The sequence below is a fragment of the Peromyscus leucopus genome, chromosome 3, assembly GCF_004664715.2.
Source record: "Peromyscus leucopus breed LL Stock chromosome 3, UCI_PerLeu_2.1, whole genome shotgun sequence".
Taxonomy (NCBI): Eukaryota; Metazoa; Chordata; class Mammalia; order Rodentia; family Cricetidae; genus Peromyscus; species Peromyscus leucopus.
The window spans coordinates 18383002-18455090 of NC_051065.1; the positions used below are offsets into that span (position 1 = coordinate 18383002).

The window sequence follows — 72089 nt, forward strand, 5'->3', positions numbered from 1 at the left end:
CTCAGGTCAGCTGTCTCTGTGGGCTCCCCCATCATGATCTCCCTGGCTCATACAATTCTTCCTCCTTTTCTTCATAAAGACTCCTGGAGCTCAGCCCAGTGCTTGGCTGTGGATCTCTGCATCTGCTTCCATCAGTTACTGGATAGAGTATCTCTGATGACAATTAGGGTGTTCACCAATCTGATTACAGTAGAGGGCCAGTTCAGGCACTACCTTCACTATTGCTAGGAGTCTTAGCCGGAGTCATCCTTACAGATTCCTGCAGGTTTCTCCAGTACCAGGTTTCTCCCTAACCCCGAAATGTCTCCCCTCCATCAAAATGTCTCTTTCATTACTCTCCCCCTCTGTCCCTCCCCCAATCCACCTCCCATACTCAGCCCACCCAAACTGCTCCAAGTTCCCGTCCCTCTATTTCCCCCACCCACGCCCACAGTTCACCCAGGAGATTTCTTCTTTTTCCCCTTTGCGGGGAAATCCATACATTCCTCTTTGGGCCTTCTTTGTTATCTAGCCTCTCTGGGTCTGTGGATTAGATTGGTTATCCTATACTTTACACCTAATATCCACTTATGAGTGAGTACATAATATGTTTGTCTTTTTTGGTCTGGGTTATGTCACTCAGAATGATTTTTTTTTTTCTAGTTCCATCCATTTGACTGCAAATTTCATGAGGTCATTTTTTTTTTTTTTTTTTTTGCAGCTGAGTAATACTCCATTGTATAAATGTTCCACATTTTCCTTATGCATTCTTCAGTTGAGGGGCATCTAGGTTGTTTCCAGATTTTTGGCTATTACAAATAATGCTGTGTGGTATGATTGAGCACCCTCTGGGTATATGCCCAAGACTGGTGTAGCTGGGTCTTGAGAGAGATTGATGCCCAGTTTTCTGAGAAACCGCCATATTGATTTCCAAAGTAGTTGTACAAGTTTGCACTCCCACCAGTCAGTGGAGGAGTGTTCCCTTGTTCCACATCCTCTCCAACATATTTTGGCATGTGAGTAAACCATTACAACCAAATCACCATACTGTTACTAAATCAGTATGAGGTGGCATGTATCTCTTTACCTTTCCAAAGTTGCTGCCACACATAGGCAGGTATGCATGCTAATGGTGAACATATAGGGAGCAGGTTAAAACTGAGTTATACTGGTTAGTCTCAAGAGCCCATAAACATCTGTATCAATTGCCTAAGAAGAATACTAAGTTAATTTTTATTTATATCCTAAATATCACAGAGCAATTGAATATTAGTAGACCTGAGCACCAGATGAATTCAGACTACAAACATCAAGTATTCTGGCCTATCATCATGTCTTAATGAGCTCGCACGTGTGTCCAAGGCATGCTCAAGCAAAGATGGTGGCCTATTTTTATGTACCAAGAACAAAGAATTTCAAAGGTATAGATAGATGACTTCAGAAACTCACAAAATGTCTGTCATTCATGTTGGAGTTACTTTCTCAAAGTTCTTTTTCAAATTGCTTTTTTTTTTTTTTTTTTTGGTTTTTCGAGACAGGGTTTCTCTGGGTAGCTTTGGTGCCTGTACTGGAACTCACTCTGTAGCCCAGGCTGGCCTCTGCTTTTTTAATGGTCTTTGTTCTAGTATCACTTCTCTCTACTGACTTATTTCCTGGCTCAAGAACGACAGCTGGAGAACAGGGAGCCTGTGTCCTACTCATCACTGTATTTCTAGCTGATGCTCAGCATAATTACTTATTGAATAAACAGATTCCTCAGTTTACATGAAAGATTAAAAATACTTGAGAACGGGAAAGCAATCTTTCTCCTCTCCTTCCCTACTATCTCTTCTCTCTCCCCTCCTTTTTCCCCCACTTTCCTTCTCTCCAGGACTGTGAGTAGATGATCTCATTTTAAAGGTGCATTATTCTAAGTCACATGTGGAATATTCTGTTACTTTACATAATATTCTAGAACAATTATGAAAGCTTGTACAAACAGAAAAGCTTTGATAGAAAAATCCCGAAAACTATCCATAAAAGATATCTACCCCTTACATCAGTTAAAAATACACAGATGAAGCAATTTTGAACATGGTCATTTATTTTATGCAGTTGTTTGAATCCATTGTTTAAAAATTCTCAAAAGGCACTTTAAAAAACATTTAAAAATACATTTTTTTCTGACTTAATGGTGATCACTTAAAATAAGCAAGTCACCAGACATTTTTAAACCCTTCATTGACACTATTACTTTAAATAATTTTTAAATTCCAAAACACGAACATTCACTGTATAATACAACACACTGCTTAGCAGTGAGGTTAGTTTCCCTCTAATAAAACACTTCATGTAGACCATTCATTTATAGCGCCCTGCAAAGTTACTCAAATTTAACTTATGTAACTGAAAACTTAGGAGGTAAGGGAGTTGAAACGAAGTACATTCAACTGTAATGCTGCTTTTAAGTTGAATCTGTATGAAGTTCTCATTTTAATCATTGTTAAGATTTCAATACAGCTCTGATATATAACCAACCATAAGTTATCTTTAATCAATAGAGGTTACATTAGTGTAAAATATACCACAGCTTATCTACCAGATTTCCCACAAATGTTTCTATCAGGCCTACTACAAACCAAGAGAAGTGAAGTCAATGTGTTTTTTCTTTTCTTTTAAGAGGAGGGTAAATAACTTTACTTCCTTTAATTAACAATGTGGGACTGTTATAGGTTGTACACGTTCAATTAGGGTAAGTGGCCTGAGAGCCGGCAGATACTACTGTTGTATTTTTAGCCTCATGGGAAACCTAAATGTAGTAGGCATAAAATCATCACAAATGATAGACATTCTGGTCACCCAAATCAACCGCAAGGAGACAGCACTATAAGGAGTTAGAAAGTGGAGGTTAAGCAGAAAGGAAGTATCAAAGACAGAACAATGACCTCTTGAACTCACAGTCCAAGAACACAGCTAGGTAGGAGCTGACAAACCAAGTGAGGATGTCTTTCAAGTATAACAGGGCCTCGATCTAGCAATAGTTTGACAGGCTAAGAGGGTAAAAAAAACTCAAACTCAAGAAACAACCATGAAAACCAGTTAGCAAACTTAATGCTCAAACCCAATTACCACATTCAAAACACAGTATATGAACTGGTCAGTGATTTATTTTGTCATCCTTTATAGTAACAAATTGATCTCTGAAATTTAGATATGTTCAAATAGTCTAAACTCTGGGACAAAAACCTGCTTCGTATCTATGAATTTCCCACTAGCAAAACATAAGCATATTATTAATAGAGAACATAAGATTTTATTAAATCTTATGCCTTGAAACCACACTACAATCAATTATTCACATGACAGAGATCTTAATCTAAAAGATGGCAAATAAATCATTATCACCACCAAACCTTGTTTAATGTGCTCTACATATACTTGGGAGACAAATTTTGCTTCATTAGATCATAGGATAGGCAAATGATTTTGAAAGTGACAAAACCTAAGCTGATGGTATAAATTAGCAGAAAATAGTTGGTGTATTATACAGTAGCATTTACTACTTCTACTGGAAATTTTTATCAACTAGTGGACATTTTTCATGATATTAATTTACATATGTTTTAATGAATCCATATGTACATATTAGCGCTTACTGAACCTGTTTTGCTCAGTGTAAAATGACTCAACTTGGAGGATTATAGATTTTGATAGGGAAGCAAAGAATTTTGCCAAAACCAATGATGCACTGACCCTTTAAATGCTATAGCATTTTACTTTTAATGCAGTATGATCCTGGACTACACTGATTTAAAACATGTTTTAGTCTTTGAAAAATGCCTCTCTCCTGGGCAGAAATCCTGAGTGTGTTCCAAAGACTATTTGCACCAAAATCAAGTAGGTAAACAGGCAATGGATCTCAACACAGGATTATGTTGAGACTAACCTTCAGGTCTTCTTTAAACCAAACTGCTAGCCCCTATCTTGGAGTTTTGACTTAGGTGACCTGGGAGGGCTGGAGAGGGGCTGCAAGTTCCAACAAGCTGCCAGCAGTGTTAATCTAATACCTCTCACTAGAAGGCATCTGGTTAATGAATGCATACTCCAGGGCCTCATGCTAAAAACCAACACGAGATCTCCATCTCAAACTCCAGGTAAGGGTGAGAGAATCACAACTTAAGAATCACCACACCAATTTAGCTCTCTGACCACTTGGACTATTACTGGCTAAAAGTACCAGATGGTATATTGTATTCATACATGTCTGTGTGTGTGTATACATATCTCATTACTCCACACATACATACATACATACATACATACATACACACACACACACACACACACACACGAAATTAACCCTAGAGCTGACATAATACAAACAACACACAGGTTTGGACTATAAATCCCAGCCTTCTTCCTTACTAGTATTATGACAGTGAAAACATTTTAAAATTCTTTGAGCCTCAGTCTCCTCATCTACAATATGGGAATAACCCAATTTGTGAAGATTAACACAAATGTAAATAAGATCAGTACCTGAAATACAGCAGGCACTAGATGAATACTATATATTACTTACTGTTAGAAATATGCAAAATATTTCCTTCAGATCTGATTTGATCATTTCATTTATCTAAATCAAATTATTTATACTCCAAGGTAACAGAATAAAACCTTACACTTAAAACCATGTCCCATTCTGGGCCAGACAGCATTCTAATAATCTCACATCTATTCATTTATATAATTTTCATTTAATATCCTGTGAGGTAGGTAGTATCATTATCCCTAATTTTTAGATGAGGAGATTCAGGCACAGAAAGATTAAGTGAATTGTTCAAGGTCACATAAATAGTGATGGGGAACTTAAAAGCCAGACTGCTTGACTTTGTAGCCCAGGACTCACTGCAACGATTTCTTATGAATGAATGTTAAGGTTTTCAGAGAAATCATTTACTCTGCTAGTAAAGAAGAGTAACACACATGTCCAAACCATGGTAGAGAGCTGTTCAAAGAACAGATTATAATGCCTAGGGTACCAGTAGATGGCACTACCATGAGACCAACTCAAACCAAAGTCATTTGTAAAGTTGGTTTGATTTTCATCATGTGGACAGTGATCCATAACTAGCCAATGAAATAAACACCCCTTCAAATATATCATCTATAGAGGTTATGGTTTGGCACAATAAATATATATTATTTATACTTATTATTCAGCCAAACTACAGAGTCAATGGTGTAATAATCATGTAAGATTAACATAGTGAGAAAAGTAAATCATTCACAATTAAAAATAATTTTATGGAAAATCTGTAAAATATTCTGCTCTATACTCAGTATTGCTGATGACAAAAAAAAAAAAAAGAGAGAGAGAGAGAGAAGTTTTTCTATCCTCTCAGGAACTCTGAGCAGCCACTGGGGTTGGAATGATACGCAGATTCCTTCTGATGGCAGTTTTGAATGGGACTCTGCTATTGGAATTACACTGGCAAGATAATTACCTCCAAATAAGAATTCAGCATGAAGTAAGTTGTTATTTATAAATAAAGTATATGATGTTTTAGTTTGTTGATGTGTTCTTTACTTACTAGTGTTATTATTTAATGCTGGCCAAAAGCCACATTCAAAAATTTTTGCCAGTGTTAACAGGCACATCAGACATAAAAATTAATTTTAAAAGTGCTTTAAGTAAGTTATGAAAGGCACAACAAATTTCATCTCCACAGGATGAAAATAAAAGGAACAATAATTATGTAGCTGGAAAAACTTCGAAACAATCGATTTACAATGTCATTAATAATTCCCGAGAGTGGTACCAATACAAGAAAAGCTTGTCCAAATAGCGTTAAATTTAATTAAGTTACCCACAATTAACAAAGGGTGAATTTGGGAACAGAGTATTTTTAAATGCATGTTTTACAGAATGCTGCCAATGCTTTGAGTAAATAAGCATTAACAGTGAGAATGTTATTCAAGAGTCAAACACCAGAGAGGAGAGAATGGGGACTTGGTACAAGGTTAATTATATATAGAACTAAGCATATACTGCAGTCAAGGCCCATAGTAATCAGAAAATGTGGTTTATTAGTGAACTTCGGGCTCAGTGTCAATCTCATCCTACTTCTTGAGGAAACACTGCCAATTATAAGTAATATAATCACAGAAAAGTTTTCATTCGGCAACCGGGAGGCTGGTTTGTATCGTATACACATGAGCAGAGTGTCTATTGAGCAACAGTATTTCTTTCTGGCTTTAAGGCAGATCTGTTCAGCACTGTGTTCTATCGGTGCGGTGCAGCAGGTGATTACAAACGGAACCACTGCAGCTTCAGTGACAACACACTGTCAGGAACAGGACAGTCTTTCTAGCTCTTCTGTCACCATTTGAAGAACACAAATTCTTCATATATATATATTTATATCTATATATTACTGTATCAAAACACATTTTAACAGACTTCACAGCTCTTTAAATGCTTAGATTACAGTCATCCACTGGAAAAATTTCTATATGGAATGTTCACTTCAGATGGGTTCCTCAGTGGGATTTCAGGGTTTTGTCAGAAAGGCAGGAGTCCTTCAGTGCAATGTAGACCATTTAACCTCAGTCCACTCGCGTTCTGCTTTCAAGGGTTGCCCAATTTTACTTTTGTATCTTCTTTCTTGTTTGCTTGATTAATTTCTTTTAGTATATCCTCAGGTAAGGCAGGTTGATATCTATATAAATAACCATATGGGCGAAGATGATAAACGAGGTATTCTAATTCATACATAGTTGTAGAATCAACATAGTGAAAAGAAATTGCAATATCAGAACAGCAACCAGGACCCTAAAAGAATAACAGAATTGGACATTGTTAATAAGCGGCACAGTAGCACACATTCCACACATTCGCACTAGTTATATATAACACTGAAGCATCACAGCTTGAGGGGGAAAGCAGAGGCCCTAACCCATCAGATGGTGTAAGACGCCCACAGTTCTCTCAGTTCCAAGAATTTAAAACCAAACCTGGAACTGCCGAAGCACTTTAACTAAAACTGTGTTTTCCAACATTATTTAGTGCTTAACCATCTAAAATTCTTGATTTCTTCAAAGTAAAGGGGTCGCTATACAAAGAATAAGGCTTTATTTGCCTGACATTTTTAAGTGGATGGCTAAAATATTGTTCTTAAGCATTATAAATAAAATACAGTAAGTAAAAAAGTACTATAATTATTAGCAAGAAAACAAAGTGGTCCCTTGTAGGTGACTCCAAGCTACTGCAGGGTGGCAAGAGTTTCAAGTGAAAAAAAAAATCATCAGATATAAACAATGTTACAACAGGCAGATTCTAAGCTAGTTTTAAAAGTTCTCAGAGGGCTGAGGATACAGTCCAGGGGTAGAGTGCGTGACTAGCATGTGTGATGCTTTAGGTTCAGTACTGAAAAGAAACCGTCTACAGTTTCATATATGTCAGTTAAGTAAAAAGCCCAAGTAAGAAGGGGGATCTTTAAGGAGTAGCCCCCTGGAGATTGAGGGAGGGCTCAGGGTTCAGAGTGCTGCTGCTCCTGCAGAGGACCCAGGTTCAGTTCCCAGCACCTACACACATGGTGGTTCACTATCACCCAAAACTGCAGTGTGAGGGTCCAACACCCTCTTCTCCTCTGATCTCCTGTAGCAGCAGACATATACACAAGCAAAAGTCACCCCCCCCAATCTAAAATAAACAAACAAAAGATACAACAACCCGAGGGAAACTATACATTTCACCATCGATTCAAAAACTTCCTGGGCAAAGATACCATTTTCATTAAATTAATGAGTTATATGCAAAGAAAGCTACATGACTGTTGTCAAAACACTTTCAGAAAGAAAAAGAGGGAGAGCAATACATACTTAATGGTTCAAAAAATCTTAAAGGTAAAAGGTTCAAAACAATATGGGCCAAATCCCCAAAGAACCACCCAGGACTAGAACCCCAGGCTCTGCCCCTCCTACAGGTGATGCTATGGTATATGATGAAGTTGTACTATGTAAGTCTAAGAAATGAAACTATAACAACGTGAAAAAAATCAGGAGCTCTCCATCTCAGACTATGTTTCAGACAGACTAAAATTAATGTACAAAAAAAAAAGACCCTGAAATAAAGAGTAAATTAGATTCTGTCGTTTCTGAACTCCACAGTTCTGATCAACCTATCAATGTCTTAACTTGCTACCTAAACAATTTTGTAAGCAAGTGTAGTGGCACAACTCTGAAATCACAGCACTCAGACACTGGAGCGTCACTGCAAGTTCAAGGCCAGCCTCCTTTCTCACACAAAAGAATAGAGACCAAAACAAAACAATTAAGCCCAACTCCAAAGCAACAATAAAATCCATATTCTTAGTGATTATTACAGAGAAAAATGTACATTTTTATATTTTTATGTACATTTAGAAACTTTGAAAAAAAGAATTCACACTGCAAAGAGAAAAATTATTGTAAGATAATTGAATAATGGTATTTTGGTTCCATGCTGGGTATTTTAGAACTTTCTGATAAATTTTAGAAGATTTATACAATTTCAATACTCGCATTTTGTTTTAGAATCTTCAGCCTATTGGAATATATTTTTATAAGGGGAAAAAAAAACCTTACAATTTAAAAGCCATTATGATTCAAGTAGAAGATACTTTATTTTGCTCTTATAAAGCATATTGTTAAACATGCCCCTCTTAAAAGTACCCTTAAAAAGAAGGAAGGGAGCCGGGCGGTGGTGGCGCACGCCTTTAATCCCAGCACTCGGGAGGCAGAGGCAGGCGGATCTCTGTGAGTTCGAGGCCAGCCTGGGCTACCAAGTGAGCTCCAGGAAAGGCGCAAAGCTACACAGAGAAACCCTGTCTCGAAAAACTAAAAAAAAAAAAAAAAAAAAAAAAAAGGAAGGAAGGATATTCTACTGCTTACAGAATGGCAAGCATTGTGTCCCTTTGCTACTGCTGTGCCTGTGTGGAATTTCTGACACTCTTTATGAAATATCCTGTGTATCTGGTATATCTGTTACATGATTGTAATGGTGAATGGGAATGTGTTTTTATATGAGAAGGGGTTCAGAATGTAAAGCAGAACATCAAGTCTTCCAACAGTAGACAGAAAACGTCGTATACCATTTGGAAATACTGGCTTGGAGTGGTACCCGGAAGTGTACTATTTATATGTTAGGGCCAGAAAAGACAGCATTAAGAACTAGTGACTTCCTAAAGGCATTGCTAATCAATAACAGAATCTGAAATGCCAGGTTTGATAATCCTAGCCTCATTGAGTAATTCACTGTAGTGGTGCTTATAATAGGCATGCAGGTTTTCTCCTATCAGCAGTAAAACAAATTAATTATAGCATATTCAGATGAATGAAGCAGAGATATATCAATGTCAATATATCTCAACATGCGAAAATGGAACTTTGTAAGAAGATGTAAGTGCTATAATCTGATTTTAAAATCCACAACAAATGCTGACTTATTTATGTTTGTATCAACATGTAGGAAAATATAAAAGCTCGCGTGGTGATGAGTAACATTTAATTTCTGGCAGTGTTTAGAGGAAAGAGATAAGAGAACTAGACTGGAAGGACACAGAAGCCTCAACTGTCTACAAGACATCTGTCAATCGAGTTATACTTGGTTAAGTCAGATGTGCACATCTGAGAGAGTTCATAAAGACAATGGAAGTCAGGTACAACGCTGAGAAATGTAGATTAAGATACAAACTAGAGCCATGTTTATCATTAAAAACTGTCAGAGGCTATACTACACTGTAATTACAAGTAAATGACAGACAGATCACAACTGTTTTACAAATGAAGAAACTGAGGCTCAAAGACTAGCCAAATCTTGTACATCAAGATCACCCAACCATGAAGTGGAAGAATAGGATTTGAACCTAGTCTTTCTGAACCTTAATTTTCTCCCCTGATAACTATACGGCTCATTATTTAAATTTTCACACAACTTGCTAGCCTTACCCAAAGTTTGGCTCAGGGTCATCTCCGTATGGTAGCCTACCCCACTTCAGGTCACAGTCTCCTTGATTTTCTTTTGTGTAGTGGTTCTCAACCTTCCTAACGCTGTGACCCTTTAATACAGCTCTTCATGTTGTGGCAACCCCCCAACCATCAAATTATTTTTGTTGCTACTTCATAACTATAATTTTGCTAGTTATGAATTGTTATGTAAATACTTCTAGTGATAGAAGTTTGTCAAACGAGTCATAACTCACAGGCTCTGGGTTATGACTCTGTCATTATTTAAAGTCACATCTTTATGAGTGTGCCTATTTATTTGGTAGCTCTTTGTGTAGAACATAAAGAAACTGGAACTTGATGTACTGACTTCCATATGCTAGTGACTGGCATACAGAGGTATCAATAGATGTCTACTGAATGACTGGCTGGGGCCTCTATTCTCATCTGCTTTGTTATACTGTCGTTCTATACATTAAAAAAGATTCCAGTTATTGATACTAATGAAACATATGCATATTAACTAGTCTGTTGTTTTATTTTCAAGTAAACAGAAGTGCGACCCAAGTATTTGTAAAGTAATAACAACGTCTAGACTTACCTCTACGGGAGGATAATAGTTGTAATTCCAGTACCAAAATGTTTTTGGTAGATAACCTTTGATTAAGTGATGTTCTGGTACAAATGGGTGGAAAGTTTCTTTCCCAGTGGTATCTCTGGAATCTCCAGCTTCTACATTTATAATTTCCATGCACCTTCCCAGTGCTAAGTCTTCGATGGAGGAACTATGCGTACATTTTTCTGTTTTAAATGCATCAACAAACCTTCTCAAGGCTTCTTTGCTTAGTACATACCCTGCTCCTCCACTCATGTAGCCCTGCTTCACATACGGCTTAAACCTCCTCCCGAAGTAAATGGGTTGTTCAGGGTTATACCTTGACAGCAGCCATCTTAGATTGTCCAGTATGACGTAAGTGTCATCATCGGCTTTCATGAACCAATCAGCATCTTCTAAATAATGGTCATGCACATACTGAAAAGCTTTAATTGTTTTCCAGTAGAGTTGTTCTCTGCCTTCTTTGGTTTTCAATCCCACAGCAGGGAAGTCTTGATTTTCTTCTGAACTCATAAATAACACTTTATTACAACGCTGGGCCCATGTAGCTTTGACATGTTTGGCCTTTTTCTCTAGGTTTTGAGGGCTTGTCATAACCCAACAAAGAATTTTAACTTTGTGATAGAGGTTCTCAGCAATGTCCGTGTTCTCATCTATCAAATAAACATTTTTAAAAGTTACATTTACATGGATGTAAAATCCTAATAAATCATACCAAAACAACTTTTCATAAATTATTTCCAAGGCTCTATTTACCCATCTGTTATTAATGACTTTGAGAAAAACACAACCTAACATGACTTGACATTCTAATTTATTGTCAGTTTCATCCACAACATCTCTGAAGCATTACCAGCGACTAAGTGCTTACTACCCGATCGAATTGACCAAAAATACCAACATCCTCTGGGAAGTTGGTTGAAGTGCAGTAGTGTAGCAGGCCCCACCCCAGAGCCAGCAATCCATACTCAAAGACCATCTCACACAGTCTCTCCTCGATACTTAATACTACAAAGAAAGTAGAGGAGCATTCCTGGGAATTTCTCACTGCTGTGAACGAGTTTCTAAAAGACAGAAGAATAAAAACAATAACAAGCAAACCATGCTGCTCAAGTCAGTTCAGTTTTGAATGTCATGAGTCAATTGTTATAAATTTTGACAAGTACCCTGAGGTGTTCTTGAAGACTTTGATGATGCCATCATTTCAAAGCATAGGAGTTAATGTAGGGTTGAGATTGCTCAGATAGTACTATGTACTCATCCCCAAATGCAAACCCAGCAGTTAGAAACAGAACAGAGCAATAGGTAGAGGTAGGATTTCTGGAATTATCTAGAGCAGTGTCTCTGTAAGCTTCCAGTTTGCAAAGACATAGGAGGCTCCTGTCAGAACATACAGCAGAATACCACAAACAAGGTTTGATGAAAATGCCTACTACACACAGTACTGAGCTTAGGAACTGAAACTGACCCATAGCCTAGGTATAAACAATTCTCAGGCTGTCCACCAAAATGTGAGCATCACTGGTCTAGAGGAAGAGTTCAATTAGAACATCTAGAATAGTGCTTTTTCAAACCACTTTTCTTCTTCACAAGTTGTATACATTTATACAGTGTATATTGGTCATCCACCACTATGTCCATCCAACTCCCTAGTGTCCCACTCCTTCTTCCCCCAACTCCATGTCCTCTTTGTGGCTTTATTGTTATTAATAACTTGCGCTTAATTAGTACATATTTACGTATGTACATAAGTATGTGGCCATAGACCAGGGCTTTTTAAATGATATGTGGTAAAGGAGCAATCTTTATTTCCAATTGCTAGAGGCCTATACTTTTATAGATATGATAACAATTAATCAATAGAAAACTCTCAGCTTTGGAATATTTAAAATACAAGCACTGAATCTCTATTTTTAGATCTAGACAAAATTATTTGGTAAATCACTGTTTTACTCCTGATTTCAACACTTACTTAGTTACAGACCAGTATGAATCTATAAGCCACACTTGATAAGAAAGCTCTAGTTAATCCTAAGAAGGTGCAACACTTTTAGGGGAAAGGTCAATTAATTGTTGAAGCCTTGGTCCTGTAAAAGATTAACAATGAGGTAGGGTTAAATAGTTAACTGACTAAAAAAGAACAGAAGAAAAGGTGAGGTGGCATGAAAGAATTCTCATGCCATGGAATATCAAGAACTCAATCCAGAGCAGGCGACTCTACAATCTGTTGTTAGAAAGCATCCACTGCTCATGGAACTAAGAAATCAATCTCTTAGTCACACAGACACACCAAAGTGGACAGCAAAAACGATATATGTAGGACAAGACAGCTTTACTCCCACAGCTGGGATCTGGTAGGTCCTCTCAGTCTTTTTATTAGTTCTTTTGTCCTAATAAATGTGCTAGCACAGAAGTAGAAATATGAACAGGAACATTTCTTACCAGAGCAGAATTCAGTTTAGCAGGGAACTTCACAAGTAAACCAGTAAGAAATGCAGTGACATAGGATTATTTTTGAAAAAGATATATTTATTTTAAATGTTTGGGTGTTTTGCCTGTCTGTATATCTGTAATGCACATGGCATAAAGTGCCCATGGAGGCCGGAAGAGGGTATCAGATCCCTCTGGAAATGGAGGTACAACCTGTTGTAGGCCTCGATTTGGGTGCTGGAAATCAAACCCAGGTCCTCTGGAAAAAAACAGCTAGTACTCTTAACCATCTGAGCCATCTCTCCATCCAGTCGGACAGATGTATGTTCAAAGAGTTCTGTGTGCTAAGGGAAAAGAAACTGTGGGGCTTACTAAATGAGAGCAGTGATCTAAGAACATGGGCAAAACAGAGAAGGGAAGAAATGGTGTGGCACTAAAAATGATGCAGGACAGGGTCCTCAGTAAAAGCTCTCTAGAAGAAAAGGCATGGGCACATCAAGTAGAAGGATGTGCAGGTAGCTGCAAGCCTGACTTAGGGAAAACACACTTGGACTAAGAGAAGAGATCTTGGAAAAGGGCAATGCAGAATTGTTAGAATTCAGTAAGAACTGGAACCAACTGAGATGAGAAAATAAGTATGTCCCCCAGTTTCATAGTTTCCAGGTCACACCACTGGTTGTTAAGATAAAATAAGGAGAAAACAGGAAAACAGCATTCTGGGAGTGGGGAGGAAAGGAGTTTAATTTACACACTGAGAGTGGGGTCAGGGAATGTTTAGCATTATCCACATTCTGTGGCCTAGGAAGGTCAGATTTTTCAAATACATGTGCATACAGTGAAGTTCAGCGGCCTCCCTTAATCATCTGAAGACAGGGAGCTGTGCAACGGAGTAAGTACACAGCAAGTGAACTGGTCTGTAACAACACAGAACACCATAGATCACTGTGCAGAAAGTCATGCAACATGACAATCTGCTACACTACGCATGTGCAGCATTAGTTGATAACATACAACCAGGTTTTGATACCCTAACCCCTAATCTCTGTATGAGAGGTAGAAAGACACAATTTACTGCTAAGATGATAAAAGAACCAACTCTCAAGCAGAGGGAGCTTTTCCATTTTGCAATTCCAATCACTCCTAACCTACTTGTATTCTGTTCTGCCAAATCAATCAGTTGCAGAGATGTTTGTATTGTGTTAATAATGTCTTCTCTCATTGTCTGGAAATAGGCTGAAGATATAAACTCAGTTAGGAAAAGGCGGGAATGAAAGTTTCAAGAATTGGTGACATCATACAGACAGAGCTAAAGAACAGAAACACAGAGAAACCAACATTCAAGGGATACACAGAAGACTGCACTGAAAAAGTCTAGTTTCAGTGCTAAGCACCAGGAGAAAAGCCTTGTAATGTACACTTACTTTCGTTACTTCTACACCTCTCTGGCCCTCAAAAAGAAAAATGATTGGTTAACCACTGACAAAAATGTAAATTAAGATATACACATCTTATGTGTTTCTCTAGGGTAACAGAAACCAGACAGTTCATATAAATCCTAACAAAACTGACCCTAAAGAAAAATTTCTCCAAACTCATGTCTTTCTCTATATCATGGTTTATGAACCATTTCCATTTAAAACTAATTTAAAATTATTAACCCTTAAATAAATCTTGGGTTTTTCTCCCAAGGCAAACAGACCAAAAATCACCTTAATATCTGACACACAAGGCTCATTTCAATCAACAGGTGTTGATGACAATATACTGAGATGTATGTAACTTTCCAGCACACTCAACAGTCACACACTTCTTACAACACACACCTTACCTTTATGTTGGCTAGAGTCTGCATTGAAGTTCACTTGTCCCTTGGGGTGACTGTGTCCATTATCATCCAAATGTCTAGCATGAGGATCATTATGAAGCAGATTAGGCTGGGTGTCAACCTCTTCTCCCAACAAATTACTGAATAGTTGAGAGCATAAAAAAAATCCTATAGCTGATCCACAGAGGAAGGTTAAAAAATTCACCCAAGATTTAGAGGCCATTTCCCGAGAGTGTATTTCTGTAAAAAAAGAAAAGTAATAAATAATAATTTAAAAATTAGCATCCTGTTATAAAATTATCAAGCAATCGACATTATCAAGAAAAAAATTCTGAGCTTTAGTCTTCATGGGAAGCTGACACCTTGTGTAGGGAAACATTTGTAGAAGTATTTACCGCCTCCTTGCCTAAGCTTTGTTCACAGCCCTCTGTGAACAATCCCAAGCAAGTAGCAGGTGGACTCGCTACTGTTGGCAGAGCCAGAGATCCTTTTCATCCTTGGCTGTCAACTTTTGTAGCAATCATCACTTACTCTATTCTCCAATGAGGAGTTAGCAAATTCTGTGAAGAACCAGAAATCAAAAATGCTTCGGGCTTTGTGAGCTACAGACTGTCTCTGTTTCATCCTGTTCTTTAAACATGTAAAGCCACGTCTCTCTGAGTAGGAGAGCCTGGACAGGATCACCGGTTCCATCTGAGAAGCCAGTGGGGGCTCTGGGGAGGGAAGACTAGAGACCAACTGGCTGTCTTGAAGAAACACCATGAAGATGAGCTCCATGAAAAGGAGACTGAGCATTTCCAGAAACAAAGCAAGCAGCCTGAGATGAACAATCTAAAACAGTAGGACAATTAAATGCATGTAGTCCCTCACAGAATGGCCTGTATCCTTACCCACTTCCACAGAAACATAATTCTGAGTAATTAATACTCATTCTGTGTGCTACGCTACCACAAATAATAAATTATCAACAGTTAAAAAAAAAAAAAAGCGTAAAAGTCATCCAGCCTGGGTGGGTAGGGAATGGCCATAGGTTCTTGTTTTTGCAATGAAGTTTTATCTAAATGCATCCATGCCCATCCCTCCATTCCTGTGTATGCTGACTGTGGCTGGTTCCAAATCAGTGCTGAACAGCTGCAATAGAAGAAACATGCCCAGTAAAGCTTTACCTAGCCCTTAACAAAAGTCTGTTGCCTCCTACTCCAAAGACTTGTTTCACAACATTGCTGGATGTAGATAGACTCTGGCTGCTCAAGCCTCTCTCTGTTAACCCACTGGCTTACCAAGTCCTGCATGGCATCTGAATATCATCAGATTTAGTATGGTCCCTAGAATATCAGGGGCTCAAAGAATACCTACTGAACTGCTTCCCAACCAAGTTACTTTTTAAGTTTGCTAACAACCAGTGAGGGTGGCCTTAAGTATATAATTTCCCATTCGCCAAGAAAAAATTTTAAATGCTAAGCATCTATCATATGCTAGGCACTATCCACATATAATTTTAGTTTCCATTCTCAAAATGTCCATTTTATAGACAAGAAAATAGAAAATTTAAAAAGTCAAGCTTGGGAAATAGTTCAACAGTTAAGAGACCTTGCTGCATAATCGTGAAAACCAGAGTTCAGCACCCATGTAACAACTGGGTAGCCTGCAAGTACTTATAATTTGACTCTATGGAAGGCCTTTCCTGGCCTTCATGTGCACACACACACACACACACACACATACACACACAGTATCTCCAGACAATCTGTATTTTGAAAGTCAACAGGTAATACAGGCTTATTCCTGACATTAGTTCCAACACAATACAGTATAACTATATTAGGCAGTATAAGTAATCCAATGATAACACGAGAAGTCGTTAGGTGTCATGCAAATACCTTTCCATTTTATGTAAATGGTTAGCACAGTACAAAGCACAGATTTGCACCCAGATCTACCTGGTTAAGAAAAGTCAGTGTTTTATCTATCACATTCCTCATTTTTCAAACAATCACCACTCACAGAAAGGACAACAAGCATACAAGGAGATGAACCTACAAGTCAGTGTTCTATTAAATCAAAATGCAAAAGCCAATAATCACCGTATCACAACCACAAAACTAAAAGAGCTTCACCACTGTATTTACAGAACGCTTGACTAGGCTCATCTACATTAATCAATGCACATGAGAACAACTGAAAAAGTACAGCAGATTGTCTGGAGATACTGGTAAAACAGTGAGTCAGTGATAACTAGGAAAGCAAGCAAAAAAAAAGTAGTCAAGATAGGTGAGCCAGGGATTTGGCACGGCTCTCCTCTGAACATTTAGGGTTACTCTTCCTTCTCAGTGGGAAAACTGGTTCCAGGACTCTTCAGGAATACCCCAATCCACAAATGGCTAAGTCCTTTACAGAAAATGGAAAGGGACTTGCATATAACAAATCCTCCTACTGTACTCTCAGCATATTTAAAGAACTCACAATGTTGAATACAATATAAATGATATGCTTTTATAGTTTTTATACTGTATTGCTTAGGAAATAAGAACAAGAAAAACATCTGTATATGTTTACTACATCTGCATTTACCCAATAGTTTTAATCTATGGTTGGCTCAATTTATGGCTGTGGAATGCATGGATATAGAAGGCTGACTATACCAATTCAGAAAGAAGAGTTGAGGCGGCAGTAAAGCTAAGCGAAACTCAGTTAACGTCTTTCTAGAAGAGGTGCAGAGAAACAGTTGTGGTTGGTGTTTTATAATTTGTTTCCAATTTAAAAATATTTTGGGATGCTCTGATGCCTGCCATCCACACTTAACTGTTCTCAGAGCATCATCAGTCAGCATATGCTGGCTCCTCCTTGTTGTTGTCCTCCTTCCAATTTCAAGGACTCCTGCCTTTATGACTATTTGTGAACTATTTTCTTTCCTGTCCCGAAACAAAGCAGCCACCTTGTGAAGGTGGAATGCATCCCCAAAGCCCAGTTCAATTTCTGATAAAATCATGTCCATCACCGTCTCAGATTCTTCACAGTTGTACTGCAGGAGACTAGACCGGAAGCAGACATCGCTCAATCATCTTGCACACTATGGGGGTTTGCTTGGGTGGGAGGAAGTTGTCGATGCCAAGTGCCTTCTAAGCCTTACACATCATCAGAATCATGTCAGGAACATTTTAAAAACACAGATCTCTAGGCCTATCAATTGTAACCTCAGATGCAAAAAAAAAAAGAGAGAGAGAGAGAGAAAATTAAAATTCCTCTTGATTTTAAAGAGAGAGTTTTGCATTATTTGTCTGAAGAAAAAATTCAACCAATATAGATTTGTATAAAGAAGGAAAAAACCCAACCTAAACCTCACTACTCAGAAATAACTCCACTAACATTTGGTAAGAATGGTTATAGATCTATACCTATAAATATCAGGAGCTAGAAGAGGTACCATGGCAAACATGTCAGAAATATTACATAATAACTTCATACAGAGAAGGCAAAGAGGCTGAGTAACGGCGCTTGCTGCCAAGCCTAGCAACCTATGCTCGATTCCTGAGACCTGCATGGTGGAAGAGAGAACTGGTTTGGGCGAGTTGTCCTGACTCCATGTATGTGCCATGGCACACATGTATGTGTGAACTTACACACACATAAAGAAGTGCGAATCGTGGTAAGAGTTTTTATGGATAAACTGAGAGTTAGTGTTTGCATTTTACAGATGAATGCAGACAGATCAGTAGCGTTATCTACCACACTAGCAAACTGAATCAAGGATTCTGACTCTTATCTACCACATTGGCAAAATGAATCAAGGGTTCTGACTCTTAACCACTTTGTTACAGTTTTAAAGAATTGAGATTACACTGGTCGTGCAAATTCAAAGATTTAACATGTAAATTCTATTTATTTGAATTTATTAAAAAAAGAGATGAAATTAATCTGAAGAAGTTAAATATTTAGAATGATCTTTCTCCAAATAAATGATCCTTTTATAAGACACAGAAAAGTATCAAAACATAGTTTTGTAACATCTATTTGAACTATAGACAGCATTTTTTTCCTATGAGAAATGTGGAAATGTGTATGCTCACATCTGCTCAAACTCAACTTTATTAGTTGTATTTGTAAGTGTTTGTTCTGAGCTCACTGTTTCATTGCTTCATCTCGGGTCTCTCTGACCCTGGACTCCAAGTTCATCAGCAGTCATTTTATCAGCTCTCCTACTCGGAATTCCTCCCTCCTGCTGCAGTCTGCCAGCTGCAACTCAGTATCTAGTGCGGCGGCAGCGGCGGCACTAACTGATGCTACAGCTGCAATTCCTGCAGGCCCCAGAATGCCTACTGCTTTCATAGAGAGAGTGCAGCTTGATTCAGCACACCTTTTCCTCCAAATTCTGTAGAAATCACACTGTAGTCTTCTCACATGGGTATTACACATCTTTAATGCCTTATAGAAGTTTTTTTTTTTTTTTTTTTTTCACTCCCTGTAGACCCAAGTGTATCCTGTAGTATTGCCTTTGCAGGCATCGTAGTCTTGATAAGTTGAAGGCTGTGACCATCCTGCCCTGACTCAGTCTATTTTTCCGGAAGCACCGGCTCCCTTTGAATCACTGTCACAATTCAGTCATGCCCTCGATTCTGAGACCGGGACAGAGGGACTGCTGCTAGGAGCTGAGCTGAGGGCCTCACACACGCTAGGTAAGCCCTTTCACTTCTTATGTTGAGACAGTCTCACTAAGTAGCCCAGGCTGGCCTGTAACTCCATCTGTATCCTGAATGTGTGGTTCAGTAGTCTCAAAATCCCAAATGGCTAGGGTTCCAGGCCTGACTCATTGTTATTACGTACTATGGTAATCTGTAATCAGTGATCTTTGCTATCAGTATCACTACTGTTTTGGGACACCATAAAACACACTTGTATGAGACCATGAACCTAATAAAGCTTCTATGTGTTCTGATTGAATCACCAACTTCCTGTTCTCCATTTGCCCCCTTTTCTAGGATACAACAATACTGAAATTAGGTCAAATAATAATCTTATAACATATCCTAAGTGTTCAAGTGAAATACACACTCTAGACACTTATCAGCTTAAATCAAAAGCTGGAAATGCTTAGGAATGGTATGTTCAATCATGTTTCTTATGCCAACTACCTAAGTAGTAAAAGCAAAGGAAAGTTCTAGAAGCAAACTGACATTGCTATTGCTGTGTACCCTTGAATGACAAGAGGATTAAACAGCCCCACTGATGACAGGGAATATTTTGATCAACTGGATGGAAGATTAACTATGGCATTCCGAAAGCCAAAGCCTAATGAGAGCAAGGCCTCACCTTAATCCTATCAAGACCAGAGGTGCAGAAGGTACAGAAGAAAACTATAAAGCCGGCAGAGGTTGGTTTATGAGGTCTGGAGACAGAAGTGCAGAGGGAGCAGAAAATACTGATACAGACACTGCAGCAAGTCCTCCAGGTGATGCAGCGACAGACACTGTGCCATTACACACCATTTTCAGGGTAGACAAAACAGCCTCGTATTAGAAAAACATGTCATCTAAGACCTTCACAGACAGAGAGGAGCTGACATCCTGGCTCCAGAGCTTCACAGAGTAGGCCCGACTTCCTTGTTAGGGGCAGATGCAGCTGATGACCCTAAGTTGAAGCAAGTGGTATTTATCATCCCCCAAATTATATTCCCCTAATTCCCTTTAGAAGTATAACAAATGCACTCTCCTTGTGCTGTGTAACTGAAGTAACAAGCCTTGGTGACAGTACTTCCTTTGGCATGGCTTACTGAGACCTGCTTCTCCGGAGGAAGGTTTCTCTTCAAAATACTACCCATTCATTACCACTGCAGCAGATCACACTCAATGCTGCTGTCACACCTGCTAACACAGCATCCATCCTGAAGCCTGTGGGTCAATGAGGAGCTTCAAATCTTATGTAAGAAACAGATTTTTAAGAGTGCACCTGCTTTAGACAGCGTTTCACCTGATGGATCTGGCCAAAGGAAACTGAAAACCACCTGTAAAGGATTAGGGATTCGACATTCTCCATACATATATGGACATCTGTGATTTGTCAATTCCAAGGCATTCAAGGCCAGTGGAGGCAGCAACTAAAGCTATGGTAGGGGTAGCCAGAGAACTAGAAGTGTGGACAGAGGTTGCTGAGATCTCATGTTAGAACTGGAAATGAAGTCCAAATATGCGGTGAGTGACTAGACTTTCACCACAGAACTTCAATAACTGAGGAGTTAATTTTTACAGAAGGGCACAGAGTGGTTTCTAGAGATGGAAATTAATCCTGATGAAGACAGTAAACACTGCTCAAATGACAACACAGGATTCAGAACATCCATAAACACAGCTGAGAAAGCATGGCAGAGTTAGTTCTGAGAGGGCTCAGTACAATGCTGAGGGAAATCCAACAGCACCAGTTGTTATCCCACAGCTTCCCTGGGACAGTGTCAACTGATGTAGCAGTCTTCATGTCAGTTTGCGTTCAGAAATGGCCATGTGACCCCTCCCCTAACCTTCAGCAACCCACCCCCCATCAGTGAGAGTCAACAGGAGCCCTCCTTTCACTAAGAATATAACTCCTTGAGGGCTTACCAGACTGCTGAGGTTTTCTAGCAATAAACTTTTATTTTTAATCACTGCATATACTTTTAAAAGACAGTGTTATTGCTCAATTACAGCACTATATAAATCTAACATATCCTGAGAAACCAAAATTTTTTTGATTCATTTTATGTTGTGATATTTGTTTTACTGCATAGGTCTGGAAGGGAACTCACAATGTCTGAGTTACACTTATCAATGTATGTCTTCTGCTATGCTGAGTTTTCAGTCACATCAGATCACTAGTACTCCCTCACCAGGACTCCAATGCCTAATTTTACTGTGAGACAAAGTCCTCATCCAATTCTTAGGCTTTCAGAATCCCTCTGGAGTTCATAACAAAGTCCCTAAGACCCTACTGTCTTCTGATCCTTCAAGTACTTTACATGTTACACCTTGCCAAACTTTTACCTTAGTATTTGAAATTTTGCTCTAGATTACTATATTCATGTGCACAATTACATATTCACAATATACTTCGCTCTTCACGCCACATTAAAGTGATTATACATCTTTATTTTTCTCTCATACTTTCCCTTTTAAAATTGAGATGACTCTTACATGGTGATACTACAAAGGCCACTGTGTTACACCTTATTTTCTATGATCTTCATAACAACATAAAACTTGATAGTAGTACCTCTGCATTAATATGTCAGGCCATGTTAAGATTTGAAGCCGGGCGATGGTGGCGCACGCCTTTAATCCTGCACTTGGGAGGCAGAGGCAGGAGGATCTCTGTGAGTTCGAGACCAGCCTGGTCTACAGAGCGAGATCCAGGATAGGCATCAAGGCTACAGAGAGAAACCCTGTCTGGAAAAAAAGATTTGAATGCAAAGTGTGCCCTTCTTGGCTCCTGTGTTTGAGCACTTGGTGCCCAGCTGGTGGTACTGTCTGGGAGCTGTGCAACCTTTGGATTGGTGGCCTACCTGGCAGATGTAGGAATCAAGGGGCACAGTTAGAGTTACAGCTAAGAACAGGCCAGGTCTCTCCGCTTCCTAAACTGGGGAGACATAACAAGCTCCCTACACCATGGGTGCCAAGCTGCCAAACCTTCCCCTCCCTGAAACTGTGAGCTCAACTAAATCCTTTCTCCTACCAGATTGTATTATAACTAAAAGAAAACTGGTATCTACTTCATTTATTGAATTTCGGTGTTAATATAAATCCTGCATATCAAATTCTCTATACTTCTCTCTGGAAATACAGACATTTTCTTATAAGATACAACGCCATTATCAAATGTCCACCAAGGCTAACAATAATACTCTGACCAACACATCTAACCTCTGTTAGCAATCAAATTTCCTTTGCTGTCTTCTAGGATCATGGTATCTGAACTAGCTCTAATGTTATAGGTTCTGTGTGTGTGTGTGTGTGTGTGTGTGTGTGTGTGTGTGTGTGTGTGTGTGTGTTCAAGTAGGCATCTGAATGTATGTACATGCTTACATGTGTGTGGACTTCAGAGATTGCTGCCTGCTGTCTCTATCTTACTTTTTAAGTCAGGATTTCTCAATGAACCTAGAGCTTACCGATTCAACAGGATTGGCTGGTCATTAGGCTCCAGTGACCAATTCTGCCTCCCCAGTGCTAGGATTACAAGTTTACATTATCATGCCTGGCTTTTTACCTGGACGCTAGGGAGCCAAACTGCTGTGTCGTGGAAGCACTTTATCAATGGAGACATCTCCATAATGCTTCATAATGTCTTTTTACAACAGGTTTGTTCAAATCAGCACTGCATTGGTATTCATGGACAAAATTTTTTAAAAATTGGATATTTTATGTAACAATATTTGTGGAGGTTTGAATGTAATTGCCCCCCATAATCTCATAGGGAGTGGCACTGTTAGGAGATGGGCTTTGTTAGAGTGGGTATGGCCTTGTTGGAGGAAGTGTGTCACTGTGGAGGCAGGCTTTGAAGTTTCCTATGCTCAGGATACCACCTAGTGAGTCAGTTGACTTCCTGTTAGCTCCAAGATGTAGTACTCTCAGGTCCAGCACCACATCTGCCTGAAAGCCCCCATGCTCTCCTTCATGATTTTAAGGGACTGAACCTCTGAAACTGTAAGCAAGACCCCCCCTCCCAATTAAATGTTTTCCTTATAAGAGTTGTTGTGATGGTATTGTGTTCCCCAAAATATTGTGCACTCTAATAAACTTATCTGGCACTCACACCTTTAATCCTAGCACTCCAGAGGTAGAAATCCCTTTGGATCTCTATGAGTTCAAGGCCACATTGGAAACAGCCAGGCATGGTGACACATGCCTTTAATCCCACAAAGCGAGCCTTGAATCCCAGGGAGTGGTGGTAGAAAACAGAAAGGTATATAAGGCGTGAGGACCAGAAACCAGAAGCATTTGGTGGTTAAGCTGAGAGCCATTCGGATATGAGGACACAGAGGCTTCCAGTCTGAGGAAACAAGACCAGCTGAGAAGTTGGCCAGGTGAGGTTAGCTGTGGCCTGTTCTGTCTCTCTGATCTTCCAGTGTTCACTCCAATACTTGGCTCCAGGTTTGTTTTATTAATAAGAGTATTTAAGATTCCTGCTACAAGTTGCTGTATCATGGTGTCTCTTCACTGCAATTAAAAACCAATAGCTGAGGAGCCCGCATATTACTGGGCCAGGCCCTCTGGATAAGCAAGACAGTTGTTTAGCTTGAACTGTTTAGGAGGGCCTCAGGCAGTGGGACTGGGACCTGTTCCTAGTGCATGAGCTGGCTTTTTGGGACCTAGTACCTATGCTGAGACACTTTGCTCGGCCTTGGTTCAGGGAAGAGGGGCTTGGACCTGCCTCAACTGAATCTACCAGGCTGAGCTAAATCCCCAGGGGAGACCTTGCCTTGGAGGAGGTGGAATTGGGGGGTGGATTGGGGGGGAAGGCTGAGGAATGGTAGGAGGGAGGACAGGGGAATCTGAGGTTGATATGTAAAATGAATAGAAAATCTCTTAATTTAAAAAAAAAAAAACTTAACTAATAGAGAAGTTGGTGCCAGGGACTAGGGTATTGCTATGATAAGCCTTGACCATGTTTTGTTTGGAGGAATTTGGATTTTGGTACTCTGGGTTCTGAAAGCAGTAGAATGCTTTCAGCACTGCTTAATGGGCCATACTAGTAGGAGCATGGAAGACAGAGGTGCTAAGAGTTATGTGAACTGTTGGGGACTCACTCAGGAGGTTTCCGAGGAGAATTTTAGTATGTTGCCTAGAGATTGTTCTTGTGATATTTTGGTGAAGAAAGTGGCTGCCTTTTGCCCTTGTCTGAAGAGTCTACCTGAGGCTAAAATGAAGAGTTTTGAATTAATTGCATTGGCAGAAGAAATCTCAAAATAGTCTAGTATAGACTCTGTTACATGAATTATTAGTGGTAACTCTAATGAAGAATTATAATGAAAAGGAGCAAGCTGAGCAAGATAAACTACAAAATGTAAGTTTTGAGGAGAAAGAGGGCACCAGGAAGTGGAATGGACTAAATCCTGTGTTCAAGGAGATGAACAGATTAAGAAATGGAATAAGGAGCTGGGCGGTGGTGGCGCACGCCTTTAATCCCAGCACTCGGGAGGCAGAGGCAGGCGGATCTCTGTGAGTTTGAGGCCAAGCCTGGTCTACCAAGTGAGTCCCAGGAAAGGCGCAAAGCTACACAAAGAAACCCTGTCTCGAAAAAAGCAGGGGGGCGGGGAGAAATGGAATAAGGGAGTGGTGGCCTCAGGGCAAGCTTCCTACCCAGCTAAGTTTCCAACTTGTGAAAAGGAACTGAAGAAAAGCTTAGAGTCAGGTATAGTGGGGCACACCTTTAATCCTAGCACTGGGAAGCAGAGGCCAGCTTGGTCTACAGAGCAAGTTTCAGGACAGCCAAGCTCAGGCAGCGACGACAGAAAGCTGGTCAAGATGTGAATTAACAAGGGGGCCATGTTCCAGCCCCATTAAGCAGCAGAACTTGGCAACTTCGACCACATGGTTCTGGCTTTAGAGTTAAGGATAGTAGAAATGGGTTATGGAATTTGCCTCCACCCCTAAAGAAAGCTGCTGAGGCCAGGCATGTGCCAGGGGTGTCCCTGAATGGAGGCAGAGTATTGCGTGAAGCTGTGAAGTTGAAGCCTGAATTACCTTGGATAACCCAAGATGTAAGAGATGCCAGAGTCATGGGATACCTGCTGAGGAGAGCTGCTATCAGTGAGTGGAACCAGCCCAAGAGAAAGAAGTGTGTTGCTGTCAACAAAGCTGAACAGAGTTGGAGATCTGAAGAGCTTTTTAACATTAGACATGGAGCTGCAGACTGTAGAGTTTGCTCAACTGGTTTTTGGTCTTGCTTTTGTCCAGTATTTCCTCGCTATGCTTCCTTCCTTGCATTTTGGAATGGTAATGTATATCCTGTGCCATTATATGTTGGAAGCACATGATCTGCTTTTTGATTTTGATTTTTACTAGGAGATTACAGTTAAGAGATTGCCATATGTCTCAGAAGAGTCTTTGAAACAAGTTTGAGACTGGTATAGATTATGGGGACTTTTGAAGTTGGACTGAATACTTTATGATATGGCTATAAGCCTTTGGGGGCCAAGGAGTAGAATGTGGTGGTTTGAAAGAAAATGGCCCTTAATGGGCATGGCACTATTAGGAGGTGTGGCCTTGTTGGAGGAAGTGTGTCACTTTGGGGGGTGGGCTTTGAAGTCTCTTCTGCTCAAGCTTCCCTTAATGTGACTTTCAGTTGACTTCCTGTTACCTGGAAGATGTAGGACTCTCAGCTACTCCAGCCCCACATCTGCCTTCATGCCACTAAGCTCTCCATCATGTCATGATGATAATGGACTGAACCTTTGAAACTGTAAGTGAGCCACCCCAGTTAAATATGTCCCTTGTAAGAGTTGCCGTGGTCATGGTGTCTCTTCACAGAGATAGAAATCCCTAAATAAGACAATATTAAATATGAAACCAAAGTGAAGTACATCTAAAAAGGCAATTACCACAACTGACTCTGGATATAAAACCTAAATATCATAAAGTGATAAAATACATTGTCCAAGAGTCAAATAAACTTGGGTGTAGATGTAACCAACCGTCTTATTAAATAAGAAACACAGAAACAATGTAAAAGAGAAAGCCGAGAGGTCAGAGCTCAGAGCTAAAATCTCACCCTTCCTCCTGCTGTCCCAGCTTCGCGAAAAAAGACCTACTTCCTGTCGGTTCGTTTTTTTATAGTGTGTTGTCCTGCCTTCTCATTGGTTGTAAACCCAAACACATGACTGCCTCGTCACTGTCTGAATGTACAGCCCCCTAGGTCTTAAAGGTATATGTCTCCAATGCTGACTGTATCCCTGAACACACAGAGATCTTATGGGATTAAAGGCGTGTGCCACCACCGCCACACTCTTGCTATGGCTCTAATAGCTCTGACCCTGAACACACAGATATCTATGGGATTAAAGGCGTGTGCCACCACCGCCACACTCTTGCTATGGCTCTAATAGCTCTGACCCCCAGACAACTTTATTTATTAACATATAATCAAAATAATAATTCTGTACAATTAGATTACCACCACATTTCCCCTTTTCTATTTTAATAAAAAGAAAAAGAAAGCAAAAGGTTATAACTAACAAAGGAAAACTATATACAAAAGTACAATAACTAGTGCTGTGGGACGGTCTGTATGTCAAATTGCTCTGATTGGTCAATAAATAAAACACTGATTGGCCAGTGGCCAGGAAGGAAGTAGGTGGGACAAGGAGAGAGGAGAATTGTGGGAAGCAGAAGGCTGAGGCAGAGAGACACTGCCAGTCGCCGCCATGACCAGCAGCATGTGAAGACGCCGGTAAGCCACCAGCCACGTGGCAAGGTATAGATTTATGGAAATGAATTAATTTAAGCTATAAGAACAGTTAGTAAGAAGCCTGCCACGGCCATACAGTTTGTAAGCAATATAAGTCTCTGTGTTTACTTGGTTGGGTCTGAGCGGCTGTGGGACTGGCGGGTGACAAAGATTTGTCCTGACTGTGGGCAAGGCAGGAAAACTCTAGCTACAAATGGCGCCCAACGAGAGGGCAAGAGTTTCCACCTAAAACCTGAGAAAAGATTCTAAAACGGAGCTAAAAACAGCTTCCTAATTGTCTCTCTCAAATGAGCAGCAGCTGCCGGTTTGAGTTACTGGCGGGTTCCTGGCGTGTGCGCTTAACCTGCAGTATGGCGGGAATGAGGCCTCTGCAAGTGGCACATTAAGCTGCGTGGTGGATTTAGCCTTTGCTAGTACAAAACAAAAAAAGAGGTTTCTGGGCTACACGCTGCTTTGATAAAAGCATAGACCCACTATTTCTGAGAGTTGATGGCTCCCAGAGCTGGCGGAAAACGTACCACCGCCATTTTGGGAAGCTGAAGTGGGTGGAGCCAGCAGCCACAGTGCCGTTTCAGGCTTAAAAGGCTGCAGTTTAAAGCAATAGGCTCAAGGTAATATGAAAAATAAGCCACGTAAAGATGGCTACCACACAGAGAATCTGGATTATGTTCTCTTTGATATTCGTAACTGAAGAAAAACATTTGATTGCAAAAGCTGTTGAGTTATGCCAAAATATATATTTTAAAGGTACCTTGACTTCAAAATTTGGATGTAAGGATATGTTGCTTTGGAAAGGAGGCTCTGCTTTTGTTTCCACAGAAAGCCAGAGGCTATGGATTTGTTCCAGATTAAGATACATCAGGTTTGACCAGCCAAGACCACCTGAAAGGTCTCCGATGACACCATGGCCCAGATGGTCCAACATCCAGAATCGTTTCAAGGCAACTGGCTCAGATGATACAGTCTCACGGACTACTCCATGAACCTGAAATTTTCTTTGTGTCCCCATAAGATACAGCGCCCCCCTCCAGCAGGAAGTAGTAAGAGAAGCTACACCCAAATTCCCAAATATACCAAGCTGACTTTGGAGATGTGTAAAAGTTAAAACCTTCCTTTTAAAAAAAAGAAAGGGGAAGTGCTGTGGGACGGTCTGTATGTCAAATTGCTCTGATTGGTCAATAAATAAAACACTGATTGGCCAGTGGCCAGGAAGGAAGTAGGTGGGACAAGGAGAGAGGAGAATTGTGGGAAGCAGAAGGCTGAGGCAGAGAGACACTGCCAGTCGCCGCCATGACCAGCAGCATGTGAAGACGCCGGTAAGCCACCAGCCACGTGGCAAGGTATAGATTTATGGAAATGAATTAATTTAAGCTATAAGAACAGTTAGTAAGAAGCCTGCCACGGCCATACAGTTTGTAAGCAATATAAGTCTCTGTGTTTACTTGGTTGGGTCTGAGCGGCTGTGGGACTGGCGGGTGACAAAGATTTGTCCTGACTGTGGGCAAGGCAGGAAAACTCTAGCTACACTTGGGTGTTATCCAGTGTGTTCCATTCTGTGGTTTAACTGGTGAGATCTAAAGTTTCATCCGAGTGAAGCATGCCACTATCACAGAGGCCCACCTGGGTCATGTCACATCTACCTCTTCCTTTCTTAAGAATTCCTGTTTGTTTGGAACAGGGTGTCTCACACAGGGCAGGCCGGCCTCCATCTTGCTATGTAGTACAGCTAAGGAGGAATCCTATCCCCCTTCCTAAGTGCTGACTGAGATTACAGGCAGGCACCAGCCCTTCCCCAAGACTTTCTTTCTTTCTTTTTTCTTCCCTCTTTTAATGAGAACTTGCTGCTTCTTTTTCTTTAAATTACCCAGTCCCTTTTCTTACAAGACACTGCTTCTCTGCCAGCACAAAACTTCTGGCAAACAGCTGATGTAATTCCTCCACCTATCTGGGATTTTGTCTTTAAAACTTGTTGGAAATTTCTATGCCTTAGGAACACATTTCAATCTGTGTCACCTTATTTGCTACTTGGAGCAACTCAAGTAGACTTTCTCTTTACCATTTTGTACTCCAGTTTCTCCTAAGAGTCAACCAAATATTCTCTGGAAAAACTCTGAAGGAAGTAAGTCAAGGAAGGAAACTAAACAAAAGATTCCAAGTGAGGCCACCTGGAGGGCCACTTAACCCAATCCTTCGAGGCAGAACTGGTTGATCACTGCTTGAAAACTGCCTTGGGAAGAAAATGTTCTAGCAACTTCTACAGCAGATACACAGGCAATGCAGTATCAGGCAGTTAGGGCAGCCACATTCCATGAAAACGAGGAGGAACTAGATGTTGGGAATGAGCACCAGGAGCAGGACAAAGTAAGACCTTAGCTGGCCTTTGGCTTCATCTGCTGCCATGATTTTGAGGTAGGGAAAGTTAAAAACTATTTCCGATTAGTACTGTGGAATTCTCATAGAGTTGGCCAATGACAAACTACATTAGATCATCTTACAACTGAGGCTCACTGGTGACTAGGCCCAAGAACAAACATGTCCAGAGATCACAATTTTTAGTACCACTGTAAGTTATGAAGTCACTAAGAATTAGCAGACATTTTAGGGAAAGCTCTACGTAACTAATGAAGCTAAGAATCATGCCGAATCCAGACAGTTCACAGTAGGAGCAAAGCAGTAAGCACCACCCCTCCATCAGCTCCTGCCTCCAGGTTCCTGCCCTGTTCAAGCCCCTGCCCTGACTGCCTTCAACAATGAACAATGAAAGTAAGCGAAATAAATCCTTTCCTCCCCAAATTGCTTTTGGTCATGTTTTATCACAGCAGTAGAAACCCTAACTAAGACAGATGCTCAACTTATGATGGAGTTATAATCTAATAAACCCACTGTAAGTTGAAACTATGAGTAAGGAGAAAATTTATTTAATACCTGATAAATAATACATCATAAAAAGTTGAAAAAAGCACATTGAATCGTTTAAAATCCTGATGCTGGGATGGCTCAGTGGGTAAGTGCTTGCTACATAAGCCAGACTTCTGAAATATGTCCTCTGGACCTCCACACATGTACTGCAGAAAGTCCATACCCATACTCACACATCACACACAGTAGTAATTTTCTTAAATTTTTGTATTGTCATTAAACAAAATCCTGATGCGCATTTACTCCCCGTGGGGTTATGTTCTGATAAACCCATCATAAAGACAGTTAGAGGCTATGTGTTCCTACCACAGGGACACAATCACTGGTGAATTGTCTCCTGTCTAAAGACCTCCAGAAAGCAGAATACAGCATCTTGTCTGCCACAGTTATTGACGATGCTCCTTTTCTCAGGACAGTAGTGCAGTCTGTTCTTCAACTTCAGCCAAAAGCAGCAAACTACAGTGCTTCAGCATACCGAAACCCTACCTGCCTTGGCTGACTGCAAGCGGCACACCTATTCACGCTCCACAAGACCTTCTATCTAGCCTTAACTTCATACCTCTCTACTTTACTTTGTCATGGGGACAATTTTCCCACCCCCTTTCTCAACTGAAGTTGAAAACTTTAACCTTTTCTAACTTTTAAGGAGCATCCGTGGCTTTTCGTTGGCATGCCCACACTGCCCCAGCACCATTCTAACAGTTTGGAGCCATTAGTTAATAAATACAAAGCTTGCTTGAACACAAGTACTGAAACTCTGTGACAGCGGAGCTGATAACCAAGCCAGCCACGAAGAGACTCCAGCAGTGTGTGCAGCATGAACGCCCTGAGATGGTTCAGACTGCCGCGCCTTGCCAGCGCCACAGGAGGAACTACAACTGAACTTGCAGACAAGATCAAGCTCTAGTAACTCTGCCTTCCAGCTTATCTGCACTGCTTTTAAAGCTCATTTTTTCCTCATATTACATCCCAACTGCAGTTTCCCCTCCTTCTATCCCCCCCCACCTCCCCTATTCCTCCATTTCCCTTCAGAAAAGAACAGGTCTCCAGGAATATTAACCCAAACACATTTAAGCCCATTCTTAAAGTTTGCCATGAACTTTTATGTGGATGGCTCTGACTCTTTCAAATTCTTTACCCTAGACAACCTGTCCCATTTTATCTTATGGACAGATGTGAGGTCATCTTTTAGTATCCTGACACCCATGGCTCACCCATCACCAAGTTAACTACTCTCCCATGGAGCCGTTCCCTGTTCCTCCACTCTATAGTGCTCTATGGCACTCGCGACACAGTATCAGAAGGCTGTGCACCTCGCTCTACCATTGAACTATGAATGTCCTGTCTTTTAGTGTTGTGGTCACCGTGACATAAACAACACAAAGGAGAGAAATTTGATTTTGATTCCCAGTTTCAACAGACTTAGTCCATAGTCGCTTGGTCCGCTGTACTTGGGCAAAACATCACATCAGTGAGAACAAGTGGCGGAGTCTGTTCTTCCATTTCAGCCAACAGGAAGCACTCACCGTGATTTAACACACTGGAAGCTTCCCAGGCACAGCTAATACTCCTCTACACCCCATCATCTCTGCAGCCACCAGTAGGCTGAAACCCAATTCAGGGCACAGCCATGAAGACTCGATAGAGTCTTTCAGAACGGTTTCTCTTCTTCCCTATTTCTATCATGAGAACAAAGTACTCTCATTGGCACTATTTACCAAGATGTCTACCTATGAGTCTAATAAACTGCCATATCTATAGACACTTCTTCCCTTTCTACATCCAAAGTATCTACTAACTGAGACACTAAGCTTGTAGAGCCTAGGTTAACTTTACCAGTTACGGTGGATTCATCAGTGTCCTTAGATGTTCTCCTACTAAATTAAATAATGGTGTAAGTAAGAAAAAGGTGTAAAGTACTGTCACCATTATCGATGGCATACTACTGCACCAGAAGCACACACCAGTGCAACTGTACCAAAAAAAAAAATTCAGATTTATATATATAAATATATATTTTATATATTAGATTCTATCCGTAGAATGTCTGGGTGGGATGCTCCTTAAAAGTAAGAAAAGGTTAAAGTTTTCAACTTCAGTTGAGAAAGGGGGTGGGAAAATTGTCCCGATGACAAGGTAAAGTAGAGAGGTATGAAGTTAAGGCTAGAGAGAAGGTGTGGAGTGTGAATATTTATATTTATATAAATTTATATATATATAACTACTTATATTTATATTTTATATAATATAATATATTTATAATATATTATATTAATATATTATATTAGTATATTAAATATAAATATATTTATATTTATATAAATTTATATATATAAAACTACACACAAAAAAAACCCAGGTAATTGATAATTTCATCAACTGTGAAGAGTTGGAAACACTTAAAAAGGAACTACTTAAAGACAGCTATTTGTGAAGTGAATCACATTTTTATATATAGATAATAAGTAATTATATAGAAAATAATTGCAATAGAAAGCAAAAAAAAAAAAGCTCTAGGTAACAAAGAATAACTATCACTTTAAAAGTACAAGGTCCATATAAAGAGAAATATAATTCCACTCAAGGGTCAAGAATAAACATGGAATGAATGGAAAGGCAAGATACTGTTTTTGACATGTCAACAGTCAACAGAGTCTGGGGAAAGGAAGAGTAGCATTAGGAATCAGTTTTCTCACCCAGACATTCTACAGATAGAATCTAATGCTAACTAGTTTAGAACTCTAAAAACTATCAAAGGCTGCAAATTTCCTGCGAAAGACTTGAAAGCGATTTCAGCTAATTTCACCTCTTAAAAGCAACTACCCATCTTTCCCTCTACTAGCTCTGCTTGGTAGGTAGCTGTTTGTGGAGCACATATTTGTAGGGCAATTGTTTAAAAGGTTATGGGTACAACGGTGGGCAATAAAAACCTGTCTTGTGAATCCTATGAACTGCTCACTGCTGCGTCTGATCACAAATCCAGACAGATGGGCAGCCACTGCTGACACACCTCACCTCTCTTGGAAGCCCTCCCTCTCTAGGTAAGTGACTTCTAGGGGATTTGAAAAGCTGATACTTTCCCCATCCCTTCTTATTTTTTTCTCCTTCACATCTTTTAGGAACTAGACATTAAGAACTAAGACATCCAAAAGAGCAACTGCATGCACAGGGCAATTACAAAGCCACTTCTAAAACCTCAGAAATACCTTGGTTAGACTTATCCGTGACACAAGACAGGCTACAGCCATCAAAAGCAAAACACCAAACACCAGGGAATGTGACAATCTGATTTCAAGACCACATTATTAATTGGGGACATGTTTTTTTTTCTTCAAATAACACAAGGCACACAAGTGAGAAAATATGACTCACTCAAAGCAATGAGGAAGCGAAACCTAACGGTCTCTAAGAGAGTCCTGACAGCGTCTATTACACAATAAGTTTAAAGAGACAGAAAACCTACGAAAGAAATCAAATGGAAAATCGAAAGCTTAAAGGCATTGCTAACTAAATGTAAAATTCTACTAGAAAGAAGAAGAAAAAAACAAATTTGGGCAAGTAGGAAAAAGAAAGAAACAGCAAGCCGAGGACAGAGCAATCAAAATGACTGAGTCTGGGGAGCCGAACAGAAAAGATGAACGTGAGCACACAAGGTCTACAGGACACCATGAAGGGAGGCGCCCAATGGACATCCTGTGGAATCCTACGCAGCAAAGAAAGAAGATGCAAAGAACCACCACTAGCAATCCCCACGTTCAACACAAGATTTCAATTCAGCCCCCAAGAGGATGAACACAAAGATTTATACCAACTTGAATTTTAATCAAACTGTGGGCCAAAGAGACAATTTTGAAAGCATGAAGAAGTGATTCATGGCCTACAAGTGACTGTCAGGAGATTATCATATTTCTCATCAGAAACTTCGGAGGACAGAAGGTAGTAGGCTGATATATTTAAAGTGCTAAAAAGAAAAAAAAAATGTCAACCACGAATCCTACATCTGACAAAATTTTTCTTTAGAAGTGAAAGGGAACTTAAGACATTCTTGTGTAAACAAAACCAAAAGCAGTTCATTACAACACACCTGCTCTGCAGGAAATGCAGAATCCTACAAGAGTAGAGTAGACAATAAAAGTAAGTAAAAATTAAACACACAGGTAGACAGAAAACCGCATACTGTTACAACTTTGGTTTTTTAGCTCTACACTTGGTAATTTTTTGATACACAACGCATAAAAATGTCATTATGCGGAATCAGCAGTGAACTGGAGGAGTTCTAAAGGAAAGGCATTTTGTATGCTATTGACATTCAAGGGTTATGGACTCACGCTAGACTACCGCAGCTTAAGGATAAAGTAGAATTCCCTTGATAACCAAAGAAAAGAGCTAACTAACCCACTCAAAAGGAAATGAGATAGGAATGCAGTAAAGGGGCTAGGAAACAACTTGGAGGAGTCCCTCCTGGTTTGTAACTACTTTAACAGAAAATGGATTAAACTCTAACCAAGAGGCAGAGACAGGCAGAATGGATAAACATGATCCAACTATATCTTATCGATGAGACTAACTTCCAATCCAAAGACAAAGAGGTTGAAAGTAGAAGGACAGAAAAGAGACACTGCATGCAGTCAGTAACCAAGAGGAAAGCAAGATAAAACAATTATGTGTCTAATAAACAGACCATTAAAACATATGGAGCAAAAAATAAGTACAAATATATTTCATGATCATGGACTGTTTATCACTGTTAAGATACGCTGTTGATGTACAGTCAGTATAATTAACAAAATGATCTACAGATTCAATGAAATCTTGAGTAAATTCCCAACGTTTTCTACAATAGAAAAATTGTAATTTATAAAAATTACTATCTAGATGGACTTTCATGAAGCCCTAGTCAAAACAATACTGAATTTAGCAGCAAAAACAAAGAAACATAAAACATTTTACATCAAAAGACTTTATTAACAGTTTAAAAAAATCAAGCCACATAATGAACAAAACACAGCTCATATATATAATTTGGGATTTATGGGGCTTATATTATGTGATGAACTCCTAAAAATCAACTACAACAAAATCAGTCCAACTCAAAATGGACATGTGATTTAACTAGTTCTCCAGAAGACAGACAATAGTCAAAAAGCAAATAAAACAATTCCTCATACGTCTATCATTAGTGAAATGCCCGTTCTCACTCATGATGATGGCTACTATCAACAATCAGAAGATAACAAGTGTTGGCAAGCAAGTGACGGATGAAACTGGAATCTCTTGTGTATGGCGGCAGAAACCCAAGAGTGCTGCAGCTGTGGACAGCGCTCTCTGCACAGCAGGTCCTCCAAAACTAAAACTGACCATCACTGTGTCTGGTGGTACCGGACTTTAACCCCAGCACGGAAGGGATAGTTAGGCAGAGCTCCGTGAGTTCAAGGTCAGTCTGGTCTACGTATTAAGTTCCAGGCCAGCCAGAGTTATACAATGAGACTCTATCTCAAAAAGGAAGGGGGGATAATTATCACATGATCCAATAATTCCACTTTGGGGTACATACCCTAAAGGACTTGAAAGCAGAGTCCCAAAGAGATATTTTTTCCACTAGTAGTAACAGCAGTATTAAAAATAACTAAAATGGTGTGTGTGTGTTGGGGGCAGGGGCGACCCACATTATCTACTGACAGAAAAATGAATTAGTAAATATACAAGGAATTATTGATCAATCTTTTAAAATGAAGAGAATCCCAATCTGTTACAAACAGATAAAAGGAGGACATTTTGTTTAGTGAAACAAAGCAATCACAGGAAGACAATATATAATTTCACTTAATACTTCAAGTAAAACTCGTCCCAGGGTAGAACTTTGATTGACAGGGGTTGTGGGGAGGTAGACTAGGACTCCCTGTTTAAATAGTATTGAGTTTCAGCTTCACAGCATGCAGAGCTCTACAGCAGGACAATGATAATGGGTGCATCACAATACAAATGCAAACACCACTGAATTGTACAATTAAAAAGGATTAGGAGTAGCATTTTAGGTATATTTTATCACAATAAAAAAAATCAGTGTTAAAGACATCAGTTTTCTATGGATCAATCTGTTTATGTAATGTGATCGCAGCCAAAACATAGAAAGAGTTTTAAAAGTTAAATAACTCTAAGAAATATTGTAAAAGTTTGGGAAAATGAGAGTGCAAATTTTATTTATCTATCTATTTAATCTATCTATCTATCTATCTATCTATCTATCTATCTATCTGTCTATTTATTTATTTTTAAGATTGCATCACTATTGGCCCTGGCTATCCTGGAGCCCAAAATGTAGTCTAAGTAGCCTGGAACTCACAGAAATCTGTCTGCCTCTGTCTCACAAGTGCTAGAATGCCTGGCCAAGGAATGGGTAATTCTTGATGAATGGGTGCAGGGAAACATACAATGTATATTGCCTTTTAAAACGTCTACATGGAGGAATGGTGGCATACACAAGTAATCCCAGCATTTGGGAGGTGAAGGCAAAGGGATCTAAGACTTAAAGGCCAGCATAGGATCAGCCTGGGCTACCGAGTCTCAAACACACTTCCACAAACTTTCTCGTTCTCATAACTAAACCATAAAACAAAACAATCCAGAGATTAACTGAAATGATTTAACAATCTGATGTCTATAAAAGCATGTCAATTAACAAGAGATTTGCTGAGCAACTCTACAGATTGCCAGAAACCATGCTGTTTGAAATGCCATCATGAGATTGACCCTCACTTCTTGCATGGATACCTGATCTTCTGTATCCGAAGCAACCTCAATTTCCAACTCGGAGCGTCAGATAAGGGTGTAGAGACATAACATTCTGCAATTATCTTACCTCCATGGTCTCCAAACACCAGGCCAGATGCTTATTAACCTTTTGACAGCCAGTCTCGATGTGTTTTTACAACTATGAAGTACTGTAACACTAGAATTCTGCCTCAACACTGCCCTCCTCCCAACCCTCTAGTACTGGTTTCGTCCTCAGTGACATCTGCTCTTTGCCCAGCTGTATATAGTCTTCTGCACTGCAGCAAACCAAATCACCTCCTCCTGTCGGCCCCAGGCAGATACTGAGGTAGTTTCTACCAGAGGGACTTCATCAGACTGAAATGGTTTGTGAAACAAAACAAACAAGTCCATGTGGAAATACACTACATAATCCACACACAGCGCCTGGCATCAAGAAAGGGGTGGCTTATGCAAAGCACAGTATGAAAATAATTAATCCTCTGGAAAGGACGAAGCAACCGGCTGGGGCCTTTTTTAATAATTAACAATTCCAAATGTTTCTAAGATTTCAATATTTTAAAACAGAATAGGAGAAAATACCGTTTTGTATATTTGTATGCTGAACTAAGAACTTCTTAAAACTCAGAAGATAGGCCTATAGAGAAACAGTGTATTCAGTGGGCAAGTCCTGGAGGCCAAGCAGCTGGCTCAAAGAACTGTTTCTTTATAAGACGCTTTAAAATGAGTGTGCAACATACAGACAAATGATTAACAACATAAAGAAATGAAGAACACAAAAGACTCAGGAAAACCAACACAGGAGTCAAGGCTACTCAATTTCCCCAACGATTAAGGAAAGGTTAAAAAAATGAAGAGTGTCTTTCTAAGCTAGCATACTGGCAGACTTTCTAAAGCTTATTAATATACAATATTTATTAGCTGGAACTATATACTCTTACAACATACTTCTACTGTCTTTTCAAAAAACATCTGGCAATTATCTTAGAAGCTTAACTGAATATACCTTGAACAAGCATTTCACAACCAGAAATTTAACTTATGGGTAAATTCATGGAAGCCTTTCAAGACATTCATGATAGCCATATGCTCAGATGTTGGTTCACAGACTATTATTATACTCTGCAGCTGTTAAAAACTGACCTACACGTGTTGATGCGGGAAATGTGCACCTGTGGCTAAACATTTTTAATTGTCAATAGGTGTATTTTGTAAAAATAGAGTACGAAAACAAAACAAATCAAACAAAAGAAAGAGTGGAAGGGACCTCAAAGGACAGAGGGAGGGAAATATAAAAAGAGCATTGGGTTTCATTACCAGCTCCAGCCGTGCCCTCCTCCTACCCACCCCCAAGCAGCATGGGGGTTCACACCTGTAATCCCCACATTTGGAACGCAGAAGGGCCAGAAGTTCAAGGCTGTCCAGACCTATAAGCCCTGGTCTCAGAAAAGGCAAAACCAACACAAAAGAATGCCTGTAAGTCCTCATCCCTCCCCTCATCCCCAGCAGCACTGGAGTCACTGAAGACATCAGCCCCTCCCCTCATCCCCAGCAGCACTGGAGTCACTGAAGACATCTACTATTCTCCACTCTATCATCATCATCACATATTTCCCCTATACAACCTCACTTACTTTAACTGTATAGAAGACTTCTTTTTTTAAATAAAGTACTGAAGCCAACATAGCACAATGTCATTGTACACACACACACACACACACACACACACACACACACACACACACACACACACACACACACACACACACACACACACACACATACACACACACACACACACACCCCTGCACTAACCTGTTGGAGCAGCTTCTCATACATACTAAAACACCTTAGAAAGAATACAGAAAGACTAATTGCAACATGGATTATCTTTAAGGAATGGGGTTACTAAACCAGAGGAGAGAAGCTTACTCTTGGCACTCACTGTCTTGTACCTCTTCTAGTTAGCTTCTGGCTCTACTGCCTCTGCCCTGGTCTGGACTTGGTCTTTCAATTACTGCAACAGCCTTCCAGCCAATACCGCTCTTTCTCCCCTCTCCAGTCTATTTCTGCAAGCATGCCAGAATGATCCTATCAACTGAAATCAGATCCTGTCACCCATTTTCTCAAAAGCCCCTGCCACCTGCCTAAGCGCATTTAAAAAGCCAAAACCTTAAAATGACCTTTATAGCGCCCTGCCTACTACTGTTTCCCGGGTGTGTTTTGGCTTTGGACTCCTTGCTCCGTTCCTTAAACACGCAGTCTTCATGCCTGCTGTACGTGCTGCAAACCGTCTTCTCTCAGACATTCCTGTGTTCCATTCTCCAGCTCTTTGCTTCACAGGGGTCTTCCCTGGGCACACCTTAGCACTCAGTGTCTTTGCTTACCTTGCTTACAATCTAAAAACAAGGCATCAGATCAGTCGGCCTATCTGGAAGCCTAGCTACAAGTTTCCAAATCAAGAGATCTGCAGTGAACTTCGAAAATTTGCATTTCTGACAAGTTCCTATAAGCTTGAGGCTATGAGCCCAAGGACCCAGTTTTATAATCAGTGTTGCAGAGCCGCATGGGGGCAGTGCCCTGTGCTAACAGAGGCAGAGGCTGGAGTGATATAAAAGCCAAAGACAAAAGCTAAGAGTACCACAGCAGATTCTCTAGAACCTCTACAGCACAGGCTTGCAGACGCCTTAAATGGCCCAGTTCCTGATCCTTTGTTTTGGTGGCCTCAGAAAACTAACACAGCAAACAGGAATGCAAATAACTACATGGGGCTGGATATATTTTCAAGTCTGTGGCTAAAATGTGCCTCAGCATTCAGCTTTCATTGTAAAATAATCAGGTTTCCAAACCCAGAATCTCCCAATATTGCCTCCCCAGGCCTGCAAAGCACTTCATACTGCAGGGGCAGGGTAATTTGTTTCCGGCTTCTCCTTGGTTTCTCCCACCTTTGAATGGGATTCCCTGGTTCATAAAGAACAGCTTCTTGTTTTCACACACACAGATACTGGCATGCAGCTGAGGATCCTAACCGCCACCCCCCACCCCCCACCCCGCCCCCGGGGTGGGGGCAGCATTTGAATTAGGTGCAAAAACTTAACCATACTTTGACATTTGTTTCTTACCAGATACACAGGTAAAATGTTAACTTCACATTTTATGGAGTAAGTCTTGTTTTTCTTTCTCCATTTAAAAGAATAAAAGCAAAGTATAATGACATATGTATATGGACCTCATTATCTTGCATGTTAATTTAAAATTTTAATTTTTAAAAAGACCTTAATCCCACCAGATTTGGTATTAAAAACGCATATCTTTCTTTTAACCTTGATATGATTTTCAACTAGCTGTTTTATTAAAATCTCAAAAAGTCTTTTTAAAATATTGTACTGAAAACCCAAAACTTTTGAGTGTAGCAGGTAAATAGCAGCATTAAGGTAACAATTTCTACTTACATTTTATTTATACCCTGTCAGAAAGAGAAAATTCACCACAAGAAGACCGGACTTTACATTACCATGGATTATAAAGTCAAGCTGCATAACACAATGTTCATTTCAGCACCATCAACATACAAGCAGGGTACAGCCAACATATGCACAGTGGAGCACTTCCACATATGATTAGCCAAACATTAACTCATTGTATGTACTCTTAAATAAACTGCTTATAAAATTCTAAATTTTCTTAACATTAAATTTATTCACAATTATAGGTTAGGATGATTTTTTAAAAGCATAACTGGGGGGGGGGGGACTTCAAGTAGGCAGTAACCACAAAGTATTTGCAAAATGCTTAGTCCTAAGTAAAAAGATACAGGAAAACATAAATTTCAAGAAAATCTGAGACACTGAGTAGTTCTCCACTAGCCCTGAATTTTAAGTGACTCATACTTGTCTTCCTAAATCGCTGTTTTACTTAACATATGGTGAAAAAAGTTAACTGTTTGGTAACTTGAAACTTTATATTCATTTAAACTGTACAAAAATATATAGCAAGACTGGCAGAAAATAAAATTTATGATATACAATTCTTAGAATACACAATATCATGTGCATAAGACTCATCTGACATTTATCTGCTAAGAGACTGGAAAACTGTCATCTAAATACCTTCTAAAAACTCAGATTTCCCCTTCCAAACTTACACCAGAATCAAACAACTTGTAATGTGCACAGCACTTTTTCTTGGCATCCAGGCAGAGCTATCTATAGTCTATGCTCAACTTCTAGTAAATTACCATATTTCTGTCCCTTACACGTTGCCTAATTACTCAGTCTGATGCATAAAAGTTCTAACTTTGTAACTTTTTAATTCAGACTACGTTTTTAGTCGTTATGTACTAAAAGGCAATATCGTGGCATCTACAATGAATACAAAAAAACGAGACTGGAAAATAACTTTTTCCAGAATGTGTGTGTGTGTTTGTGGGGGGGGGGGAACCTTAATATTCCCGCCGCTCGTTTTTAAACACTGAAGAGTGGAAGAGGGATAAAAATTAAAAAAGAAAAAAAAAAAATCCCCAATTCTCGTTCCTGAAATACAGTCAACCCAAGAGAATATCCAAATTCAAAGCAGTCTGTTTAACTAGCGACCGTCTAGAAATCCCATCACACTTTGTTACCAGAGGGGAGGGGGGAAAATTAAATCCTTGTGCACGCCGCAAGCCCCCTACACACCTGGCTAGTCGACTCAGCCGCAGGGAAACTTGCAACCATAATAAAGCAGCGGCAGACAAAGCTCGCCCCAGCCGGCGACAGGCAGGCAGGCACCCGGGACCCGAGCGGCCGGAAGGTGCCGGCACCTGAGTGCAGGGCTGGCGGCCGCTGGGCGCGCGGAGGCCGGGGCGGGGCGGCGGGGCAGGACCGCTAGGCGCCGGCCCGCCCCGGGCGCCTCCCGCCCGAGCCGCCGGGCAGAGGAGAGCGCAAGGGCGGCCGCTCGCCCGCCGCCCGAGACACCTGTTTGGCCGCGCTCCCGTCCCCTCGGTCGCCCCGCCGCGGGCAGCCGAGCCCCGGGACCCGCAGCCCTCGGGCGCCTCCGCCCGCCCGCCCGCCGTACCTGACATCCGCCGCGGCTCCCTCTCGCCCCTCTCCCGGCAGGCGGGGAGGAGGACGACCCACGACCCTCGGACCTCCGCTGCCCTGGCCGGCCGCAGCACCGGCACGGGCCGCTAGCCAGGGCCGCCCGCGGCCGCCCAGATCATCCCCCGGCAGCGGCGGCGGCCGAGGCGGGCCCGGCGCGCGCTCCCGCCGCTCGCTCCCGCCGCTCGCTCCGCCCCTCCTCGCCCGCCGCGCGGCCTGGCCGCGGCCCCGCCTACGGCGCAGTCACCACCCAGGGGTCCCGGAGAGCTGACGTCGCGGCCGCCGCACCAGCCCCAGGGAAGGGCGGGGCCCGGGCGGCGTGGGCGGGGACTCGGCGACGTGCGGACGCGGGGATTGGCCGTCCGGCGTTCGCCCCGCCCCCCTGCGAAGGGGGCTGGGAAGTCCTGGCTGCCTAGAGGCGTGGGTTGAGTTTCAGCCCCCTCCTAGGGAGGTTGGTGAAGGGTCCCGCGCTAGCCTGTCCGCTCGGGGAAAGCGACGTTTGCAGGGACTGCGAGTAGAGGGGCTTTGTGAATTGGCGTCTGCAGAACACACCCTACCGCCGCGCTGACCTCTGACCCAGTCTTAGCCCCTTCCTTCTCTTTTTCCTCTTGTCCCCTCACAATCTCTCTGTCTTTAATGTGGCCGAATGAAGTATGCAGAAGGGGACTGTGTAGCCAGATGTGTGCCCCAGAAGAACAGAGCCCCCAGGCAGTGGTAACGGAAAGCCTCTTGAAGGAACGCGTGGGTGGCGTTTTAAATCTGTCCTGCAGTGGGCAAGTACTTCAGAGCTTTGCAAAACTCTTCTGCCCTTTATTGGCAAAGGTGCTGTGAACCAGGAAGCTTATCTTTGCACCAAAGGAAGTGGGCCGCCACCTGTTGAGGCAGCAGGGTGTAGAAGTAAGATCTAGAAACTTTGCTGGCCTTAACCAAGGTCAGGCCCGGGATGGAAAGGCTGTGCCCCGCTTGATAAAGTTTGCTCAGTTTAGGCAGTTCTGAGCACACCACAGCATAGCTAATAAAAGTGAAGGTTTTGAAATAAGACACTAAACTTTATCTGAGTCCATTTTCTGCCTCTAATACTAACGATACTGTTATAAAGAACAGGTATATTTTGGCTGATTGTAGACAAAGATCAAGGAGCTACGTGTGGCGACATTTTTGTTTTTCAAGTCCTGAACTGAAGCCGCAGGATATTATGGCAGGAAACAGAAAGCTTAAAAGAGACCTAGCCAAACTGGCTTTTATAGCAGTCTCCAAATAATCCATTTATTCATTAATCCATTGCCACATGAGTGGACTGAACCATCCCTAAAGTCAGAGTCCTAATTAGCACATGTTTACTTAGCCTCACCTTCTATGAGTCCTGGAAAGGACAAGCCACGTTCAAACCATAGCAGGCTGGGATCTAGGTAATGGCCCATTTATTGTGTAATTGTAGGAAGTTTCTGGACAGTATGTTTGATCGGAATAATAAACAGTGTATGTTGGCTCTTGTTTAATTTACTTGGATTCAGCTTTAGTGCCATTTACTAGGACACTAATAACTGTCCACCCTCACCCCCAAATCTTCGAAAGGGAGTTTAAAACTTGAAGCAAAGTTAGTGATTTTAATCCAAAGGTCTCTTTTTCAGATGAGAAAATTGAGGGCAGAGTGATAAACTGATAGGCCCAGGCCAGAAGAGAAGGGCAGGGTGGGTGTCTTGATATCCAGGTAAGTGCCCTTTCCATGACCTGCCAACTCCTCTCCCAGACATCCTTAGCTCTATACCTCTCTTTTTGTACTCTTGCTCAGCCTTAACACTCCCTTAACACAGTTTTCCACAAGATCATTCACCAGTCAAAAATGGAAAACCCGGAGATCAAAGTATTCTTAAATATAAAACATCCTCAGGATTCTACGTATCCCTAATTCTACTGGAAGTTATAATGACTAAAGAATGACATCATTTTAGCAAAGATCAGAACCCCCACCCAAGGGTAAGTTCTAAGTTCAGTCATTTTTAGCAAAGTTACAGGTAAAAGGGAGTGTAAATAGGAACAATATTGATCAAATGACCACTCCCCCCCCCTTAGTTTTTTTAAGAGAGCTATTGTTTTATGAAAACAATTCATGTACATTCAAACCAATTCACAACATGTAAACCAATTCAAATAAAAATGCAGATAGGTTATGAAAAATCTCATAATCTAGATTTAATCATTTTTAAGATCCTGTCTGCTACTCTTTTAGACATTTCTCTAAAATTGAAAAAAAGAAAAACCCACAAAAGCACATACTAGCTCAGAAATTATGTATGTGACACGTAATTCTTTTCTCATGCAATGATACATCCTGAGTCCTTACTGTTCTAAACAACTCTTTGATGATCTTACCTTGATAATGATGATAATCTAACCATGCAGTTATCTCTTAGAAGTATCCCTAGAAATAACATTCATGGCAGCTATTTTTTTCAGTATTATTAACTAGAAAAAAATGACTATTTGGAAAATATACTTCATATTTAGGGCTCAAAACTGACTAGACTCCCTCATTTAAAACATAGATAAATCCCAGCTAGTGTTGTTGCCTATGTGGCATTTAATGTCTCAGAAAAGTGTATCAAAGCTCTTGGGAGCAGAATCTTATGTCAAAGCTCCATGGAATAAGAAGACAGACATTATTAGTTGTCTAAACAATATCCTTTCCACCTTTCTAGCAGAGGCATGATTATTTGCAGGGTGCCAGTACCCAGCTAAATCTGTTTACTTATGGCTGGCCATGTGTTCAGTCTCTAGAGCCTAAGAAAAGCTTGATGGAAGAAATGTCCTTTCATCAGTCTGACCTACACTTACTGCCTTTCTCACAACAGGGATGTTGTGATGGTAATTTTGATGATTAACTTGATTGGATTAAGGAGCACCTACGATTGATTACTGGAGCACACTCCTGGGTGCTTCTTTCAAGTCATTTCCTTAGGCAATTAGATACTAATGGTTCTGATCCCTTGATCGATTCATAATATTAGGGAATCAATGTGAGGTAGTGAAAAGCAGGTGATAGGATCTTTGGGGTGTGTCTTTGGAGGATATAGCTCTCCCTGACTCCTTCCTATGCTCTTTACATTTCATGGTCCAAAAAGTGAAGAGCACTCTCTAACATCTACTCCTGCTGTAGAACACACAGGGCCAGGCAACTGTGGACTGAACTCTTTAAAGTCACAAACCAAAGTAGTATTTCCTCCTTTATGTTCTTTATGCCATGTTTTATGCCACTGTGACAAGAACAGTAAGTGTTGCAGACCACGCAAACATCAACCTTCTTTCCACGGTAACTAATAAAAGCTACATGCACTATGACCAATGTGGGACATGGAAGAAGGTTCTGGGTTCATGCTTTGGAGAGCCACCTTTCCAGGTCCGGCTTGCATCCTTGTGGACTGTTATTACACAAAGAAAAATGAGTCTCTTCTATTATACTTTTTTTTAAAATTGGGTTTGTGTTATAAACATTGAATGGAATTTCTAATTGATATAATGAAATAGGCCATCATTCATTCATCACTATATAGAAACTTCAGCACAGAGTTGTGAGATGAAAATGGAGACATACAAGGCAGACAAGCAACAGGAAGATGTTCTCTTCTCTACAGATTTCCTTTTATTTAACCCCAATATTAAATACTCTAACATGGCCTGGTATGAGAGCACACACACACTTAATCCCAGCACTCAGGAGGCAAAGGCAGATGGATTGCTGTGAATTTGAGAATAGTCTGGTCTACACAGTGAGGCTTTCTCTAAAAAAAAAAAAAAAAAAAATCACAAAAAAATAAATAGATTAACAAATGATTTTGTAATACTTAAGTTAACATTTTAAGTTACTTATATCCACTCAAAAGGAAATAATAAAATACATAATACATGGAAAAAATAAAATAATAAAATGCAAAGCCTATAATGCTTCTTTCACAGGCATACTTAATGACTTGTGTTGATGAATAGAAGGATGAAATAATGTGGTGCGACTACTCAGAGAGTTTATAAAGTATATTCCAGCTTTCTCCTTGTTCCCTTTCTTGAATCACGTCCTGGGGAAAGGAAACTATCGCATCATAGTTACAAAACTTCTATAGCAACTTTACACAGAGGACACCTCAATAAGTAATTAAGGCTTACAGTCAACAACCATGCAAATAATCTTAAGAGCAGATCTGCCAACCCTAGTTAATCCTCAGATGACTGGACACATTCCTAGCCAACATCTTAGCTGGAGCCACCAGAAGGACTTTGAGCCAGAATCACTCAACTAAATTGCTCCCAAGTTTCTGCCCTACTGAAACTGGGATAATTCTTTTTTACATAATTGTCTTACACCACTGAATTGGGATGACTTGTTACACAACCATAGGTCTAGAAGAGCTGGGCATAGTAGAGTCTAGTACAATCCTGGCATATAAGCAAGTGTTTAATCATTTGTTGTTTGAATGATGAAACCTTTGAGTGATGTAGAGAATGTCTACCATACTGTAATGGGTTACATACAATGCTGATATTATCTTTGATCCCTGACATCTATGTTATATAATGTTTCTAAAATAAACTCATATGAATCAATTGTTAATCCCAATGAGATCTGATATTTACAGTCTTGAATTAACGTGGCAAATAGAATATACAGTTTGGGATTAGATTCTATGCCCGAGTACCTGCGTAATCTAACCCTTCTAAATCTCGATTCCCCTAGCTTTTAATGAGGGACAGTTATCTCAGTCTGTCTCAAAAGACAGCTAATGAAATTTTATGTGACTGTGTAACTAGAAAGTAATAGCATTCTTTAATTAAGTTAGATTGACGAGGGACTGTAGAGATGACTCAGCAATTAAGAGCAGGTACTCACATCCTGCTCTTCCAGAGAACCGGAGTTTCATTCCCAGCACCCACATCTGGCCGTTCACAACTGTCAGTTGCTCCAGTTCTTCCTGCCTCCTCAGGCACCAAGTGCATATGCTGCACATACAGGCAAACAAACAAAACACATAGAATAAAATAAATAAATCTTTGAAGTTAGATTGATGAAGTTTACTTTAAGAAAAATAATCATTAAATATTATGTATATGAATACCACAGAGATTTTTCCCTAAAGAGGAAGGAAACATTTTACTTACTGATTCATATGTATCTGTAAGTATCAGCATTATTCATAGCAAGCAGGTTGAATTTAATTGTGTGGCAGGATTATAGCTTATTATGTGGCAGACCTCATTTTATTAGCCTGTTGAAAATTTATTGTGCTTTAAAAAGAATACATAATTATGACTGGCTGCTTTTTCTTTTCAAGAATTAATTTGTAACTGGGTTGTGTGTCTGCCCCTCTTCACAGCACAGCGGTGCTTAAATATTCCTCGTCGTGAACAAGCATTTAACCAACAATGGTCCAACGTTGCACCCAACAACAAGAAACTAAGGAGTAGAATATATTCTCTTCTCTTTCAGAGAGGAGGATTTGGCACACAGAGGTCAAGTTGAGGCAGTTATTGACCATCCTTGGTTCTGTGGCGCTCTAAAAATATACCAGGGACCTGGAAACAACAGATCCCAAATAGTTCAAATTTTCCCAGGATTCCTATGCTGGGAAAGGGGAAAGGCATTACCCCTGGTGCCTGAGAAATCCCTAGATTTCTCAGGAATCCCTAGAAAGATTCCACACACCTCTGACAGCATAGCTCACAGATAAATCACTAGATGTTAACATCCTGGCAATGTCAACGTCCTGGCTTCTGTTCCACATTTCTGTGAGATTGGGACTCTAAGAGGTGGGAAAGTGTAAGAACTTTTCTTTTCCCTCGTCTTGCCAAACTCCAACTCAACCCTTTTTCCTTCTCAACGTTTTGTTTCCTATTTTCTTCTGAGATACAAGAAAGTTAAGGCAGTGGGGCTTCAGACCCAAGTGCCTGGTATCCGCCTGAGTGAGCAGTAACTGCATCAGAATGAGTGAGCTAGACCTTAACATACATACAAGTACTGTGCTTGTAGCTCTCCAGCCTCCCCTTATCCACAGGGAATAGGTCTCAAACCTTCAGTGCCTAACAGCAGGCACACAGTACCAGCCCTATATATACTATGCTTCTTCCACACATAAATAGCTATGATAAAATTTAATTAACAAAGTAGGCATAGTAAAAAAATTAATAATAGCTAATAAAAGTAGAATAATTATAATAGCATACTATTAAAAGTTGGTGCCTTCCACAATCTTATGGTACCTTAGAAACCTCAGCACATAATTCTCTTTTCTTATTAAGAGCTTTCACCTTTCATTTAAAGGAAGTATATTCTGGCTTCTCTTTGCTACAGCCATAGTGTTAGCACCATTATCCTTGCACTTTGAGGCCACCATTAAATAAAAAAAGGGCGTTCCTTCAACGTGAGCAGTGTGAACGACAGTGAGCTGACAGAGAGGTGGCTGTAAGGTATGTAATGAGCGAGTGGTCTGCACAGGGTTGATGTGCTGGACAAGCGGATTAGTTCTTAAACAAAGGGAGTGGGATGGCGTGAGATTCCATCATGCCAATTAGAGCTATGCACAAGTGAAATATTCTAGTAGCTTATTTCTGGGACTTTGCACTAGGAATTTGGGGCCATAATTGAGAAGAGGTAAAGAAGACGCCCCTCACAAATGAAACTGAGTAAAAGAAGGCTATTTTGTTCTTGTTTCTTGCTCTCTGACTTTTAGCCATGGTCACTAAATCTGTTTAAGCTACTGTCTTCACTAAATGTTTGATTGTTTGTGGTTGTACATGATCTCTGAGTAAGAAGCGGCATTTTAAGAGACAGACAGAACCTCACGTACCCCTTTGCAATATCAAATTTAGTAATAAAAGGTGAACTTGGGGAAAGTAAGATGCAGTGACAAAATCCTTCCACAGAGCATCTCTTCCCCTCTGGAAAGTTCTAAATGGTCTTTATTTTTAAAAGCCATGTCTTCAGAAAATCTATGAAGACATTGGAAAAGGAAGGCTAGTGCACTTTCTGAATTGACTGACTCAGGAAGAGCAAATGTGGAGAACAGGGTAGGGCAGAAGATAAAGTAAGAAAGTCTAGGAAATTCTTTTAACCTCAAGGGAAGCAGACTCAGCATGACTCACATACTAGCTTGACAGCAGAGGCTGCCACGTGTGTACCAGGAACTGGTGTTGTCTCAGGAATGTCTGCTGCTCATCAGGCTCCCTGACATTACTCTGTATTCTCTGACTTCCTGGTGTAAGGATCACAGTATTCCTTTGGTAGTTCCCCAAAAGCAGTGGACATTTGTTGTAAATGGAATAATTGGAGCTTGCTTTGGTTTGAAACCCTGAAGGAGTCAGTAATTTATAAATGTTCATACTATGTTTCTGTTATTGAAATATAATCTCACAAATTTGAATGCATAGCATGGGAAAGCATTTTTCTTTTAGTTTGTGTTTTTAGATATAAAGAGGGACAGTAGTAGATAACTTATTATCACATTTAGTGACATCTATTTGTGTGGATACTAGTGTAGTGGCATGCGTGTGTCATGTTACATGTGTGGGGGTCAGAGGACAACCTCTCTTCTTTCACTGGGTATCCTGCTTGGCAGGAAGTAAGCTCTGTGACTTACCCTCAGAGCCATTTAGCCAGCCCTGTAATAGGCATCTTTTAGGGTTTCTTCACCTCCATTAAGGAGAACCCCATTCCTCAGCTCTTTTTCTCTAAGTCTTACACACAAAATGGGTCCCATGGTCATGTCTGTAGAGATTTTCTTCCTACTTGCATTTCGCTAGCAGGTGTATATTTCAAACTTTGTTTGTTCTTGTTAAATGAATTTGAGTAGATAATTTTTCCATTCTTCCACATGTATTTTGCCAGGCACGGTGATTCACACCTGTAGTCACAGCACTTGGAAGGCTAAAGCAGGAAGACTGAGAGAGTTGGAAGCCAGCCTGGATGATGTATGAAGATCCTATCTCAGAAAATATAAATAAGTAAAAAAGCTACACAAATTTTTTCATAAAATATATCTGATCACTTCATTTAGGAGAGGTGTAAGTGGGTTTTTTGTTTGTTTGTTTGTTTTTTAATGTATGAGAGACAAGAAGTAGAAAGCATTGGTCGAAAAACAGCACAAGGCTTGGGAAGAGCCTGGAAGCTGAAAGGCAGCCACCTAGCCCAGGAGGGAGGGAGTTCTAAGTCCTAATGTAGAGATGTCAGAAAACTGGCAGCCCTTAAGCCAGTTTGGTGAGAGTCCTGGAAAGCGGTCCGGGCTTTACAGCAAGCAGCCAGGCACTGGCCCAGGGAGCAGGCACTGGACAGCACCAAGGGTGTTTTCTGTGGACTCCCTATCCTCCATCCTGCTCCGCCACAGGGTAGGTCATTGGCAGCGAGTCCTAAGGTAACAGCGGTAAAACCACAGCATTATAAAGCTGCTACAAGCACACGTGACAACAGTCTCCAAGCAATGGCACCCCTGCTGCCATGTGACAGCATTTACCAGGTTCCAGAAGGAATAAAACAGATTTGGTTCTCAAAATTATTGCGTCTCTCTGTTTGAACCTGCCTGGGGTCCTATGAGCTGAATGAACCCCCCCCCATCCCAAATCCATATGTTACAGTCCTAACTTTCAGTGTGGCTGGTGAGAGGGCCTGTGGGGAAGTAATAAAGGCTGAATGAGGTCCCAAGGGAGGGATCAGTCTGACAGAGCTGGTGCCGCTACGAGGAGAGGAAGAAATGAAGAGACAATATTCTTCCCTGCCTCTCCCTCCACTCCCTTCTTCCCCTCCCCTCCCTCCATCCATCCCTCCTTCCAGCCCTAGGCATACATATAGAGAAGACTGTGCGAGGATATTAGGAGGTGACTATCTACAAGCCAGGCAGAAAGCACTGGGCAGGAACTGAATTTGTCAGATCCTAGACTTCTGGCTTCCATAACTCGATAAAAAAAAACAAATTTCTGTTGTGTAGATCACCCAGGCCCTGATATTTTGTTATAATAACCTCAATGGATTAATGTATTAATAGATACTACTGGATAAACTCTAGTAAATTTAGACAGTGAAATGCTTTGTGATTTAAATCTGAAATATCTCCACAGGAATTTGTTTGGAGTGCTCAGTCTCCAGCTTATATTGCCATTTTGAAAGCTGTGTGGTCATTAGGAGGGGGACCTACTGACACAGGTAAGTCACAAGGGGTGGGCCTTTGAAGCATATGGCCATTCTCATTTTGACCATTCTGTTTTTTCTGTGTCTTATGGTCTATGGCTATGTGACAAGTCCCCACTATATACTCTCATCCCCAGGTGGAATTCTGCCACTGTGCTTCACCTCCCACAGTGGACTGAAATTTCTCCGGAACTATGAGCCTAGGTAAACATTTCCTTCCTTAGGCTGTTCCTGTTGGACACTTGGTCAGGGGAATGAAAAAAGTGAGTAGTACAAATATTATTCAACACTATACGAAAATAAGGTACCAAGATACTAAAGATATAATGGAATCTTACATACATATTAAGTGAAAAAAGATCTGAAAAGCTACATGTTCCGTAATTCCAACAAGATGATTTTCTAGAAAAGGAAAAACTATGCAAAGTGACCAAAGGTTGCTGGAAATTTGAAAGGATGGTGACATGAATAGGCAGAATATAGGAAATTTGGGGTAGGACATTTTTGATATTATAAAGGGAGTACATGTCAGTATACATTTCTCCAAACTCACGGATTATTGACCAGTAAAAAGTCAACCTAATATAACCTAATGAACTTCTAATAAAGCCTAAACAAGAGATTATAAATATAAGTGTCCTTTATGGATACTATAGGGAAAACACTCAACAAAGCATTGATAAGCTTAACCCAACATTTAAAATATGAACAGCCTGAGCGAACAGTGAGCAAGGAACTAGAGTAGACCATTCTCCAAAGAGGAAAGATGACTGATGAGCACAGGAAATATGTGCATTATTCTTAGTCATTGATATAGTATGAATCAAAGACAAGAAGGAGGTATTATTTCCCATTTACCAGGCAGAAAAATACAGAAAATGACAAGTTTTAACAAGGATGTAAAGAAGTTGGGATACTTGTATGTCACTAGTAGGAACATAAAGTGGTCCAGACAGTGTGGAAAATGAAAGCATTCTTTAAAAGCTAAACACAGGATTTACCAAATATGTCAGTACCTTTGTGTTTTCTGTGACAAGTTGCCTGAAAAAGCATGTTAGAGAAGGAAGCAGTTATTTTAGCTCCTGGTTTCAGGATTCAGTCCACCACAGCGGGAGGGCCTGGTGGAGCAGCTCATACCATGGTGCACAAGGCACAGAGACGAGAAGGGGACTAGGAGCTAGTACCACCTTCAAAGGCTCTCCCTAGTGATTTTCATCTTCCATCTAGGCTCTACTTTTCAGAGCTTCCACGTTGTCCTAAAACAGCATTGCCAGCTGGGGACACATTCAGAACACAGCACCATACAATCCACTAATTCTTTTTGTAGATAAGCTTTTAAAACTGAAAGCAGGGTCAAGATAAGATATCTGTACATGAATGTTCCCAGTAACAGTATTCATCAAAGCCAAAAGGTGGAAATAACCTAAGTGTCCAGAAAATGATAGCTAAATAAACAAAATGTGCTTTTTTAAGACACCTTGTTGCCATGGTGAGATAGTGACCTGACACAAAAATTCCAAGGGGTGACTGATTTATTCTGGATCATGGTTAAAGAGATTTCATTTCGTAGTAGGCTGGATCTATTTTTCTGGGCCTGAGGTGAGGCAATGCATCATGACAGGAAAGCATGCTAGAACAGGACTGCTCACCTCTTGACAGCCAAGAATTCAGGAACAAAATATAGCCCTCAATATCATGGCCCCATCATCTTGAAAGCAGACTTCTAATCAGCCACGTGATGATAATGATAATATATACTATAATAATAGTGATAAGTGCCTGTCAAGTGCTCAACCCTAACACCCCTCCAAGGCTCAGGGAACTGCACAGAAGAAAGTTCAGAAAGAATGTAAGAGCCAGAGATTGAGAAGGCATGCTTCAAATGCTATCTTCTAGACATGATATGCCTTTGGTACCCAGAAACTCAGCAGCTGTGACTGCTTGTACAAGACCTGATCATGACTGGACACATTGTCACTCTACCATAGAAGGGCAAGGAGCTCACAAGGCTCCAGCCCTCTCTGATGAGCCATAGGCAGGAAATGGTTGTTAGGGGTGGGGGAGTCATATTTAGTGGTGTAGCCACTGGTAAATTGCCCTTATTCAAATAAATGACTGCCCAACCCATGCTTATATAGGCAATACTAGTTAAGTGAGATAATAGCCCTGCACATGTACATCAGGCACAAACATTAAAGTAGAAGAGCTTCTTAAGAAGGGGGTTGTTGGGAATGGAAGGGAGGTAAGAGTGTGTGTGTGTGTGTGTGTGTGTGTGTGTGTGTGTGTGTGTGTGTATGAAATTGTGAGAATTTTTTAATTAAAAAAAAAAACCACTCCCCAGTGATCCATTCCTTTAGCTAGGCCTCATCTTCTTTTTTTTAAAATTTATTTTCATTATTTTATGCATATTTGTTTTTTGCCTGCATGTATGTCTGTGTGAGGGTGTCAGGTCTTAGAGTTACAGGCAGTTGTGATCTGCCACGTGGGTGCTGGAATTTGAACCCAGGTCCTCTGGAAGAGCACTCATTGTTCTTAACTGCTGAGCCATCTCTACAGCTCCTAGGCTTCGCCTTCTAAAACAGTGTTTCTCAACCTTCTTGATGCTGCGACCCTTTAAAACAGTTCCTCATGTTGTGGTAACCCCCCAACCATAAAATTACTTTGTTGCTACTTCATAACTGTGATTATGAATCGTAATGTAAATATCTGTGTTTTTTGGTGGTCTTAGGTGACCCCTGTGAAAGGGTCATTCATTCCCAAAAGGGCTGTGATTCACAGATTGAGAATCACTATTCCAAAGTTTTTGAAACCTTTTAAAATAGCACTCTCAACCAGGAACCAAGCTCTGGAGGCCTGTACCTGTGAAGACAAGTAATACCAATGATGTCAATGTCTCCAAAGTACTTCTTGCTTTGATTTTGTCAGTGATTTTTCTTGGAAGAGGACTGCTGCAGCTGTAAGTTTCTCAGGTCCCGCCTAGCCGCTACCCCCCAACCCCCCGCCCCCTAGACAAATCTCTCTCACCCGCAGTACTGCAGCCACTCAGACCCAAGTAATCACACAGAGGCTTATATTATTTACAAACTGTATGGTCTATGGCAGGCTTCTTGCTAGCTAGTTCTTATAATTTAACCCATTTCTGTTTTCACATCTTGCTTCTCCTGGTGGTGCTGGTGTCTTCCTCACTCTGCCTTTCTCCTTCCTGTCTCTCTCCTTGGATTTCCTGTCTGCCTCTAAGCTGCCCTGCCATAGGCCAAAGCAGCTTATTTATCAACCAATGGGAACAACATATATTCACAGCATACAGAAAGACATCCCCCAGCACTTCCCCTTTTCTATCTATTCAAAAAGGAAGGTTTTAGCTTTAATATAGTAAAATTATATATAACAATTATCAAGCAAGAATTATAGTTACAATAGTTTGTCTATTTGTATTTGGCAAAATTAAAGAAGATATTTTATCATCTATCCTATATTTGTGAATCTAAAGTTTCATATCTAATTCATCTTTTATCATAACCAAGGAAAATTATAACTATCTAGTCTTCAACTACATCAAAGAATTCAGAAGGATATAATATTACCTAAGTAAACAGGAAGTGCACTGTAAGCAACTTCCAAAAATCTAGAATGACAGAGAGAGCTGGCTGCCTAAATAATCACCCAAAGTTCTTCTGCAGTGTTGGGGCATCTATCTTCAGCCTATAGGCCTAGAGTTTCTCAGTTGTTTCTCCCTGTGTCCTGCAGAATGTCTGGCAGTCTCCTCTGAGAAGCAGGAACCTAAAGGACCTTCTCACCTTGTTTTGGCAAAATTTAGTGGTCATTTTTCCATGGGTCCTGAATGTCCAGTCAATACAACATTTTGTCAAGCAATCAAGGCAAGAACAGTTTCTTGCCCAAATGGCTAACTTTTGCCATAAAGAAAGAAAACTCTATATGGAGTTTTTTCAATGCCCATCACCTTCTTTGAAGTAAATTGGTGCTGCCAGGAGCAGATGTGTTTCATTGTTCAGAAAGTCTAAGTTTTTAAAACATTTTAAATGCTATATTCTGTAGGTCTTTGAAGTATTTGAAGATTACCTAATTGAAATATATCTATATATACCTAGAAAATTTAATTAACAGGTCTGTAAGTTTGATTATCATGGATGACTAATTATTGTTTTATATTTCTTAATTATACATTACAAATTCAAATGAGCTGTACAAACATAATACCTTAAACAAGAGTAGAAATATATATACAGTATAACAAAATTAACTTTAAATTTGTATCAATAAACTAAAATCCATAGCAATATAAGACATTTTAAACAAGTTGTTGCTCTTTAAAAGTAGATTCAGCAATCTACCCTTTTATCTTATCATATCTATACTATCCCCTTTTCTTTTTTAGAAAGAGATTGTATTTATAATCAAAGCCCTTTAAATAAAAATAAACATTTATAAACAATATTTTGGGAATTTGGGCATAGTTTTTCATACTACTTCCTGCTGATTGTGGACACTGGCAAGCACTATCTAATAAATATTCTGCATGTTAGTCTCCATTTCAGAATTTGTGAAACCTTCATATGCCAAAACCTGATGAAGACCTGCTTCTCGAACTTCCTGAAATCCAAACTTCTAAGTATCTAAAGTCATTAGTTGATAGCTTTGAGTTACTTCTACTTACACAACATGAACTCTTTGTGAATAGTATAGATCCATTAACATCAATGCCCCATACAAGGTGAAAGTTATTACATCATTTACCATGCTGACCAGGAATAATTTGGGTAATTGTGAAAGCTTTTAAACGTTTCATATTGAATCATAGAATTACAAATTACCCCAAGCATATCAGCTTTCTCTGTGACCTGTTTAGGTCTATTTTTACCAATATTATCTGCACATGTATACATCTTTCAAGGTTGAAATAGCACATACCATATAGTATGGGAAGTCCTCATGTTTTCTGAATTTTAAAATTCTATCATGACTCAACTTGATATGGAATGGTGTGAGAGAAGATGTGTTTCAGTACTGGCTCTGCTACTCTGCTTTCTGAGTCTCATGGTTCTTAACTACTGAAGCGCTAAGCTGGAGTATATTTGCAAAGAGTGGAACACATTACTCTAAGTGGTAGTTTCACCAGTAGCTATAATGATGACAAATGGATTGACTGATGATTTTGAGGCAATACTTTTCATCAAATGTGTCAATTTTCTTTCTTTTTTTCCTTTTTTTTTTTTTCAAGACAGGGTTTCTCTGTGTAGTTTTGGTGCCTGTCCTGGATCTTGCTCTGTAGACCAGGCTGGCCTTGAACTCACAGAGATCTGTTTGTCTCTGCCTCCCAAGTGCTGAGATTAAAGGCATGCACCACCACTGCCTGGCCAAATGTGTCAACTTTTGGTCCCTTTGCAGAAAGTACTGAGTAGCAAATATAAAGATATTCACTATAAAGATGCATATATGGGAATGATGTGATTTTTAATCCAAGGGACAATTATCTCTACAATAAATGAGTTAGCCAAAGTGATTTCTGAGTTTATTTTTAGCTGTTAAAACTTCCACAATCTACAGAGTAGAGTGACTCTCCTAAAATAGTAAAAGTGAAAGCTGTATACCATCTGAAGAGAAGCCAGAGTGTAGCTGCCCCCAAATAGAAGCAACTGTTTCTGAAAATTGGCTTTGAATTTGAGTCAGAGATCCTTCATAGCCAACAGGAACAAACAGTTATTGATATGAGTGCATGCACTTATATACATATGATTCCTACATGATGCAGTTGTAATGTCTATGTAATGCACATGTGAGTGTGTGATGTGTGTGCATGTGTGTGTATGTGTGTGTGCATGCCCCAGTATCTAGGAGCATTGATTACAAGACCACTAGATATCAAAGTCTGTGTACACTTAAACCTATGACCTGTGCACATCACTCAATGTATTGTAAATCTCTAGCTTACTTCTAATACAAGATACAATCTGAAAGTATGTAAAGAGTTGTTATTGTTTAGTGGACAATGATAAGCAAACATCTGCAAATGTTCAGCACACATTTGAATTTTTAAAATATTTTGAAGGTCCACAAGATGTATCATCAGATAAGGGCACTTACTGTGCAGGCCTGCTGACCTGAGTTCAGTTCCTGGGAGCCACAGTGGAAGGAGAGAACCAGGTACCCAAAGTTGTCCTCTGACCTCCACACATCTGCTGAGCTGTGCACTCACACACATATTATACACACATACACAACAGTAGATAAAATCTAAAAAATGTTTTGAAACCATGAATATAGAAAAATCACTATATACAAATGTATACATGTGTGTGTACATTTATATGTGTATGTTACATGATATATATATATTATTAAAACACATTTTCACCATAGCTATATCATGTAGGAATTATTGCACTGTATAGAAATTGAGACACAGACAGATTGGATAGCTGATTCAGTCCACCTGCCATTAAGTGATAGAGTTAAAGAGCTGGAGAGACATCTCAGTAATAAAGATCTATCCTTGCTCTTCTAGAGGACCTGACTTTGGTTGCCAACATCCTCATCAGGCTTCTCACAACTGATTGTAACTGTAGCTCCAGGGAGTCTGAAAGCCTCTCTGGCCTCCATAGACACATGCACACATGTGACAAACATCGGCTCAGGCATACCAACACACACACACACACACACACACACACACACACACACGCACGCACGCACGCACGCATGCACGCACGCATACATGCACGCATGCACGTGTACACACACACAGTTTTCTAATTACAAAAATGTTTTTAAGCTCAGAGCTATGTCTGATGTACGTTGGAGGATGATTTCTTACTTACCTTCACTCAACACAAAATGTAGCATACACTCATGGAGTTCATGATGCCAACAGAATCAATCAGAATCAAGAACAGTGCTCTGCAGTAAGTTACTAGAGGTCAGAAACCCCTCTCCTAGCCCCACCGTAGCCTCCCATTTAAATTTTTTGTCATGAGAAAAGATCTCATTCTAATATTCTAGGGAGCAGGTAAAACTCCACAAATTTTCAGAGAAATGCAGTAATTTCACTTTATTCTTTAGCTCCAGCAGGGAGAGAGTAAATGGCTTGAGTATTCCAATTTTCATCTAAAAGGAATGTGCTGTAGTTAATTCAATAGTAACACATGGACACCATTTTCGATTTAGCAAGTCCTCTGAACATTAAAGGAGACATTGTGCCTGGGGGTCCTAAAGAACAATATGAATCGTGCTAAGAGGAGCATGTTGAGTGTTAAGACAATTCTCAAATGAAGTCTTTTAAAGGAAGAAGAATCTGATTGATTGAAGAAATTGCTCGAAATGCACGTGTCCATATTTTAACTAAGGGTAGCTAATGAAGGAAGACAAAATTTGAAGGAGCTTGGGGAAGAAAATGAAAGCAATATCAGAATCTGGGCAACTCCAAGTAAGAGGCTTATTATACTTAAAAAAAACTTTACATTATAGAAGCCAATAAACACTTAGCTAAGAAAATCAGAAACTGTAATACAAGTTAGCACAGTCTCAGAAGACAGTCAGGATTACAGAGTGATGCAGAATCAGAGACCACCGACAGACTGCATTGCTAGGCTCATGATTTAAAAATAAGCCCATCTTTAGATCGGGACAAAACCGTAAATTGCCCCCAATATGCTCCTAAAAACATGAATAACTAGAATAGCAGAAACCATAATCACCACATTCTCCAGAAAACTAACTGAAAAAACATCCCTGGACCGTCAGAACGCCAGGGGATTTTGCTCCACCCAAACCACAGGCAACAGTGGGATCTCCAGAGGTTGTGTAATACGATTAGCAGCTGGACAGAGGCAGTGGAGGGGAAGAGGAGAGTTTGTGGTTCTGTGAGCACTGCAGTATAGACACTGCCAACAAACAGTCAAAGTACGCAGGACCTCACTTGGAGGGTCTCAGCAATTATTGTGAGAGTATTACTGGAAAGGAGATGACGCCAAGCCCCGATTTACAGGTGAGTGAAATAGAAACGTTCTCAACCAAACACTAAAGAACTACAGAGTGACCAGTAAGTAGTGGGATGGTTTAAATACTCAAGAGAACCCTCAGAAACACCCAGCTAAACCTTCTTTATTGTGGAAAATACAACTTTCATTCTCTGTTGTGAAAAATACCACGTGAAGAGAATTTATAGAGAGGGCAGAAGTGTAAGGGAAGGAAAATAATTGTGAAACACTGGGGGTGGGGGCAGAGATCCAGAGGAGGCAGATCTCTGAGAGTGGCTGTCACCGCACAAAAAGCCTGTCTATGCCTGTAGGAGCCCATCTATTGATCAGTCTACTTACCTACTTTGTGTTAGTAATAGGTGGGAACTTTCAAGTATCGAAAAGCCTCCATGGCGCCTCCCAGTCCCTCATAAGGAAACCACATCTAAATGAGCAGCACACCTGATTTTGTTTATACAGAACAGAGAAGGTCTCCATGATTGCTAAACTTCATTGCCAACGAGAGTTAGAATCACCGTGGACACACACTGGATGTGTCTGTGATGGCATTTCTATAAATGTTTCACTGAGCAGGGGGACCCACTCTGAATGTGGGCAGTATCATCCCACAAGTGGAAGTCTCAGGCTGAATAAACAGGAGAAAGCAAGCAAGCTGAACGCCAGCATTTGTTTCTCTGCTTCCTTAATGTGGATGTAATATGACCATCTGCATCATGCCCCGGCTGCCACATCTGTCCCCACCACTGTGGACAGCACCTTCCAACTACGAGGCCAAATAAACCCTTCCTAAGCTGATTTTCATCTGGTATGTGACCCCAGCAACAAGAAACAAGACATAACAAATGTAAAGGTGGTAGAATAGCAAGGATATATGCTCACACAAAAGAACAATGAAACTACAGATAATAAATATATGCTAGAAAATAATTAATAAAAATCAGGTGAAAACTAATATAACAACATGATCTCAAAATGAAGAAACAATAGATGCTATCAAAGGACAAGATATATCAATTGGGGATTGTCATAATTCAGAACCAGACTGAGTCACTGCGCCCTGAGGGTTATTACAGTTTACCAGATACATGAAATAGTTCTCTTTTGTTCCCAATTGAAATACCAAGTTGCTTTAAGGATCTCCTCTTCCCTGAGTAGAGCTGAACTTGAATTTTCATTTACCTTCTTGAATCCATCAAAAGTTCTTTTCAATTTCTCATCCTTTAATTTATTGTTTTCAAATGGGCAAACGCCTCCATAGTAAAAGCAATGAACTCTGGGCTCCTTTTTCTTCTGAATCCTGGCCCCATAAATCCACACTGTGTGGTTTTTTTCAATGCTTTCAATTTGTTCTTGAACAACCTACTCCACAATCATCAGAGGTAAAAGCTTGGAAATTCATTTTAAAGAGAAGTATAAATAAATAAATCTCAAGAGGGACAGTGACAGAAAAGACAGGAAAAGAAAGCCTAGACTGTGTAGCATGAATCTTAAAGAGTCTTATTAATAAAATCAAACCTGAGCCAGGTATTGGGGTGAACCGGAAGATCAGAGAACCAGAACAAGCCACAGCTACCTCACCTCGCTGGATCCTCAGCTGGTCTTATTTCCTCAGACTGGAGTCCTCTGAGTCCTCATCCAGAATGGCTCTCAGCTGAACTGTGCTGCTAGAAGCCTGAAAAGTTAACCAGCCAAATGCTTAACCAGCCAAATGCTTCTAGTTTCTGGTCCTCACGCCTTATATACCTTTCTGCTTTCTACAACCACTCCCTGGGATTAAAGACTCACTTTCTGGGATTAAAGGCATGATGAGTCACCATGCCTGTCTGTATCCTTGAACACATGGATTTCTGCCTCTGGAATGCTAGGATTAAAGGCATGTGCTACCCACTGCCTATCCTTTATGTTTAATATTGTGGCTGCTCTGTCTCTGACCCCAGATAAGTTTATTAGCATGCACAATATTTGGGGGAATACAATACCACAAGCCTGTGTGTAAATTTCAGTGTAACGGCAAAAGGCAAGCGATGGACAAAGCGAATACACACTTCACAATGCCTGGAGAGCCTCATGAAACGAAAAAAAAACCACCTGCATTAAACGGTCACTATTGACCTTGGAATAATGAATCCAGAATACTCAGAGCTGACGCAGTATTTGAACAAAACTGAACAATTAAAAAAAAAAAAACTCTGAGTGTGTTTAGGCATTAAAGACTGTCACTACACACCTTGCACAGCCTTGGTGCAGTAGGAAGGGGCTTGGACCTGCCTAGGCTCAGTGTGCTGGGCTCTGCTGACTCCCCATGGGAGACCTCGATTTGGGGGATGTGGGGATGTGGGGTGGCTTGGAAAAGAGGGCTGGGGGGTGGGAGGAGGGAGGAGGGGGATCTGTGGATAGTATGTGGAGTGAGTAGAAAAAGACTGTCACTATAAAAATTTCATAAAATGATGGAACAATGTACTTACAATGCTAAAGAAAATATGAAGCCACAATTCTTATACACACACTATTTTGAAGCTTAAATCACACAAAAAATCAAAGCAGTTGTGAACATGCAGGAGCACATAGCCTGTAATTCCCTGAGAAAACCACCCAGGAATGATGCTCCCTTGAGAAAACTACAGGAGAGGCTCCCGCCAAAGTGCAGACACACAAGAGCCTGGCGATAAATGATATTTGAACAAATGATAGATTAAAACGTAGAATTTCTACGTTTTAATGCATTTCAAGGTTCAGAAGAAAGGAAGAGGAAGGGGGTACTCTTGCCCCTGGCCATCACAGAATTGAGAATGTGGTGAAAGGGTGTTACTTAGAGATCAAACTTAGATCCAATAATTTAGCACCCTTATTTCTTAAATAAGTCAACTGTTGTGTTGAGTGTTGTGGCTAAAATGTACAGATGGTCCATGGCTGAGCCAGGAAATTGATCCAGAGTTTTTTGGTACTTGGTGAAGTTAGCTTTAAAAGCGTATCCAATGACATTAAATATCATTACTCACACCCTACACACAAATAAACAAAAAATCTTGTCCCTTGTAACTAATGCCAAATAAAATAATTTAATTTACTTAAAATTTGCTGCAACTCAGGTGTATTATAGAAACACTAGAAATAAAATCTATTCCTTTAGTTCAGAGATCTAGAAAAAAAACTATTAGTTATAAATATGATGTTTTGGGACTTTTCTATCTTTGAACAACAGTATACTCATGTTTAAAAAGAAACTAGAAGTATATGACAAAGAGGTTGGCAGACTTCCTCACCACAGAAGTTGTGATCATTTTCATTATCAATAAATACTATACTAAATCACAGACTGCAAGGCAGATTTTATATATTTTTCCAGAAATGGAAACCTGTATGTTGCCCTGTATTTTATTTTCCCGAGGCTCCTGTGCAATATATTTTAAGTGGCTCTCTCTTGTCTGTCTCTAATTGATCTTTGGATTTGGATGACATATTGGCATATGTTTTAGATTTGCCAAAATGATCAGTTTCAGTCTCTCCAAGCTCCCTGAATTTGGAGATGGGTTTTCCCTTGAGTGGAAAAGGAGAGGAGAGCAAGAGAGCAAGCGAGAAAAGTTGAATGCTGAGAAGAAAGGAGCTGTGAGCAGATGAGCTAGATGTGAGTTTATTTGTATACACGGTGTTTTCTCGCAGGCCCAGCCTCTCATGCAGATGCAACAATGGGGTCTGCCTCTGGAGAAGAAAGGTTTCTTCTTCACGAAAGCTCTGGAGAAGACTAGGGCAGCCACAAGGAGCTGCCTAGCTCCAGATTTAGCAGCTGAGTTGGTAGAGCCTTTTTTTCTCCAGTCCACATCATATCAAGTGCATTAAAGGGCAATAATTTTTCACAGAAAATAGCAATTCCATGTCACCAAGTGGAAGTTTAGCTCTAAATGACCACATGATGTAACACAATTGTCCCTATAAGCATTTAATGTGTGTGTGTGTGTGTGTGTGTGTGTGTGTGTGTGTGTGTGTGTGTGTGTGTGTATTTTAATACTTTGCATTATGGCCCCAGTGATTTGTTGAGTTTTTTTGGACATTAACGTGTTTTGCAGGCTTAAAATTGGTTATTACATTTTTCTTCATTGCTGGGAGCAGAATCAAAGACATCTAAAGGCAACAAATCATTGCATAGTAACTTGAGCATTATCTCATAAGAAACAGTGTCATTAAAGGTAGAAATGTCCTTCCTAATAAGAACATTTACAAAGGAAATTAAGACCTATAGCTTAATAATTGAGGTTCTGGAACCATATTGCTCCCCAGCCTTGATTTTCTTATTTATAAAATAAATAAGAATTAATCAGAATATCAAGAGCATTGGTCTTAAAGGATTATTGTGATCAAATGATGCAACATTGTAAAATGCTTAGTGTAGGTGCCAACAGGTCTCAGCAGGAGTTAGCTGATATGCTGTCACTGGCATTCAGATTGTCATTATTGCTGTTACTGTGGCCCTAGAAGGAAGATGTAGAGGTCACAGTTACAATTCTGCCTTCCTATGGGTGATTTACAATGGTTCTCACCAGTGTCACTCACAGACGTGTGATGGTGGCTTTTCCTTTGCTTCTACTCTATGCCCAGGGTAGGAAAGATCTTATTATTTCTTCAGGGATCTTTGTGAATAGGAGAGTACCCAGCTAGGGCTCTCTCTCCTCTTGGGACACTGGTCAGCATCATTTTGATAGATTCTTGGGCTGCTTCTTGGCACTTGGCTCTGGTTTGGTTTCTGGTATGTGACAATCTTCATTGTTGCTGTTGTGGCTTGATACTATTGCAGTAATCTGAACCAAAACCTCACATCCAGGCTCTCAGAACCATGCTCAATTAAATTTGGGTTATGGAAGAAGATCAACAAGTAGAATAAACAAAATTTGGGATTTAGGTCAACTCGAGTTCAATCTTAGTATTAGTGGCTGCTTTGGAGGCTAGGATCTCATAGGAGGCATGACCTCTTGGTGAGGAACTAGTAGTTAAAGGGCCAAGATAAGGCCATCTCAGTAGGGTTTGGAAAGATGAAAGGGGGCAGCTGATAAGCTTGGACTAAAGTAAATTCCTCAAACTGTTAGTTTTCACTTATTCTCTCTCTCTCTCTCTCTCTCTCTCTCTCTCTCTCTATATATATATATATATATATATATGTCTTAATTTATACCTCTCCTTCTCTTTCTTTTGCTACTCTAGTTTCAAGTTTGCATTATAGATATACTGAACAGTGATTTCAAATTTATTTTCCAGGCACCTTTGAATGCAGTGATATCTTTCTGGCTTATGTAGGTAACACTCTGATACCTCATTTTTTTAACTACTCCTTAGGCAATTGCTTTCCTAGGAATAATTTGTTTCTATGTGTTTGACCTTGCCTTATTTTCTGATTTTATTACTTAACATAGCCATTAACTTGTTTGATTACCTTTAATTAAGTTGAATTGGCACCTGAACATGGAAATACCCTTGTTTCTTGGTAGGCCAAGTTTCTCCTTTGCTGATTGTGATAACTCAGTCTGCTGATTTTGCCTTTTAGCAGTGATCATCATCTTAGAAGCAGTGCTAATTGTAAAATAATTCATTAGAATGAGCATTACAATCATGATATATATTTATATAAATATGTAATATTTATATGTAATACAAATATATAAATTTATCTATAAATGCATATTTTTTAAAAATAGAAAATACTTTTTTCAGTTAGTAAGGAATTCACTCACCCTGCAGTTGTCAGAAGCCATGCCTCACCTGTCACTCCAAGCCTCCATCTGCTCAGTCCACTCCTAGAACAGAGCTGTGTAGGTTACAATTAATTAAACCCCTTAGGCTCTTGGCCAAAATCCAAATCTCTCATTATGGTTTATATCTGTCGTATGGTTTATATTTTTAAATGTGCTCTATTATACATATCACTTTGACTTCTAAAAATCTTTCAATCTGCTCTAGTATTCAAACAACAATATAAGGTTAGTGAAGTCGTCGCCCATTGAAGAAAAGATGGGCAGATGACTCCAGGAGAGGAATTGTGGGGGTGCATACATGTGAGTGCGATCATTCTCTGTCTCTGTGGCACACACACACACACACACACACACACACACACACACACACACACACGTACTGAGAAAGAGTAAAAGAAGGTCTTTGTCCTTTCTAAATTCTAGGCCCTTTCATCCCCCAGGAAGTACAAACTGGCTTTTCTAAATTCTGGGCCCTTTTTCAAAGGTATTGAGTTCTGTTTGCAGAGAAACAGGAAGCTTCTTGTGTTCTAAGGCCTAAAGGAGATGGGAATAGGGGCTTAGTGTGAGACGAGAAGTGTCAGGAGCAGTGTATAACTAGGAGAACTCCTGTAACTATTTCCTTAAACACCCATGTGGTTGTCTGAGAGGGTGGCCCATCCAGGCCTGGACTCCTGGGACCACGGTGGGAGTGTTGGGGTGTCCCACAAGGCAGGCTCCCATGCACTGCATGAGGGAACCTTGAGAAGTTTTAAACTGCCCATGTATGTTTTCCTTGGAATCCAGTTGTTTTAAGAATTGATGACATCCTAGTGTGCTCAAAAGCAATCACCTCTGGAGACACATGTTCACCAGAAGCCACAGACTACTTTGTAGTCACATAGGCCATGTTCATTGAGTAATCGGCATATGTCAAGTTCTTGGCTTGTGATTAGACTTTTCAAATGGGGGGACAAAAATCCTTTTCTTTCTAAAACTCCTGGTTCCATCTTGAAACCAGAGACAGCAATGTTTGCTGCTGATTGGATGTAGTATAAGCAGAAGGCATTCAAGGTGACATCCAGGCTTTTCAGCTAAGCAACTGGAAAGGTAAGGTTTTATTTATTAGTAGATTGTGGAATTAAGAGGAAAAGAGGTATTTTGGGTAATATCACACATTGGGTTTTTTTTAATGGTATGTTACCTTGAGGTGTCTATTAGATATGCAGTTTAAGATATTTGGTAGGTAGGTAGGTAGTTGAAGTTGTAAATTTGAGGTTTGCAGTAGAATTATAAATGTAGAGATTTACTAAAGAGTGATTAGATGGCATTTATAGGCACTTGAGTAGACAAAGTTCTTACCCTCATGACCCTGACATTCAACTCTGACTTTGGCATAGAACCATGTACATGTTACAGGTCATATCAGGACTATGAGCACCCATTTAATACCAAAATTGCTTTAATTTAAATACATAATGAAATTTGAACACTTCCTATAAGAAACGCTCAGTGAGAACTGTACTGGAGTGTAAGTGTTTGTCGCAGAAGATCCAAATGCCCAAGGAGCTAAGCAAAAACAGTGGTGAGCATGATTAGAAGAGAGGAGAAAAACTTTGCAGTTTCAATTGAGCAAATGGTATGGCATCCCAGCTCAGTAGTAGTAGAGATTCTGTGAGCTTCTCTGAGCCCCTTTGTGAACTACAAGTATGTGACCTGCTGCCCAGAGGAGCTGGAACAATGTTCCAGGAGAAGCAGCTCTGAGAGCACTTGCTCAAACAGCCAATCTCTAGGTCCAAAGAAACGGGGATGTGGTGGTTGATGGTGCTCAGTGCTGATCCAGACTCTCGCCCCTGCAAAGCACTGTGCACTTCAGCAAACCTCCCGAAACCTAGACTATGATTGCTTCTTCTGTAAGTTTAAGGAGAATGCTCCCAATTGCATGGCAGCCTGGAGTTGAATGTGTGGTTAGCCTTTTAGTTGGTCTTAGACCCCTCTTTCCCCACTTCCGCTGTGCTAAGATTATAGGTGCATATAGCCTTGCCTGCCTTTTATGTGAGTACTGGGCATCAAACTCTGCTTCTCTTGCTTTTATAGCAAGCACTTACTGAATGGACCATTTCCCAAGCCTCTAAACTTAAAAAAAAATAATAATAAACTTACTCACATCATGATGGTATTAAACCATCAAGAGGTGGTTTTTCCCGTGACCTGAGCACCTCACATTAAGCCCTACCTCTCAACAGCGCTGCACTGGGGGTCATTTGCAGCCTATGGACTTTAGGGTAATGTATTCAAACCATCATGACAGTTGGATTAGAAACAGAAGAAAAAGAGAAGACTTTCTGATAAGGAAAGATCAGAATGGCTATGGTTTGTAATTGGTTGGCAGGCTGGTGCTGTAAAGCATCAGCAGTGAGAGTGTCTGCATGACTGCAAACCTCAGAAAAACACAGTTAGCCTGTGCTGAGTGTTAGAGCCAGGTAGGAACCGGCCACCAGCACCCAAGACAGCAGTTGCTCACTTTTTTTTTTTTTAAATCAAAGTGTGGTTTTAAAAGTGGACCTTTTTGGTAATGGTGACATGCCTTTAGTTCAGATTCACTGGTGATTGCTTCCTAAAACTGAAGAATGCTGTTGGCCTAGGCTTCGAGCATTTGATTCCAAATGTGGTATTGTATTCATAACTTTGCAATTCATAATGGAAGACGAGGAGTTCGTGGCTGTGAAATAAGTGATCTGTTTATCAGATAATCTATGAGTATCTTGCTAAGCATCAGGACAAGCCCTGAAATGGTGAAATCTTAAGTTTCCAGTGTTACTGGAGTGTCATCTCTCCCATGTGCCTCACACTGAATCTCCTGCATTCTTTATGTGATCACTCATTTCCATCTCTGCTACCTCTTTTCTGTTTTTCACAAAGACCGGAGCGATCTCTACCTCACGTCAAGGCTAGTGTCACCACTTGTGGGATGTAATGCAAAATAAAAGTATGGGGTCGCTGGATAAAATGACTAGAAGTTCAACAGAGTGGATGTTGAGCTTTAAAGAAAGTGTGAGGTCTTTTGGAGAGGGACACAAGTCACACACTATGTCTCATGCCTTTGGGCTTGTCATATCTCTCTACAAAGACGCTCTCTCCCCAGGCCCCCTCATATTCTTCAGGGCTCTGTTTGTCAGGGGACCTTCCCTGGATGCCTTCCCCAGAGACCTTTTAATGACCTTCGTCATTGGACCCGATTGCTTTTTATGTCTTGTTGACTGTTTCTCTCCACTGGAATAGAAAACCCAAGGGAACAGGAACTCTATCTCATTTATTGCTGTCTCCCCAGGCTCTGGAATAGTGCCTGACAATCATTATGCCTTTCACAAATATTTGCTGAATGGATGAGTAAATGAATATCATTGCTTTACCCAATGAAACTTAAGCAATCTTGTATTTTATTTTTCTTCCCTTTGTAAAATGTTTCTAATACTTAGAACAAACAGTGCCTCCTCCACCTCTTCTTTAAAGACAGTGTTTACAGGGGTACATCATTTGTAGTCTACAAAGCTGCATCACGAACAGGAAAAGTGACAAAGAGCTTTGCAGACCCTAGGGAGCCTCACAGAGCCTTGTACAGCAATTCTTTTAAGAAAGCCTGCTTTTCAGGTGTGTGTGTGTGTGTGTGTGTGTGTGTGTGTGTGTGTGTGTGTGTGTGTGTGTTTCAATTTGTATTTATTATTTGAAGCTAAAACATGTCCAGTTTCCTCCTGGGAAATAGCCCTTCTTGGCTGGTGGTTTTCTGTGTGTTATATATAGGGCTGCAGTGGCCTCAGGAGCTTGCACAGTCCTCTTTTCCACACCACTGCTGTTCTTAGATTATGGAAGATGGGAAGGACAGAGGAGAAGGGCAAGGCACAGTAGATTCAGGAAAGATGAAAGAAATTTAATTTAAGATGCAGCTCTTTCTGCAGAAGTTATTTGCTAATTTTCTTATAAAAGCTCATCTGGGTGCCCCAAATGTAATTATTTGAGCAACCCCAGTGACCATGTCTGGGACTCTTCTTTCATCAGATACCAACCACGGCTCATTGAGCTTGCCCAGCACCCTCTCTTTTTAATAAAACCCATGTCAATAGGTTTCAAATCTTTCAGCACTGGGTGCTTACATATTGATTTCTTAACCATGTTCTTGACCCTTTGAAAACTAGCAATAGTTTTTGAGTGTCCTAGAGCTTGTTCTCTCTCTCTCTCTCTCTCTCTCTCTCTCTCTCTCTCTCTCTCTCTCTCTCTCCCTTCCTTCCTTCCTTCCTACCTCCCGCCCCCCTTTTTCTTAAAGATTTAAGTCATTTTCTGCTTTCCTCATTGGGTAATTCTGTTGACTCTTGAGACTTTATGATTTTACTTAGCCTTTTCCCTCTTCCTGATGCAGCCTTTTAAAACCTTTTAAAAAATACATAGCCCATCTCTTCACAAAGGTTACCACAGTACCCTTTATGAAAGAGAAAGTTGCTCAACTGAAATGTGTCCAACTTCCCTCGCCTCAGAAATTTTGATTCTTTTTTTCCTTTACAAGTTTAGTTTTCTTTGCATGGAAAATGTTGAAGGCAGACTATTTTTGCAGGCGTTCTTATCACCTTGAGTGTAACCTAGCTACTGCTGACCGCAAGGCCGTCTTTTCAGCGTCGCTTTGCCGTTGCTGTTCCTCGTGTTTCTGTGGTGACTCACGGTGAAGGTGTGCTGGGCACTCATTGCGCAGACAGGACCGAGCTTAGCGTTACACTTGCTGTGCTTGCTTGGAGCCTCACCTCAGCCATATGAGAGAGGCACCATTCTGAAACTTCCTTTTTCAGAGAGCATCCACCTAAGGTAACACAATAATACTTGGCAGAGCTGAAATTCAAAGGTGTGCTTCTGTCTCAAGGGTTGATGCTCTTAGCCAGTATGATACAATGCTTCTTTATAATTCTACCTTGGACAATGCACCCATCTTCGCTGCTCAGTCCTGTCTTTGCTACAGTTGTGTATAGTCTTTCTGAGGCAGCAAAGCCTGGCAGCACAGTACATAGGAGATAGATCCAAATGACACAGATCCAAAGCCAGAGCCAGTACATAGGAGATAAAACATCTTGAGGAAAAGATTTAGCTCTTTGTGCCTCAAAATCTTAATGTGAAAGTGAGACTAATAGTACCTACTCATAGGGCTGTAATACTTACATAGTTCAGTATGTGCAAGGCATGTGGAACAGTCTCTGGCATATGAGAAGCATGTGACAAACAGCAAATACTCCTATGTCTTTATTGATTCAATACACACAGCTACTTAATATATTCCTCTGTAACTAAGTGTCAGGCATTGTGCTAAATTCCCAACATAAAATATCCTTAAGACCATCTACTTCGTAGAGTGTTCAAGTCTGGTTAGAGTCATAAAAGAGTGCTCATGAGGGGCAGTGGCCACACTTAGAAAGGCAGTGTAGGCAGTGAATGGCAAATCTAAGTCAAGTGATAGAGAACATCCTTAGTGAGTGGTTAAGCAACACTTCAAGGCCAACATGTAGGTTTTCAAACTCATGCTATTCTACCAGGGCAGGCCATTGCTCAGGATGGCCTCCATAATTCTTCTCTTTCCTTTTGGACGGTCACTTTTCCAGCTTTCTCATCAAGAGTAGATATCTATTTCCTGTCCCTTGAATTCTAATGAACCCCTGGCTTGTTTAAATCAACGGAATGTGTGAAACATGATGTAGTATGACTTGCAATCTAAGACTTTAAAAGGCCTCACAGATCCCTTTTTGACTTGTAGGCCCAGCTTTCATGGAAGAAGCAATACTTGCATTGTTGCCAGATAAGAAATGGGGTTGGAAAGTGATACTTGGATAGCCCCTAGCCATGTCAGTCACACTGGCTAGAGTTTTGGGCATGTGAATGAAACCCAGCACCTTGGATCTGACAGCTTTAGTCGCAGGCCCCAGTCAACACAAAGTGGGCAGAGGCAACTTGTCAATTCCCACTCAAACTATAAAACCGTGACAAATAGGTCACATATAGTCACATGCCTCATAGTAACATTTATGTTGATGATGAACCACATGGATGATGCTCTGGTACCATGAGATAACAAAGCCAACAGTCCTGGTGACATTTGTGATGTTGCAGTATGGTGCATTGCTCATGTGTCTGTGATGATACTGATGTAAATAGATCTACTAGCTTCCCAGTAATCTAAAAGTATAGCATATACAATTGGTTATCATACACAGTACTTGATATTGATAATAAAACATGTTACTGGTGTAGTGTATGTATTTAGTACACTGTATTGTTTTAGTTTGCTTTATGCTTTAAAAATAGCAGAAGAAAATTTAGGTGTGCAAGCCACCTTTTCTAGATAGGTATAGCTACTACCCCTTATCAAAGAAGTCTCTCCTTAGAGCAAACGATCGTCTAAATTTTAGACTATCACAGAAAACCACAACTGGACACAATGCAGAGATTAACAGATCCTGGAAAGCCCAGACCCAATTTGTGCATCTGTATCACGGCTCCTGCATGTATGGCTCAGGGAATGGTGCTGGAGAGAGGGTGGAAAAATTGTAAGAGCCAGAATACCAAGAAGTCTGCTGCAAAACAGTCTCCCTGAAAATGGCCAAATAAACAAGCTCAGAATCAATGGACATGTTAATGTGGAAGGGGGGAATGTTCACAGGCCCCTCCCTAGATATAACTCCTGGGAAAGGGAGAATTAGCCTTTCCCAGGGATCAGCCCCCTTATGGTTGCTGAATGCAGTGCTCAGCCCTAAAAATATATACACATAAACAACAAACGGGTTGTATTTTTATAGATTTGTGCATACACACACATAAGTAACAATAATAATCAAAAAAAGGGGGCTATCAACTCGGGGGTGTGAAGGGGTTCAAGGGAGTGTAGCTGGCAGAAGCTGGGGAAAAGAGAGGGGAAAGTGTTGTAATTCTATTTCAATTAAAGACATTAAAAAGAAAATTTACTATAGAATAGCTGCTGTCGCACTTGTCAGCAGCCTCTTGTGGGTCACATTCTCCGTGTCTTTTAATTGCATTGTGAATGCAAGAAGCCACACCTTCCACAGGATCTACAAGGCTGATGTTTGTAAAAAGTGCCTTAGTTTATGGTTATCTTTGTTCTGTTACTGTTAAGACTTCGTGAAGCCGTTACCATGTGGCAACATGGAATTTGGGGT

The 72089-nt window shown here is 40.4% G+C and overlaps 1 protein-coding gene across 2 annotated transcripts; it reads right to left on the reverse strand.

The window, feature by feature from the left end:
- Positions 1–2041: 2041 nt before the first annotated feature.
- C1galt1 (core 1 synthase, glycoprotein-N-acetylgalactosamine 3-beta-galactosyltransferase 1) lies at positions 2042–42173 on the reverse strand. 2 transcript variants are annotated; one of them, XM_028869844.2, is made up of 4 exons: positions 41988–42173; positions 14820–15056; positions 10547–11214; positions 2042–6793 (listed from the first exon to the last, which is right to left on the reverse strand). In XM_028869844.2, the coding sequence occupies exons 1-4, from the start codon at positions 41992–41994 to the stop codon at positions 6590–6592; spliced, it is 1116 nt and encodes a 371-aa protein (XP_028725677.1). In that variant the 5' UTR covers positions 41995–42173; the 3' UTR covers positions 2042–6589. The 2 variants fall into 2 exon arrangements, with proteins under 2 accessions (XP_028725677.1, XP_028725679.1); XM_028869846.2 differs by lacking the exon at positions 41988–42173 and adding an exon at positions 41609–41750.
- Between the last annotated feature and the right edge of the window lie 29916 nt (positions 42174–72089).

Coding starts and splice junctions, on each gene's coding strand:
- C1galt1 (XM_028869844.2), bottom strand. Junction 11,215..14,819: donor AGACTCTAGCCAACATAAAG/GTAAGGTGTGTG, acceptor TTTATTTGATAG/ATGAGAACACGGACATTGCT. Junction 6,794..10,546: donor ACTATTATCCTCCCGTAGAG/GTAAGTCTAGAC, acceptor TTATTCTTTTAG/GGTCCTGGTTGCTGTTCTGA.